Here is a 65,766-nt window from a genome sequence, read left to right as displayed (position 1 = left end):
GTTGTCAAAGGCAACAGCATCTAAATGACTGGAGAGAGAGCAGTTTTTCTTTGCTTTTTCTTCAAGCGATTGTTGTCGCTCTTTACTCCTTGTTCTTTCCTCTGCAAATCTCCTGTAGTCGTCGAGGGCCTTCATAATGGCTGTGAAATTGGCTGCCCACTGTAAAACTCCGTGTTTGAGAGTGCTTTGAAGATTCTTCGCGTCCTGATGGATTAAAGTACGAGCGCTCCCTGTGGATTGGATTATATGTAGGTGAGTTGTTCAAGAAATCAGTGTCTTCTTTCTGTCTCTGCCCTCACACTGGCACAATGATATCAGCCTCTATATCCATGACAGCTCGCACCTCCCGTAAACTGCATGACTTAGATATATTCTCGCCCTCCGTGGTGATTGAAGACCCATGGAAGAAGTTATTATGTTCAGAATGATGTCCTGAGAATATAAAATAAAATAATTCTAGGGAATTGTTACAGGGTATTTTGGAAGGATCGAGAGAGAGAGAGAGCACTGAAGTGTTTGTCTCACTGTAATTACTCCAGATTATTGAATGGTGTATGATCTACTCGATATTTTCCACAAAGGGTTTTCCTGATTTGCGGGATCTCTTCTTTTGCTGTTTGCGTGTTTACAGGAAGTGATTGTCTGGTGTGTCTGCACCAGATCCTGGGGACATGAAGTCAGATGCAGAGGCAGGGTCGTCGAGTGATGCAACACTGTCGTTCTATGTGCAACGTCACTGCTAATTCCCCCGGCGAAAACACAAAAAGACAAACACGTCAAGAGACTACAGTATTGACCGTTCTGGTAATGAATCGTGACTGCTTGGACAGTCGATAATTGAAACACAGAGCACCAGCATGATGTTTTGATATTAGGAACCACACACCAGCTCAATTCTCAAGCCCAAAAATTGATGAATACAAAACACAGAGCGACGCAACAAGAGATCATCCGGCAACCAAACCAACCTGGGTCTAATGCACTGAATAGTCCTGAAATACGCAGGCCACACAAAGCAGTGCAAGCACATACTGTTACAAGGTACATGCATTGCAGAACAAAGTGTAACCAAAGATACACGGGGTTATAGCTGCACACTCGTGCATGTGCTCGCTCAGCCCAAGAACACGCATGATGATAGAAATAATCCGGGGGAAACACGCTAGCACCGAAGTAAGCATCAAGACGTAAATAGTCATCATCACAAGCCCATAGCCCTAAGGGCATCGGGCGTCACACAGCAAGTATGACCAAGCCAGCGCCATAAAAATCGATCGCGTGCAGCAGCGAGCAGGGACTGCACGTCAAGTGCAGTCCATGAAATAAAATTACCAAGCCATGACATTCTGGGCCTGCCTCGGCCACGACCTCCAGCAACACAACCCTGAAGAACAGTCAATGACAAACAGCCGGAACGAACAATATGACCAAAAAATTGCAATTTCCTTTTACGAACAGAAACAATAAGTGGGACTTGTTTGTGAATACTATTATTTCCTCTCTAACAGACACATTCGTCCGTAAATAGTGCAGCTCTGAAAAAGTAAAAATTACATTGACATGTACATTGGTGTGCCGGGTAGTATCATCCTTGATTACCCATTCAACCAAGACGTTATCAGGTCCCAGACGCCGAGATCGCACACCGAATGTGAAGTGCATCTAGCCTTGAACCTGTTGCACAAGGCACACACATAATGACAAAAATGACATCCACTCCGATTATTTCCAGAGGCCAGTCATAACAGAACACAGAAATGAAACCACGGGCTCAACAAAGTACATGTAAACGCAAAGGAAATTAGTTAAAGGGGAAGTGCATCGATTTTTTTCAAGTAGGGCTCAGATGAAAGACAATTGGATATCGGTTCCGATGGTATATCTCTCGCTTGCGTACGGCAAGGGAAACTTGCCATATCGCCGATTTCCTGATCCCGTTTCCATGGCGACTACAGGTGATGACGCACATTCTGCTTAGCTCCGTGAGAGAGAAGGTCGATCACTGCAGAATTGTGTCATTTTCAGTTGTCTTCTTGTATTCACGAAGTGAAAGAAGTACTGTGTTCAATGCTGTTAGTGCCGTGAACTGTTTATTAGTAGTCCTCTCCGTTGTGTACTGGGACGTGACACCGACAGGGGAAAGCTGGAGTGCGGAGACGTTAGCTGGCAAGCGAAAATCGTGACGAACCAAGTGCTGAAATCTTGGTTGGGACAAATCAAACGTTCAGCATTTACCTCAACCAAGGACCATGCCGTTTGCTCTTTCGAATTCCACTTCCTGAAGATGGATGCGCTGCCTGCTGGAGACTCTCCTATCTCTCGTAACATCTTCTGAAGCCAGGTGAGACGACGAGTAGTGGAGATTAGCGAACGAAATAATGTCCGACGGTATGTTTTGAAATTTTTGCTGAACATTTCTCAGGAGAGATGGCGAATACCAAGCATCTTCTCCTAGTCTAGAGAAACCATTTCGTAGGCTACATTCCGCCTAGGGAAATGGCTGGGGAGGACACACTTGGAGGAGAACGAAGTAAGTGGTCTTGTTTATGTTGTTCTTTGGTATTGCAATCTTATGTTTGACGAACATACGGCGTGGTGCGTAGTTGGTCGTTGAGTGCCTACATGTGCATGTATAAGTGTGTGCTGATAAACACTTCCTATGCAAGAATCTGACACTTATGCTCTCTTTCTTTCTTGCAGTATGTGCGCACGTGTGTGTGTGTGTGTGAGAGAGAGAGAGAGAGAGAGAGAGAGAGAGAGGGAGAGAGTGTGTGCAGGAGCAGCGTGGAGCATGCCAGTGTGATCGCTGTGGCCGTTGCTTTCTTAGCTGTGGCGTTCTTGCCCGTCACAAGTGTGTGGCTCAGCCCCCAACGACAGTGGAGCCGTGTTGTGGTGAATACTGTGTGTCCTGCGACCGCTGCTTCCGTTCGGTCCAGGGCAGGAATAGACACCGCTGCTGAAGCTCTCCCCGGCCGTACGTCAGTCTCGTGGCAGATGACCCGAACTCTCATTTTGTGTGTGTGTGTGTGTGTGTGTGTGTGTGGCTCGGCATAAGTGTCTGGAGGAGCGTGCGCGGCCTGTGTCTGAGCAGCGGGGCGCCAGTCAGTGCGGGCGGTGTGGGCGGTGGCTGAGAAGCCGCGGTGGCTTGGTCCGGCATGTGTGTGCCTCAACGGTGGATGCCGCAGTGCCACCTGGAACTACCGGAGCGTCGGCACCGGCGGAGGGATGTTGTGCCGCGCATTGTGACAGGTGTGGTCGCTGCTTTCGCGGTGTCCGGGGACGGGGAAGGCATCGCTGTTCAAGGGTGGCTCATAGACCAACAGCAGCGGAGCGCTCAGCCTTCCAGCACGTGTGCATATGCGGCAAGCGGATGCGACTACCCGTGCATCTGGAGCGTCATCGAGCGTCGTGTCCTCTCTCTCTCTCTTCTCAAGTTTCCCAGTGATGGGATCACGTGACCCTTTTGCGGCAGTGACTCTACAGGACAGGACAGGTGTGTGTGTGTGTGTGTGTGTGTGTGTGTGTGTGTGTGTGGTGTATGTATATGTATGTGTGTTGACCCTACGTAGCCGGACAAACTCTTGTTTTTGTGTCCCGGGCGCCATGGGGCGGCGTTCTCCCATTCTCTCTCCACTGCCCCTCCGGGCCCACGTGGCTGTGACTCGACAGGGCAGGGCAAGTGTGTGTATGGCACATGGTGTGTGCTGGCATGTCTGTATAAATATGTTGGACAGGAATTTGTTCACCCACAACGGTGACGGAAAATCATGCTAGGTGTTGCTGGAATGTATGGAGTCTGCGAGCAGTTACAATAACTTACGTCATGTCACAACAAAGAACGGTGCAGTGTTTGACCCTCATGTAAACATGATGGTGATGGTACCTCACCTAAGCTACCCATGAAGCTAGAAAGAACATCAGGTCAACAGAATTGTACCAGAGGAAAGCATCTATTGCCCGAACTTCTTCATATGAAATGAACAATACCCTTCTCCATAGAGACAACATGCAGATGAAGTGTATGGACAAATAATATAATTATAAATAGGCCATTCACTGAGGGCATGGAATGATCTCTACGTGTAGATTGGATAGACACATGCACGTCTGCAAGGAAAGCATTTGTTCATGGGCTGATTGAGTTCACATGGACTAAGTTCATATAATGCCATCTCTCCTGAGCAGCAAAATTTCAAAACATACGACATTATTTCGTTCGCTAATCTCCACTACTCGTCGTCTCACCTGGCTTCAGAAGATGTTACGAGAGATAGGAGAGTCTCCAGCAGGCAGCGCATCCATCTTCAGGGAGTGGAATTCGAAAGAGCAAACGGCATGGTCCTTGGTTGAGGTAAATGCTGAACGTTTGATTTGTCCCAACCAAGATTTCAGCACTTGGTTCGTCACGATTTTCGCTTGCCAGCTAACGTCTCCGCACTCCAGCTTTCCCCTGTCGGTGTCACGTCCCAGTACACAACGGAGAGGACTACTAATAAACAGTTCACGGCACTAACAGCATTGAACACAGTACTTCTTTCACTTCGTCAATACAAGAAGACAACTGAAAATGACACAATAGACCGATCCCCTTATTATTGTCTGGGTTCGAGCAATGGGGCAACTCCGCAGTCGCGTGGGATCCTGCTGCACACACGCGACCAACCTCACCTCGGCTGTGCGTGACTTCTCGCATGCGAAGTGCAGAGCACGCGAAATCTACACGCAGTGCAAGCCTGTCTACAAAAAATGCCACAAGGACTTTTGATTTGAGCTGTTTTGTTTTTGTAAGTTAGATCTTCGTTTTTACGACTTCAGGATGCCTTCTCAGGATCATTGCTGCGTTCCTCACTGTCAGAACAGGAGGACGAAGCAAACAAGTCATTTCACTCCTTTCCTCGTGTGGAGCCACAGCGGCCTGGAGCAAGCGGATCCAGGCTATTCCCCCTGAGGAAGGACGTAGTTTTAGGGTCACTCTGAATATTTGAGTTGCAGCGATCATTTCGATCCCGAAGTCGAAATCGTTTTGCCCAGCTCTACAAGGGCAGGATGAGTCCAGGAAACCAAACAGCTGTCCTACGGTACCAGGTTTGCTTTTCGCAAGAGAGTGGAGTCTGGACGCTCTGCTCCCCATGCTCGCAAAACAGTATTTGCTGAGCCTAGTGCAGTTCGGTCATGGAAGTGCAGCGTCTGCATCACGAGCTCCCCATGCTCGCAAACCAGTATTTTGCTGAGAGGCAACAGCATTTTGAGTTGGAAAGGAACCTGGCTTAGTGCAGTTTGGTTCTGTAATGGAAGTGCAGCCTCTGCATCAGGAGTTGGCAGCAAGTAGAGCTCGTGTACAGAGTCTCGTGGAGCAGTTGGACGATGGGGTGAAGAAAGCCGAAAAACAGCTTACGTACAATAACATAAAGAATGACTCTGAGCCGCTCCAGTTTCTGACTGGTTTACCTTCAAGTGTTTGGACCGCTCTTTGGGACTTTTTTGAGCCTAGCCAAGAAAATGTACTGCGCCGAGCCAGATCTGCGAAGACGGAAGCTGAGGGACGGCGGATACAGTTGGAGGTGGCCGTAAATCGCCAATGAGCATGTAATGGAGGATCAGCTGCTATTGGCATCGATGTGTCTAAGCCTGGGCCGAATGGAACAGAAGCTGTCATGCGTGGCACAAGTTAATCATCCGTTTCACGGTATATACTATATAGCTAGCTGAGCTGGAAAGATGTCTTGTTCCTCCGTTTGGGCATGATCCCCATTTGGGCGAGCTGGCGAGATGTTCAGTCATCAATGCCATGTACCGCAAGACATTCTGCATTGTGGATGAAACAGTTCTATTTTGCCATGCACTTAGGGTTCTCGCACCGGCACAACAAGACCCAACAGATCCGTGCGCTCTTATTTTCTCCCATGGTAACATTGCTGATCACAACACCCGGTAGCCAGTCGCAGATGCAACCAAATCAACCAGGTTCTCTTACTCTTTTTTTCCAATACTGAAACCAAAGGTATACCAAAATTACATCGAATGCAGTGATGATTTCAATACTGTCCACTAGTACAACGCATTACCAGACTGGCATATAATCATGATAATATTATCCATTTCGCAATCACTGTCATTGCTTTCTTAGATCTTCAATCATCAATATCGGACCATAAACCGTCTATCATCTTATATTATATCATCATTAGTATCCTGCTGCTATCCTCCTCTAACGATGAGCTCGAAGAAAAGAAACAGCGGTCTAGAGGCGTAAACAATATCTGTCAACGGAAGTGTCCTTGCTGTGCTGGTGTGTTTATGCTTCGTGCATTAGTTCGGCCAAGAGTGCATGGTGGTGGCGGGTTGAGGATGTTAAATATACTAGAAAATAGTTCACTCTGAACATGCAGGGGGGTATATTCATAGGTTCGAAAGAACCGCACACACACTTTGCTGCAGACAGCGGCAAGCTTTGGCCCTCGTGCTTCGAAGAGGGAGGAATCCACTGCGCTACGCTTGCGATTAACAGCAAGCTTCGACTTTTCAAAGGTACGACTCATCATTGGCTCTGGGGTAATGTTCCTGGAACAAATGCCCCATTGCCAACTGAGGGCCAGGGATCACGCAATCTGCCTTCCTGGGCGAGAAGTGTTCCAGCACAAGAAGCAGCACGAATACATGCTGACAAAGACCACCATCACCACCAGCCGGCACACAGCACACTGTTCTTCAAACACCATCCACTCCGTCCATGTGTTTGCACTGTCCTCCTCTAGCTCTGCACGCTCAACAAATACCACGCACTGCTCATCGTTTTTTATGCTTCCTCTGGGTTGGCTAGCCCTTCGACTTGACAAAACAGCGATCACCACTGCACTGCTATCGTCACCTCATAGCAGTCGCTTCCACCAGTGGCTTTTTCTGTCTTTGCAAGGTGTCCAAGGATGGCTGCTGTTGTCACTACAGGCAAATCAGAAGTACTTTAGTGGCTGATGTCCAACCAGATCGTTGGAAAATCGATTTTTCCACTTCAGGGCTGCTGATCGTGACTTGGTGACTTGGCTGCACCACGGTTGCCTTCATAGAAGATGGCTCTGGAGAGGAAAAGACAGACCAGAAAAAGGTTACTATTATCTTCAGCACCGATCGCAAGGAGAAAGCAATAATATGGTCTGCTGTAGCCTAGGCACAAAATAAATCTCACAACACGATTCGCGATTCGAATATTTCAACAACAAAAAAACTCACCTCTGGAGTTTGTGGCCCGAGATCATTCCCTCCCGCGCCTTGAAAAAATCCTGCAGCGGCATCACAGTCCATGTCTCTCTCGGAGACTCTGCTCCTACCAGCAGGAGGTTTAGCACCGCTCGAAGCCATCGCAAACTACTTGAACTAAGCAGAAGACATTCCAAAACAAACCTGAAACACACTGTCAAAGATGCTGTCACGTTCAAAAACTAGCTCGATCGCGAGTGAGGTTGCCCCCGTGCTCGAACCCAGTATAATAAGGGGATCGGTCTATTGTCAATTCTTCAGTGATCGACCTTCTCTCTCACGGAGCTAAGCAGAATGTGCGTCATCACCTGTAGTCGCCATGGAAACGGGATCAGGAAATCGGCGATATGGCAAGTTTCCCTTGCCGTACGCAAGCGAGAGATATACCATCGGAACCGATATCCAATTGTCTTTCATCTGAGCCCTACTTGAAAAATCGATGCACTTCCCCTTTAACCCATGCACAATGCCAGTGATTGACATTCATGTGAATTACTCCACGTGTTCTTCACAAACAAACATACAGTCTGCATACCGGTGCCCTGCACACAGCCAACTGTCAGTGTAATTCAGGAAACAAGGAAGAGACAAGGAAATGGAGTGAAAACATCGTGTCAGCACAAGACACTCAAATTAATATTTTTGTACTGCAGGCAGTGTTATCAGCATGGCAGCGCTCAAGAATTGAGAAAAGATTGAAAAGTTTTTGAAAATTATCTGCTATATAGACAGGCACCACTGGCAAGGAAAGCTCATACGGTCAACTCAGTGTTTGGCCTGGGCAAGAGGAAAATGGGCTTTGCACTGCCCCGTTATAGGCAAGCAGTTAACGGTAGCGGCTGAAAAATCAAGTTTTGTACAAGAATAGAACACAGTGCTCACTGCCAAAGAGAATCTGTGCCGGGGCTGGTGCTGGCTATAACCATGGCAACTGTACATTGTCATAGTTACAATCAGGCGAATCCAATCTTCAGGAGAGCACATTCAGGATCATCTACCAGCGGCTGTAGCTCGGACACCAACCTGCTATTAAACACTGGAGAAAAGCAGCGCCTTAAGCTGGCTACACTGGCGAACAGCCTGTACGAACTGGGCTAGTACACGTCGTTCCTCCGATCTAGGACCATACGTGAAGGAATACCCGTAGACATACAGTCGTTCTAGGTTCCTGTTAGACTGGAGAATTTCTAGAATGGTCGTGAGCGGCACATCAGCACCGTGCTCACCAGTGCACAACCAGGAAAGTACAACAAACCGCAACTTCCTACATGAACTCAGCGCTCGGCAGATCAAAGCTAAGCCGTCAATGCCGACTTTATTGTGATCTAAAGACACTTCCTCCAGGCTGGACGATGCGGACAAAATGGCTGATGAAAAGACATTACCATCGGTACAGTTATTCAGAGACAAAGAGAGCACACGTACATGTGTGTAGTGTGCCAAGCCATTAAGAATGCAGCGCATAGCAGTGCTGGGTAAGCTGCACCAATAAAGGCACACTTCCTGCACGTCCACACAAAAATGGGTTGTGAGGAAATGAGCAATGGCAGTGCAATCCAACAGGCTGAGTGGCACACCACGAAACATCAGAGAAAAGACCTGAGAGAAGAATGAACAATGGCCATTACAAGATGACGTACCTTGATACTGGCAGTGCTCTAGATAAGCTACTAACAAATCAGCTAGGCAACGAATTTCTCCCTCGTCATTCGCAGGAGGCCGTTTAGATGCAGCAGTAGCAGCCAGGGCAGCTCCAGATGGCGATGGTGTCGATATCTCCGATGTTGCGCTTGTCATCGCATGCTGCTCACAATGCGATGCGGTCGCGGGATCCACTTTACGTACAGCCGACAGGAACACCTCTGCACTCGCCTCCGCTGCCTCGTTCTTCCATACGCTTACAAGAGTATCCAGGTACAAGTCGTCCGTCAACTCCCTGCCTCGTGGCAGAGCATTGTCGACACGCTGACGACCACGTCCTTGCCCGGCGGTGCCAACCAGCAGCTGACCGGCAAGCTCTTTCATCTTTTCAACTGACAGCGCCGATTTCAGCACCCCATGGATACGGTCCACGTCGTTGCTTTGCTTGGTTGGCTGAGAACGGCTCACAATGTCGTCGAGCAGGCGTGTATCAGTCTGGCTGCATGCACGTTGTGTGCGGTCGCCGTCGCAGATTATCCGCCACAGATGCTCCATGATGGCGACTGCGGGCTTTGGCGGTGTGAGCGCGATCAGGAAACGCCAGAACATGGTCATGTGACCGCTGTAATGGCCGACTCTCCTCACCAGCCACGCAGCGTCGTTCTCGTCGTTCAGCATCTCGCTAGACACGTACCAGGCCGCCAAGAACTCCTGAATGGACAAGTGAGCAAATCGATATTGCCGGTCTTCTGTTGAACTGGTGCTCTTGTAAGCCATCAGCAATCCTAATTCAATTGCAGGCGCGCTGAGTTGTGCCGAAATGACATCCTCCTCGTTGAACACCATCTTTTGCTGAGCTAACATAGATAGTGCAAAACCAGATAGCTCCTTCAGCACTTCTACCTCGTCCGTCTTGATGGCGGAAAGTGTCTTGTAGCGTTTTCCCGCACGTCGTTCCATGACACGGCGAACAAGCGACTCGTACAGTCCTGTACTAGATTCCGGCAATTTACTACCGTCTCTGTCGTCCATGAACAATTCACAAGCCAGCGCAGCAAACAGAGGTGTGCCCATTAGCGACATTGTGCCCTCTTGTGAGCGGAGCTGCTCCAGCATAGCCTCGCCTTTCACACCGCCCACCACTTTCTTCACGTACGTTTCAACGTTGTCTGGTGAGAATCCAACCACCTCCACTTGCTGTTGATACTCTCCACATTGCGACAGGGTATGAGCATCAGTACATGGTCGAGACGTCACCACCACATGCATATCACCACTACGCCTTCTCAACAGTAGATCACGCATGTATTCACTGCAGTTGTCCAACTTGCACTCATCCAGCCCGTCTAGCACAATGCAAAGACGGGACTGGTTGCTGCGAAAGAACCGGGACATCTCCAATAGCTCATCTGTCTCCACATCCAGACTGGAGAATCGACGTGCCAGCAAGTCGCACAAGCTCTTAACAGCTTGCACCTCAGCACGCCGTAATTCCACTGCCAGTACCAGATCAAACTTTCCACGCCACAGCTCACCTTTAGACCAGAGGTATTCCAGCATGATCAGAAAGATCGTGGATTTGCCACAGCCTGCGCTTCCAAACGCTAGGACATTCTTCTTGTTCTCTTCCACGGGTTCTTTGGCACGCGCCAGTAAACCAGAATCAGCTACCTCATGGTCACAGCCCGGGCGTGGCGCCGCCCCTTGATTGCAAGACCGCTCGCTGGTAGCGGAGAACAGAGCTTCCAGTTCAATGCCACGCTCGGCCGTAGCGACCCCTTGTGGCTGAGCCTCGGAGAGCAATTCCAACTGGCGTGCTCGTTCAGAACCAGACGAAAAGGACGATGACACGTTACTGAAAAGCTTGGAAAGTTCGTCCTTTGTCAGCAACGTCAAGTTGACAAAAATGTCTTTCAATCGGATTTTGGCATCGCTGGCAAGTCCACCGCTAATCTGAATACCAGCCTTCTCAACTGCCTTAGCCAGCAAATCACGGGCAGTTCGGACAGAAGCTGGCAACTTCTGCTCGTCGGACGCCATGGGTCACCGACTGGTTTGCGTCCAAGTTGCGAGGAGCACCAGGCCAGGCAACAACGTCGTGCAAGGAGACGCTACAATTATTTTTACTTTGCCTGCATGACAGATGATTTCACGAATCCTGGGTGGTCGGTGTGCGAGGAGGTGACGGTACGTGTTTCAGGCGCGTGCACCGTATGAGTTTTTTGGTGTCTGGAAACCACCTTTTTTCGGGCAATCTTGCCAAAGGAAAAGTGTGGCTACTGGATTGGTTATCGTGCATACACGTCGATCGACGGGCAGTTTACAGTACAGTGACTATGTCCTTATTTCGAAGTGAGAGAGAGAGTTGCTTTGCATGCAGTTCACAATACATTATTCTCTCTTTCTTCAGTGGAGAGTAGCTACAGAGAGATCGATCTCCAGCTCTGGCCCGCTCCTGGATTGGCGATGACGTTCAAGAAATCCGTTTTGTCTCCAAATTTGAGTCAGGCACGCGCGATGCAAGTCAGTTCAAGGATATTATTGACGAAATCTCCTTCCAAACTGTTGACTCAAATCAAGATCTCCACAGCCTTTCGTTCTCGCTCTCAGAGATCTTCGTCAAAATCGTTTGTCGACTGGGAAGACGTAAAACTGTGCGTCCATCATCCACTTGCGCTGCTGGCTGCGACTCCGCAAGGACGCGGGGCTTCGCTTTTCTTTCGCGAGTTTCCATCGAAGCAAGGTCCATAACTCTTGATTGAATAAGGAAAATTACCAATACATGCTGAAAACTTCATCATAAGAACAGAAAGAAAGATACGTCGAATGTAAGCAGTGTTTTGATGAAACGAACATGCCTGGAGTGGACTAGTGAAGCACCTGTTGTTGACGCTTGTGGCTCAATGTAGCTGAACCATCGGACCTTATTTGTCAGCTTGGATCACGTGATCCATCCAGCTGCCGCGTGCGGCAAACAGCACAAATAGCGCCAACTCTGGCCTGCGAGAGTTTGCTGCGACTAGCGCGCTAGCGCTCTTGACATACTACAAACGCGCTAGCCAGAATGCTTTGACTTTGATGGCTTTCAGCTTCTATTTTTTGAAAAGTAGCGCGCTCAGACCAGCTCGCTCACTCTTTTCCTCTTCCATTTTTTAGGGCAATTGTTATGTTTGATAGACGAAGCTTAGGGTCTCTTTGGGTTTGCAACCCTTACCCTCCTGGAAAAAATCATAGTTGCTAGACTGCGACACTTCAGACCAGGTACTATTAGAGCCGCTAATGGACGACGAGCTATTTTCCGCTATCCGGAGCTCAAGCATTTGAGCCGCTAAATGGACGAGACTCCTGGGGTAAAGGATGCAGAGAATGAGAAGAAAACACTCGTATGGAGCAAGGAGTAGGTATTGTACTACTTCCTGGTATGGAGCACTGAGAAGCGGTAAGTCTTAGGGCAATTCTTAGCCATAATAATGTTCTCGTTTTTCGTGTCTTCTGTCAGTCCTAATATTCCCTCCTGAATCCTCCTGCCAGACAGTATACTGCATGTGATAGTCCAATGCCAGTACACTAGCAGTACGACTACACTGTAGAGTCCATAAGCCAGAGTGTGCAGCTCTCCATCTATGCAGCATAAACAAATTTATGACAAATTTCCTTTGCCTAAGGGCTGGGTTCCACTGCCGCTTCGCCGCACATCCACGGCATGAAACGTCATCATTACGAGCTGGTCCAGCGAGGCCGCGGCTCATCACCAGCTTTCGCTTCGCTGCTTGATACAAAAAATGCAAGCGGCGGTCACGGCTTGCATTGTTTCCCGCACTTAATTAATTGTTTTATAAGGGGGAGTTTTAATTCGTTGCACAGGCCCGGCAGAACACGAGGATTTCACGCGCGCGCAGGCGGGCTAAATGTCATCAAAAACGTCGAGCACGATCGCGGTACCGCGAATGGCGAGTGTCACTGGAACCGCGCCGCTCTGCTGCATGCAGCCAAGTACTGTGGAGCAGCGGAGCTGTGGAGCCGCAGTGGAACCCGGCCCTAACCAAACTTATAGCAATTTGAAAATGTTTGACAATTTTCATAAAACACTTGACAACATTGTTCTTCTGTAGAGTGCCGCTGGCAACTCCATCGATGAACTCCATCAATGAGCGCAGGGATAAAGTTTAGAAACCCTTCGAGCGAGAACGTGTTTTCAAAAAGGAAGCACAAATATGCCGCGTAACTTTCCCTCTAGTATGGCCCCATCAAAGCCACTCGCTGACTACTTACCAGTAAAATGGGGTTGGACGGTTGTCAGATTAGCTGACATGTTTCAGCCAACACAACCATAAGCAGTTGTCAACTCTCAAGACTAAAAGAGCTTGCGAAGAAAGTGAGAAACCTTGGCTATGAAAGCACATGAAGCGTCAGAACATAATCGAGCAAACTTGGACCTAGATTACCAGTGTCTGCTCCAGAGCCGGGTCAGTGGCCCTGTTTGTGAGTACTTGGACCTTTTGGAAAAAGAACACTGGGTTACCTGCGACCCGGTTGGAAGTCCTGTCGAGTCTATATTTTTATACTTCGAGGGGTATACCGCCACTGACAGGCTGCATACGCGTGCAGATGCGTGCGGCCAGAGTGCCCAGTGCGAGTACGTTCATACAAGGGTCATGTACATGTACAATCATGTACATCAGGAAGTCGAAAGTAAGTTTACGACTCCCTGACACACAGTAGCCGCACTTGAACGCATCTGGCTCTGGCCCAGTGTTGCAGGAGTTGTGCCAGGTAGACGTGTACGCGGTTTGTGTGAAATCTTAGAGCACTGAGGTACTGCATGCCCTACCATATCTGTGTACATGGGTATACAGAGTCAGTGTTGTTGCGTCCCACTCAGCACCCTTCTGGTTCATTTCGGCACCAGCACTCTTTGCGTATGCAGAGCCGAGTAGAGTGCAAGTTCGTACCACAAGTACACTGTAGCAGCTAGTTGCGAACCTAGCCTGTGCCGTGATGCACGGTACTTGTGTGCATCTACTGTATCCCTGAGTAACCCACCAGGTATATGGTGCACAATAGGGCACAGTAAATAATCAGCATGCATCGCAGTTTTCTGCAACATACATGTATTCTTGAAGTCACTTTACACCTCTGAAGAATTGCGTCGCTAACTGTTAGTTATTCCCTGGGTCATTATGAATCGTAGATAACCCGTCATACAATAGGTTCAAGCTAAAGTACCGTATCACCATGGTAATTCCTGGAAATTCGGTGTGTTTTCTACGTTTTTGTTAAACAAGCAGCAATGTGCAACAGAAATTACCATGGTGATAGAGTAGATGACCGTGTGAAGCGGTGTGAGATGCAGCAAAGGTGAGCCTGTTACTGCGAGTCTATGCCCTAAACAATAAACTTTGCCGTGGGATGATTCTCTTTGGGCTGCACACTCTGGTTAATGTACTCTTGGTGGCAGCATTCTGGTGCCAAAGATGATATTTTTTCAGAAAAATAAGCACTAGAGAAATGGAGTGGGAGTAACCTGAATTATTCTATTAGCAGAGCTACAATGCTTGGGATATGAGATTATTCCCGTAGCTATGCAAAAGACGCTATTCAGTTGTACTTTAGTAGCATCTGGCGCTAGCCAGTATCCACACCGCTGTAATTCGGTGCGTGTCACGGTGCCTGGTAGGGTGGTTCACGTGGCATGCCATGGTTGGTGCAGTATCCCGTATGTGTCCCGTACCGTAATTCGAGTATGCGGTGCGCACCGTAGCATAGATGTATCTGGAGCGCTGTACGAGCTAAGATGTCGGGGCAAATATGGGGACATTCACAACATGCAATGTGAATATGCACGTCAGTTTCGTTTTAAGAAGTGGGTTTGACGGAGTAAGAAAAGGCCCCAGCTTTGGCTGCTGCATGCTAGCCCAGTGGGTGCCAATCTCCTGCCATCGGCGGAGTGCTGATGGAGCGGAGTAGAATAAAAAGAAAGAAGAATATTGCGTTCAAGAATACAATTTCGGTAAGGGATATACAGTAAAACCTGTAACTAAAGACCACCGTCACTAGCGACCAGCCTGGTACTACCGGCCACTTCGCCAGGCACGGAAGGTCTCACATTCAAAATGCACTGTGACTAGCGACTACCTTCTGAACGCGACCAGCGACCGCCTTTTCCTGTCCCAAACACAATTTTTGACCCGTAACTAGCGACCGCGATGTAGGAAATCAAATGTTGCTCGAAGCTCCTTCTTGAAATTTTACTGATTTTCCATGGTCCTGAAAAGAATCTTTCGATACTACAGCTGAACAAATGAATGCAGGTAATTTGGGCTGTGGAGTTGGTGTGGACTGCACTACACCTGTCAAAATTTCAAGCGCTGTCAAGAAAAAACATGATAGGAACCGTCTTGGAGAGCGCATCGAAAGCGCTCTCTGATCGATGTTACTACTCGGAGGAGAAACGAAGACTGGGCGGCTCTGTCACCCCAGTCATACAGACGGATCGACGATGGCATCAAGGAATCCAGAAACAAAGCAGCACCACAAGGTCCTGATGCTGAAGGATCGCGTTCAAGCAATCGAGAAGTCACAACAAGGACAGTCGGTATGATTGATCGCATGAACAAATTTGAAGCCCAGCGCGAAACGAAACTTCCCCAGGGAACGTTTGACTCCTGGCTTCAGAAGTAGCAGCTGAATTTGAAGTCTGCAAAAAATTAATCTTCTCTCTCTCTCTCTCTCTCTCTCTCTCTCTCTCTCTCTCTCTCTCTCTCTCCATCTCTCCGTCTTTCTGACATTGCGCAAGTCCTGGGGAATTGTATTAGCTGCATTTTGACATACATATCATATAATGGGATCCACATATGGTCACGCGGTGCAAACCTCTAACTAAAGACCACCTGCTACTAAAGACCGCTTTTGCTGGCACCAAGGGGTGGTCGGTAGTCACAGGTTTTACTGTACCGGTAAGTGGATAGCTAACTAAAATAATTAGCCGTATGGTTTAGAAATAGTGGTGGCGACTCTGGATGGCAGTCGTGAGTCCGTCAAGTGTCAAGTCGACGGAATATCGCGAGCTCCAGTGTGGGGAGCAAACCCATTCCTAGGTTAGCATCCCCCCACCTCACAACAGAGCAGCCGAGTTTTGGATTAAGCTTGGAGTGCCGATTCGAGCAACTGGTATGATGGCTCTGCTTGGAGCCACTAGATGGCTCGCAGCTGAGCCGTCAAATGACTCCGCTTGGAGCCGTCAAATGACTCCGCATGGAGCCACCGAATGACTTCGCATGGAGCCGCCGAATGACTCTGCATGGAGCCGCCGAATGACCCCGCATGGAGCCGCCGAATGACCCCGCATGGAGCCGCAAATTGACTCCGCATGGAGCCGCCTATGACTCCGCATGGAGCCGCCAATGACTCCGATTGGAGCCGCCAATGACTCTGAGTAGAGCCTCCAAATGCTAAATATATTGGTATGCATAACCAGTTGAGAGCATATATTCCATTATTCGGCACTCCCGGAGCGGATCACAAAGTGCAGCTACCCGTGCAATCTGTAAGCGGTGCAAGCTAGGTAAAGACTGTCAGAACTTGATATCATGGGCTGAGGCCATTGCTGCAGCCACCCATACTTTGGCTGCAGGTGGCGTCCGAATGTTACTCGGGCAGACATCGCTTTCCACCTTCCCGCCTCTCTGAATATCGAGTCCCGCAGCTGATTCGAAACGAGTGGCCGGTGTACAACGCCAGGCCAAAGCCACAACTGATGAGCAATATCCTCGCAGTTGCTGTAAATGCCCATCGATTGGCATTCGCAGCTGATGCCGCTAGTTTTCCCAGGTGCTGCGGGCTGCCACAATTGCAAACAACCCTTTGCGATTGCTGCTCTGCTTGATTGACTGTCCATCGCCCTATCCCCGGTCGCAATTGTACGAGCACCGGCCAAGTGCACCACTTGCATCAGTGAATACCAGCAAGTCGGGGGACGGCGTCCATTTAGGGTGTAGGAAGAAGGACCGGCCGTTCCGCTAATCCAGGAGCTCAGGCCATCAGCGAAGATCTTTGAGGCACTCTTTGGAGAGCTTGATCAGGTAACACGGCTGCCGGTACCAGTTGGCAAGTGACCACAATCTGCAATTTGCATCCAGGGGCTATCACTCTTGTAGCAAACGGGAGCTTTCCCAGAAGAGACTCGAGTTGACATTGGGTAGTTGAAGCTGTGTGAAGAGTGGCCCGAAGGAGATCACGAAGCTCGGCAAGTTCGTCCATAGGCATACTGATGTTAGCGCGGCGGGTGTCCAGGATGACGCCGATAAACATCAGGACGTGGGCTGGACCCTCCACTTTTGCTGACGCCAGAGAAAACACCGAGGTATGTAAACGCGCGGCGCCGAGTAGCGAGTTGCTGGCGAGCTAACACAGGCCCAGAGCATGCATTGAGGACGCACTTTTACTGACGCCAGAGAAACACCGAGGTATGTAAACGCGCGGCGCCGAGTAGCGAGTTGCTGGCGAGCTAACACAAGTTCAGGGCATGCATGGAGACAGAAACGTTAGTCGAGGTACTCCCCGTAATGGGATGATGCCAATAACGTCAGGACTTGAGCTGGACCCTCCACTTTTGCTGGGGCCAGAGAAACATCGAAGTATGTAAACGCTCGGAGCAGAATAGCGAATTGCTGGCAAGCTAACACAAGTCCAGAGCATGCACTGAGGAAGTAACGTTAGTTGAGGTATTCCCCGTAATGCAACAGGCGTGTGAGTGCGAACTGCTAGCACATAATCCATTCACTGGCGGATGCGACAGAGTTCCATATAGCTGGACTGGAGCGTAATACAGTCTGAAGGGCAGGGCACTCTCATAAAAGTATTGATCCTGCCAGCGGATCGACAAGGACCAATCCTCCGGGCGGACGGGAATTCGGCAGAATGCACTTTTAACATTGAGCTTAGCAAGATACACCGGGGCGAGCACAATTGTGGAGGAAATTGTTTGGGAACGCATGTTCCGCAAGTTGCATGCTCGAAAGTCGAAAACAGCAATGACATGCAAGAGACATTGTACAGGATCTTGGAGGGCGCATGACCATGTGACTCGCGCATGCATGCAGGTCGGGCCAGCTCGCTGGGCTGCCTGCTAACTTGCGTTAGCATGCTAACGCTCATTATGGTTTAGATCGCATTATTGTAATGGTCGCGGTTTGATTTCAAAAGACCATAGAACGTGTCGTACTATCGGTCGAAAGTTTAGGGGTGTGGTACTAATGGGCTGGGAATGTACGGATCGGGTGGATTGTAGTGTTTTAATGGTCGTAGTTGTTGTATAAATAGAATGCTGAGATAATTAGAAGAGGACTATGAGGAAGAGCAAAATGACAGGGGTGATAGTGTTAAAGCTCTGAGCAGACGGCGTCGGCAGGAGTGCATACACAGAGAGTAGGAGAAGGGAGAAGAGAGGTCCCGCCGCCTCGAGAGTCGCCGTGCTTGCGAAAGGCTATGCCAACAGCAAGAAACGACGGAGCAAATATCCCGTCGTTTGGAGACTCACCGCCTTCGTGACAAGACGCGTCGACAGCTAGAGACCGCTGCACAGGCATCCATTCAGCAGGAGAAAATATAATATGCTCTCATGCTCGAACTTGTTCGGTGTGCGGTCGGTAGGGCCATCATCATGTTACGCACCAGCCTGGCCCTATTCCGTTGATGTTCCGTACCATTCTGGCAAAGACTGCTGGCCACATGTTGAAACAGGGCTGGAAAAAATGAAATAAGCTAGTACCATAGCGTAATCTATTATTATATTTTACTTTTACTTGGTAGAATGTACCTGTCTGAGAGTTTGAGTTTTGAGTTATGTATCGATGTGCGTTTATGAACTAAAGTTTTGATTGTCATGCACATGTTTTTGTATTGCAAAGACGTTTCTATCAGTTCGAATAACACACATGATGACCTAGGCAATTGTTAATAAGCATAGCGAGGGCTCCTGGGCGGTCAAGCCCTCTCTAGCCTTCAAGCCCAAGCGCTCTTTATTCGTGCGATATCGAAATGAAAAACTAAATGCAATAACAACGATGAACAATTTATTTCAGCCAAGTACAAGTGGGGTCTATTGGTATCCTTTATTTCAGCCGAATAAAACTGTTGTTTATTGCTATCGCATAATGCATGATAACCTAGGCAAAAAAGCATAGTGAGGGCCCTTAGCTTTCAACTGAGCTCTCTCGTTGGAATTATTAATATGGAGGTGTATGGTGTGTATGTGCCAAATGCCAAGGTGTACGCCTCAACGCGACAAGGCCCAGTCAGCACTACCTGTCGCAGACGTCGGCTGCTCTGGCTGGGCCATGTTGTTCGCGAAGGACGTAACTCAGCGTCCTACCAAGCACTGGAGATGGCAATTAATACCCGGGACATCAAGCGCCCACGTGGCCGACCCCATCTCAGATGGATTGACAATATTAAAAGTGATCTAAAGCACGCCAATATTGATATTTCTGACTGTTTTGAACTGGCTCTAGACAAGAAAGAATGGCTGATGCTTGTGGAAAAATATGCTGCGCTTGCGTAGTTGTTCTTACTGCGATACGTTCTAACAATAATGAGATGCCTTTTGTCGGCTCTTCTGCCTGGATTTCGTTGACAGATGCGTTAAGCCCATGGATCCTTCCATGAGTGACATGCGAACTGTAACTATTATTATTATTATTATTATTATTTTTGCAAGAAGTCGGAGGCGGATAATACTTTAATAACGAAGGTACGTGTTAGGTCGTAAGTATCCACGCAAACACACATCCAGTCAAAATAAGGCACTTGTCAAAGTATCCGAACGTTTTCGGTCCCTTCTCATCAAGGATTATACAGGGAATGGCTCAAGTTGGAAAGACTAAAACTTATATAGCGTAAAGATATGAGATAACAACACTCGTGACAAGGTGAAAAAAGTATCAAGTTCAGCACGACACAAAACTCGAAGGACATAATAATAGCGAAAAGAACATAGTGAGCAAATTAAGTTACATTGTTAACACCTCGACGAAAACGGAGTTTGTGAAACTCATGTTAATGGTTACATCTGGCGTTGAGTTTTCATTTGGCAACGTTATGTATAAACAAATAGATGGCGTTGCCATGGGCTCGCCACTTGGTCCTGTATTGGCTAATATATTTGTAGGGTTCTGTGAAGCGTCCATTAGTCCATCATTTTGGCCCTCTATGTACTGTCGTTTTGTAGACGATGTGTACTGTCACGATGAGGATGAGGATGTCTGTGGGACTTTTCTACTAACTCTGAATAGCCTCCATCCGGCGTTGAGATTCACGCCGGAAGCGGAACAAAACGGCAGATTATCCTTCTTGGATGTACAAATTTCACGCAACATTAACACTAAGAGTTTGGACACCACTATCTATAGGAAGCCAACTTTCACCGGCCTCTACATTCCGTGGGGGAGCTATACTCCAACGAAATCGAAGAAACATCTTGTGAAAGCGCTAGTTTATCGTGCGCATAGAATATGTTCCCCTCATCTATTGCAGGACGAATTAGACAGACTGACATCAATATTTACGAACAACGGCTATCCAAAGGAATTTCTGGCCAAGCTTATCAACGAAAAACCGGCGACAGACAAGCCGATCCAATTTGGACCTGACCTTTGCCCAGTGGTGCTCTGTTTACCCTGGGTTGGCGCCGGTTCTGCGCGCGTGGAGAAGGATGTTCGTGGTATCGTATGTCCATCTTATCCGTGCGTCAAGCTGTACGTCATATTTGGGACAGTGCGTGCGTTCAGTGTGAAGAAGGATGTTCTACCTACCCTTAGTAAAAGTAACCTTATCTATTTCTTTCAATGCCGACAATGTGAAGATCGGTATGTAGGTAGAACCCTTCAGCACCTGGGCGCGCGCATTCGTCAACATGTGCCGTTAAGTTTTGTTCCGCTTGATGCGCGTGAGTGTCGTCCTCGCCGTGGTCGTCCTCCAAAATGTGCTGTCCAGTCCATCGGTGGATCTTCCTCTTCCTGTGAAGATATCACTGCATGCCCGTCCTCCTCCGCGTGTATAGCGCAGGGTCCAGCTGAGAACAGCGTGAAAGATGGTGAAAGACCGACACGTAAACCACCGAAATTGACAAAGGATCTGTCTGCGTCGGGAAGGGTTACGCGAAGCCAAGTAAAAATACGGACTGGTGAGGACGCACGTACAACGACAACGGAAGTGACAACAACAGTCAATATTCGAAAACGTGGTAGACCGCGAAAACGAACCTCAATATCGAACACCGGACAAGTTGGAGTAAGAAGATCAATAGAAATCCGCAATGGAGGAGACGTAGCTGAAAGGACACTGGGCATCGCGCACACAACGGCTAGTGTCAGAAAACGTGGAAGGCCGCGGAAAAGCAAAGAGACGGATAGTGGTGATGCCGCGAAGAGGCGAGATGACGGGACATTGGAGGAGACTACACCCAACGGAGCTAAGAATCGCACTTCGTCCATCAAGCAACATCTGTCAGCCCGTACCAATTGTCGTGAGTTGTACAGTGATAATGTGTTCTCAATATTGTCACGTGGTAGATGTGCGTTGCATCTGGCTGTGTTAGAAGCTTTGTATATCCGTAAGTTAGATCCTGAACTTTGCGTACAAAAAGAAAATGTGTTGTCGCTACAATTGTTTTGGGGTTACTCCTCGTCGAGGTGTTAACAATGTAACTTAATTTGCTCACTATGTTCTTGTCGCTATTATTATGTCCTTCGAGTTTTGTGTCGTGCTGAACTTGATACTTTTTTCACCTTGTCACGAGTGTTGTTATCTCATATCTTTACGCTATATAAGTTTTAGTCTTTCCAACTTGAGCCATTCCCTGTATAATCCTTGATGAGAAGGGACCGAAAACGTTCGGATACTTTGACAAGTGCCTTATTTTGACTGGATGTGTGTTTGCGTGGATACTTACGACCTAACACGTACCTTCATTATTATTATTATTATGACGACTTTATTCACTCCCAAAGCAGAAAAAGAAAGCTTGAAAGGAGGCATGAAGCACAGCACCGGGATCCATATGACCCAAGGGTGAAGCACCAATCAATGAAGATAAAAGAAAATCCTGAACCAAATTTTGATAAACTTCATGAGAGAAAAATTCAAGTATACCAACTTCGATACTCACATAAAATCACAGTCATGTATAACAGAACTGCTCAAGTAGTAAACACCAAGCATGCTGCACATGGGACACTCCAAGCAAGACAAACTCAGACGAGATAAAACGGCATATGCAGAGAAAGACAATACATGACTGGGGGCATATGGCAAAAATTCACGCCTCTCGGCTCGTCACACAGCACATGATGCACCACAATCATAAAACACACAGACTGAGACACATCGAGACATTACGGGCAGGCTAACATAAGGTCAACCGACCGTTCCGACCATGCCACTCTCCCATCCATGACCAGTCACCGACCGCACAATTCTCAGGGTGCCCAGAATAGCACATTGCTGCAGCCGCTGGATCACGGACGCGTGGAGCCCAAGGCTTAAGATGTGGCTGCGGCTCGTTCCTGACACACCACCCAGAGCACCAATGATAACTGGAACAATAGTTATCTTTTTGTTCCAGATCCTCCTCAGCTCTGCTGCCAAGGGCAGGTATTTGCTGATCTTCTCCTGCACCTTCTCATTGACCCTGTGGTCCAATGGGACACTGACGTCCAAGAGCAGTGCCCGATCATCCAGAACCAGCACCAGGTCTGGTCTGTTCGCTTTTTTATTATTATTATTATTATTATTTTACAAGAAGTCGGAGGCGGATAATACTTTAATAACGAAGGTACGTGTTGGGTCGTAAGTATCCACGCAAACACACATCCAGTCAAAATAAGGCACTTGTCAAAGTATCCGAACGTTTTCGGTCCCTTCTCATCAAGGATTATACAGGGAATGGCTCAAGTTGGAAAGACTAAAACTTATATAGTGTAAAGATATGAGATAACAACACTCGTGACAAGGTTGAAAAAAGTGTCAAGTTCAGCACGACACAAAACTCGAAGGAAATAATAATAGCGACAAGAACATAGTGAGCAAATTAAGTTACATTGTTAACACCTCGACGAGGAGTAACACCAAACAATTGTAGCGACAACACATTTTCTTTCTGTACGCAAAGTTCAGGATCTAACTTACGGATATACAAAGCTTCTAACACAGCCAGATGCAACGCACATCTACCACGTGACAATATTGAGAACACATTATCACTGTACAACTCACGACAATTGGTACGGGCTGACAGATGTTGCTTGATGGACGAAGTGCGATTCCTAGCTCCGTTGGGTGTAGTCCCCTCCAATGTCCCGTCATCTCGCCTCTTCGCGGCATCACCACTATCCGCCTCTTTGCTTTTCCGCGGCCTTCCACGTTTTCTGACACCAGCCGTTGTGTGCGCGATGCCCAGTGTCCTTTCAGCTACGTCTCCTCCATTGCGGATTTCTATTGATCTTCTTACTCCAACTTGTCCGGTGTTCGATATTGAGGTTCGTTTTCGCGGTCTACCACGTTTTCGAATATTGACTGTTGTTGTCACTTCCGTTGTCGTTGTACGTGCGTCCTCACCAGTCCGTATTTTTACTTGGCTTCGCGTAACCCTTCCCGACGCAGACAGATCCTTTGTCAATTTCGGTGGTTTACGTGTCGGTCTTTCACCATCTTTCACGCTGTTCTCAGCTGGACCCTGCGCTATACACGCGGAGGAGGACGGGCATGCAGTGATATCCTCACAGGAAGAGGAAGATCCACCGATGGACTGGACAGCACATTTTGGAGGACGACCACGGCGAGGACGACACTCACGCGCATCAAGCGGAACAAAACTTAACGTAACGTACAACGACAACGGAAGTGACAACAACAGTCAATATTCGAAAACGTGGTAGACCGCGAAAACGAACCTCAATATCGAACACCGGACAAGTTGGAGTAAGAAGATCAATAGAAATCCGCAATGGAGGAGACGTAGCTGAAAGGACACTGGGCATCGCGCACACAACGGCTGGTGTCAGAAAACGTGGAAGGCCGCGGAAAAGCAAAGAGGCGGATAGTGGTGATGCCGCGAAGAGGCGAGATGACGGGACATTGGAGGAGACTACACCCAACGGAGCTAGGAATCGCACTTCGTCCATCAAGCAACATCTGTCAGCCCGTACCAATTGTCGTGAGTTGTACAGTGATAATGTGTTCTCAATATTGTCACGTGGTAGATGTGCGTTGCATCTGGCTGTGTTAGAAGCTTTGTATATCCGTAAGTTAGATCCTGAACTTTGCGTACAGAAAGAAAATGTGTTGTCGCTACAATTGTTTGGTGTTACTCCTCGTCGAGGTGTTAACAATGTAACTTAATTTGCTCACTATGTTCTTGTCGCTATTATTATTTCCTTCGAGTTTTGTGTCGTGCTGAACTTGACACTTTTTTCAACCTTGTCACGAGTGTTGTTATCTCATATCTTTACACTATATAAGTTTTAGTCTTTCCAACTTGAGCCATTCCCTGTATAATCCTTGATGAGAAGGGACCGAAAACGTTCGGATACTTTGACAAGTGCCTTATTTTGACTGGATGTGTGTTTGCGTGGATACTTACGACCCAACACGTACCTTCGTTATTATTATTATTATTATTATTATTATTATTATTATTATTATTATTATTATTATGTGCCAATTTTTCGCGTAGGATTGCCTGCCACTTGCAGCACTGCATTGCCTTCTGCAACATGGGGAAAGCTGCGTGCTCAGGCCCTTAGCAGCTCCATTCTGGTTGGTCCAGCGAGACCTGACTTCCGCGACTTTGCGTGCTTTTCTTGTGACGGGCATATACATGGTGCACAGTATGTGTGTGTGTGTGTGTGTGTCTGTGTGTGTGTGTGTGTCTGTGTGTGTGTGTGTGTGTGTGTCTGTGTGTGTGTGTGTGTGTGTGTGTTGGCGTTCCTCTGGAGCAGCTTGGTGACATCGTCCAAGATCGACAGGGATGGCGGGTCACCTGCCGTGACGCTGTCGACGCTATTGTCCAGTCCCGCATGGAGCCTGTGGCGAAGCCCCTCATTTGTGGCACTCGTGCGCGCAGTTTTCGTCGGCCACAGGATATTGCGAGGCACAAGTGTAACGCTGTTCGCGCGGCCCGCACGTGCTGAGTATGGCGTTCCCCGCCCGGTGGACAACACGTCTCCTGGTCTGCCCCGTATGGGGCCACATGGCAGTGGAAGAAGGAAGGAAGGAAGGAAGGTGTGTGTGTGTGCGTGTGTGGGTGTGTGTGTGTGTGTGTGTGTGTGTGTGTGTGTGTGTGTGTGTGTGTGCGTGTGCCCCCCCCCACCCAAACCAAGGTGATGGTTTCTGGCCCCAATACCTCTAACGACGATCTAGAGCCGCTCGCGATTCGAACCATGCAGATTGCCCATGTGTCATCTTTTCGTTACCTTGGATCCAACATACGCAGCAACGGCCGATGTCATGATGATGTCACATCCCGGATCTCTGTCTTCTCTCCTTCTGTCTGCCTGTCTGTCTCTGTGTGTTTGTGTGTGTGTGTGTGTGTGTCTCCCTCTCCCTCTCCCTCTCCCACTCCCTCTCCCTCTCCCTCTCCCTCTCCTCTCCCTCTCCCTCTCCCTCCCCTCTCCCCCCTCTCCCTCTCCCTCTCCCTCCCTCTCCCTCCCTCTCCCTCTCCCTCTCCCCTCCCCTCTCCCTCTCCCTCTCCTCTCCCTCTCCCTCTCCTCTCCCTCTCTCTCTCTCTCTCTCTCTCTCTCTCTCTCTCTCTCTCTCTCTCTCTCTCTCTCTCTCTCTCTCTCTCTCTCTCTCTCTCTCTCTCTCTCTCTCTCTCTCTCTCTTCTCTGTCTCTCTCTCTCTCTGTCTCTCTCTCTCTCTCTCTCTCTCTCTCTCTCTCTCTTCTCTCTCTCTCTCTCTCTCTCTCTCTCTCTCTCTCTCTCTCTCTCTCTCTCTCTCTCTCTGTGTGTCAATATACAGCTCTCACCGTCCAGGAGCGACACTGACTCGCACTGCTATCTGGTGCTCACGAGGTGTCGGTCGCGCTGCAAACGGAGCGTCTCTGTAAGTTTGTATCCCTGGTGATGTTTGGACCTAGAGAGCACTATAATATTATATACCTTTTTCAAGACGTAGAGGCAGTGCGAACAAACACGGACGAACTCCACAAGAGTTTCCAGTCTTCCACTGTCTGAACAAGGATTTGAAAAAATTGAAGCCCGAGCTCAGCGTAGCCGCTTTGGCTACACCAGTACACGATGAGTTGCACTTTGAACGCTGCAAACTTGCCATCTTGGGTTCATATTATTGACAACAACAAAAAAAAGCATCCAAAAATATTGATTCCATGATCTAGATGTACATGTGCGTCTTCTGGGGGGAGGGGGGGGGGGTCAAGGGAGAGAAGCACCAATATCGTCTCTAAAAAAACATCGATATTTACGGACGGCCCCTAAACAACAAAACAAGTGTTTGAACAGCTGCAACCGTAATGGACGATCCGAACAAGACCAATGATATACCTAGCAATAAGTGTGCAGAGTGTGCAGCCCAAGGAGAATCAACCCACGGCAAAGTTTATTGTTTAGGGCATAGACTCACAGTAACAGGCTCACCTTTGCTGCATCTCACACCGCTTCACACGGTCATCTACTGTATCACCATGGTAATTTCTGTTGCACATTGCTGCTTGTTTAACGAAAGGCAGAAAACACACTGAATTTCCAGGAATTACCATGGTGACACGGTACTTTAGCTTGAACCTTTTGTATATGATTCATAATGACCCAGGGCCAATATAATAACTAACAGTTAGCGACGCAATTCTTCTGAGGTGTAAAGTGACTTGGAATATGTAGCAGAAAACTGCGATGCATGCTGATTATTTACTGTGCCCTATTGTGCACAATATACCAGGTGTGTTACTCAGGGATGAAGTAGATGCACACACGTGCCGTGCATCACGGCACAGGTTAGGTTTGCTACTATCTGCTACAGTGTGCTTGTGCCGCAGTTGTGGTCCGAACTTGCACTCTACTCAACTCTGCATACGCAAAGAGTGCTGGTGCCGAAATGAACCAGAAGGGTGCTGAGTGGGACGCAACAACACTGACTCTGTATACCCATGTACACAGATATGATAGGGTATGCAGTACCTGTTCTAAGATTTCACACAAACCGGGTACACGTCTACCTGGCACAATTCCTGCAACACTGGGCAAGAGCCAGATGCGTTCAAGTGCGGCTACTGTGTGTCAGGGAGTCGTAAAATTACTTTCGACTTCCTGATGCACATGATTGTACATGTACATGTATGAACGTACTCGCACTGGGCACTCTGGCCGCACGCATCTGCACGCGTATGCAGCCTGTCAGTGGCGGTATACCCTCGAAGTATAAAAAAGTATAGTACTCGACAGGACTTCCGACCGGGTCGCAGGTAACCCAGTGTTCTTTTTCCAAAAGGTCCAAGTACTCACAAACAGGGCCACTGACCCGGCTCTGGAGCAGACACTGGTAATCTAGGTCCAAGTTTGCTCGATTATGTTCTGACGCTTCATGTGCTTTCATAGCCAAGGTTTCTCACTTTCTTCGCAAGCTCTTTTAGTCTTGAGAGTTGACAACTGCTTATGGTTGTGTTGGCTGAAACATGTCAGCTAATCTGACAACCGTCCAACCCCATTTTACTGGTAAGTAGTCAGCGAGTGGCTTTGATGGGGCCATACTAGAGGGAAAGTTACGCGGCATATTTGTGCTTCCTTTTTGAAAACACGTTCTCGCTCGAAGGGTTTCTAAACTTTATCCCTGCGCTCATTGATGGAGTTCATCGATGGAGTTGCCAGCGGCACTCTACAGAAGAACAATGTTGTCAAGTTTTTTATGAAAAATAAATTGTCAAACATTTTCAAATTGCTATTAGTTTGGTTAGGGCCGGGTTCCACTGCGGCTCTGCAGCTCCACAGTACTTGGCTGCATGCAGCAGAGCGGCGCGGTTCCAGTGACACTCGCCATTCACGGTACCGCGATCGTGCTCGACGTTTTTTGATGACATTTAGCCTGCCTGCGCACGCGTGAAATCCAAAAAAATCCTAGTGTTCTGGCCTGTGCAACGAATTAAAATTCCCCCGAATAAAACAATTAAGTGCGGGAAACAATGCAAGCCGTGACCGCGGCTTGCATTTTTTTTGTATCAAGCAGCGAAGCGAAAGCTGGTGATGAGCCGCTGACTCGCTGGACCAGCTCGCAATGATGACGTTTCATGCCGTGGATGATGTGCGGCGGAGCGGCAGTGGAACCCAGCCCTTAGGCAAAGGAAATTTGTCATTAAAGGGGAACTCCACGAAAAAATGAAAATTTGATAGCCTGTAGAGTTTCGGGCGCTGAGTCGAATGGTCTTGGTCCGAAGTCTCTACGAGAAAGCGTTCTTGATATAATTTCAATTTTAGCCACGCCCCATACCAATGTATGTGTGACGTCATTGTGGCATGGTGCGAAAATACTTGGATTTTGAATCTCACTTTCTTCAGGACGAAATCAATTCAGAAAGTAGTTTGCCAAGTCGCCCGAGCCGCTGCAATGCCAAATTGTTGTGTTGTTGGTTGTGCCAGTATCATATCATCCTCCTGGGGTTAGTTTTCTCAGATTCCCAAAGGATGGAGACCTGGCAAAGCGCCGAGATGTTGCAATGCGTCGTGAAAATTTCAAGCCTATTTTCGCAGCACGAGCAATGTTTGCTCGCTGCATTTATGATCCAGAGGGACTTGAGAGCTGAGTTTTGACGAGTACGCCGTCCAGGAAAGCCCTCATCAGTGTACCAGTGCCCTCCGAACCGTGAGCCTCCAGCAAAGCGAACTCAACAAGCTGCAACTGAGAAAGCAGGGCGAGATACGTTCCATCAGGATCAGAAGAGTACATCACCCCATCAACTCCGACTGCAGCTAGCTGATGAACGATATTACCCCAGTAACTTTGCGCATACCAGTACTCAAACTGTGCACATCTGTCATCAACTGGGACGCAAACAGACAGACCCCCAGCAAGTACGAAGGTTACAGAACTGTTTGCTTGCGATGTGCAGGCAGCATGCACGACGAACTGTCTCACCAATCCTGCCAAACTGAACCAGTGTAAGTTGATTGCGTGGATATGTCTCTATTTATAACAGCTACCCTACTTCTAGGCATGGTTGCATGAATACCATATCACTCAGAGCAGTTGTTAGAAGTCTGGACAGCCTAGGAATAGTGCAAGTAAAGTGAAACAAAAATTTATTACACTCCGAGTTCCACGCTTGCGGGATCACCAGGCCAAAAAATCTAATTTCGAACAAGGAATGGGTTCTGGTTGTATGCGAAAGAAAAGTAAGTGAAGACCTATTGTGCAAGGAATACAGTGGGAACTACACATATTATACACATGCACTCACACCTTCACCCACATGCGCGCGCGTGTGCGTGCACACACACAAACACAACAACACACACACATACGCACCCACATACTCAATCGCATGCACGCTAGCCTAAGGATAGTACATACCGTATATTCTCTATTATAAGCACAGGTCTCCATTACTAGCACAGTCTCTAATACTAGCACACTGTGAGCACCTTTCGAAACATAAGCACGGTCTCTATTATTAGCACGGTCTTGGTGGAAATCAATGCTGCATGCATGATATCTAGCATGTATTTCTTCTTGCTCTGTATGGATTGTATTGGTTGAAAAAATATAAGCGCAGTCTCCAATATAAGCGCGGGGTAGAGGGGTGTTGAAAAAATATAAGCACGGCGCTTATATTAGAGAATATACGGTATGCTGTAGTAGTGGTGTACTTAGTGAAATGACTATGTGTACATCTAATGACGCCGCCACTCCACGCCAGAAGACAACAAACATCTGCTGAACATTTTTGCTCCCGTCTCTTATGGGCAACACAGGGAATGAAACGAACAATGCAATTGAGAACAAGAGTCGTCCTGTACGGTGAAGTTTCCATTTTCTCATACAGCAGTATATTGTCTAAGCAAGTGTGTTTTCTCCATATTCTTTTTGCCATGCAGGTATATCACAGTGTCCTGCCAAACTACATTCTCAAACGCATTCGTTTCTCAATTCTGGGGATGATTGGACACGCACATCTCGCAGCTCTTGACGACGTCAATGTCAACCGTCGCCACAGCACAACCAAAAAGACCGCGATAGGAAGGTATAAAGTCCAGTTCTCAAAGCATAAAGAAGACTGTGGCCAAATAGAAAATTATACGGCAGAAAGAGCTATGAGTATGTTGACAAGCTCATGTGTGAGGTGGTAGCGGTTGCAAATGGCAACCTCAATGTTCCTGCCTTGGAGAAGCGTGTTTCCCTGCCAAATTCCAGGTGGAAGCCTCCTGAGAAGGCTGAGGTGGTGCAGGATTTGGATATCTTTGCCTGATGGTATTCACAACGCAGGCTGGAAGACGACAACGAACGTGCTTGCCCAATTTGCCGTGTACATAGTGTGTACTGCCTGTGTGCCGCATAGCGTAGAGATCTACACAAACACAGAATGTCATATGGAATGTGTATGATGAGTGCTTGTACACATACCACATTGCTGTACCGTAATAATTATTATAGTCAAATACTCATTTACTCTACATATGCGCTGTATTGCACCTACCGGTACCTACCTGCACTTTCAGTGCGCGCGCCATACTAATTTAGTGTCCACTGGTACGAAGATGGAGGGTCTTGTAGAATTTACCATAATTGCTGATTTCAAATTGAATTCCAATGATCTGGGGGATGAATACTGATTAGGACGCGTTCGATTACCTACTTCAAGTACTAGTACAGAGATGTCTTGGTCAGAAAGTGCAGATTTCTTACTCTCCTGCCAGAATTTGTGCATTATTTTGGTGTACGCTTTCTTGACCCCACGCTTGTACGTTGCATGCCATGGTATACTAGAGAACGAGTTTATTGACAAAGTCTTATCGCTTGAAACGATAAAGTATGGGTTCGGGTGTGATCAAATGCACCCATGGTGCTCATAAACTGTGTGCAGTGCTCTCTTCACCAACAGAACACTACCTACCATACTTTGCAGATCGTGTACCAATCCAAGGGAAAATGACAAAGAAAAACGTGAGTCATGCATGAAAACTTGTGATAGCACTATAGTACAGAACAACGTTGTTCGTGCTATGCCTGACAACAATAAGTTACACACAAAACATTACGGCCATCGATCCTCACAAGATAAGTCAAGACATACTCGGAGCAAAGAGAAATTTGTTTGTGTCATGCATGAAACTTGTGATAACTACCAGTACAATGTCTTTCTTGTGCGACGCCTACTGTAGTGCGCCTGACAACAATAAATTTCCCCCCAAAAATAAGAATAAGTGTATCATGCTGATACGCGATCCTCACAAGACAAGTCAAGGCAAACTAATTGAGGCTTACCTAATGTCAGACTCTTCTGTCACTGGCATTGGCGGCTTCTGCATGTCGAGATAACCTCGAAGAGCAGTGATGGGCACAGCCTAATGCAAGGATACGATCTCGTAATCTGCGAGGTCCGCTACGCAAGAAACCTTGGGCCGTCTTGTCGACAGCGACGGCAGCATCCTTCCAGCAAAATCATTCCCGCGGGCTGGGCATGGCTATACACTTTTGTCCACGCTCGCACCAGTCGGAGTCCCAAACGAATCGAGATTCTGGTGGCCAAGCTACTCGTCTTCTGTCGGACGCAGCTGCTGAAGCATCTTCTTCCTCAACATTAAATTTTGTTACACGCGATGGCAGCTCCTCAGCAGAGTGTCTGGGCTCCCTGCCCCAACCATACGCGGCGGTGGGCTGTTGGTCGTCCTCACTGGCCTCAGCATCGCTGCCTTCATTGCTGGGGACAGAGGATTGTTCGGAATCGCCCATCTTCCCTTGAAATACCAACTAAAATTAGTGCTTGTAGATTGGCGAAGAGAAACGACTTTCCCACAATGACGTAGGCAGCCCGTGATGATGTAACCAAATGGCCGCATGACGTCAGGGCGCGGCCCCCGTTTTTGCAATTTCAAAGTGAAATATCTCAAGAACGCTTCGTCGTAGAGGCTTCGGACCAAGACCATTCGACTCAGCGCCCGAAACTCTACAGGCTGTCAAAGTTTCATTTTTTCGTGGAGTTCCCCTTTAATTTGTTTATGCTGCATAGATGGAGAGCTGCACACTCTGGCTTATGGACTCTCGCCTACAGTGTAGTCGTACTGCTAGTGTACTGGCATTACAGAAGACACGAAAAACGAGAACATAATTATGGCGAGAAAGTAATTACTGGCTAAGAATTGCCCTAAGACTTACCGCTTCTCAGTGCTCCATACCAGGAAGTAGTACAATACCTACTCCCTGCTCCATACGAGTGTTTTCTCCTCATTCTCTGCATCCTTTACCCCAGGAGTCTCGTCCATTTAGCGGCTCAAATGCTTGAGCTCCGGATAGCGGAAAATAGCTCGTCGTCCATTAGCGGCTCTAATAGTACCTGGTCTGAAGTGTCGCAGTCTAGCAACTATATTTTTCCAAGAGGGTAAGGGTTGCAAACCCAAAGAGACTGTAACAGTTTTCCCCTGTTCTCTATAACTTTACACTCCCTCGCACCTCATGCGTCTTACGCCTGTCTATTAGCACCTTCATTGGCGCCATTGCCACATGTATACTATCACATTTTGCATATAACTGGTCGAGGCACGCTCAACCAGGCCTCTTACTTTTCAAGTTTGATTAAACCTGTTACACTGGTAGCAGAGGATGGTTACTCAGTGGCGGATCCAGGGGGGTTCCGGGGGTTCCATGGAACCCCCTAAATTTTGCAAAGTGTACTGCTGAGAAATATCGAAAATTATCATGTGTGCACAAAAGGACGTCCGTCCGATCACAGTGCAGTCACTGAGTCAAGGAGTACAGTGCACTACATGCGGTAGATCGATACTGTACCGTGTACGTAGTCTGTCTACTGGCGTTCATGTCCGTGATTTACAAACGGACACTGTAGTGACTAGTGTAGACGTGTAGTGTAGACAACATTGGGAGCTTGTTTCCTTTTTGATCTTTGGAAACGATCCAAATTTTACCTCCATTGGCGCTGTCATTCACTGCTGCTCTGGATGGGTATGGTCAGTATTCCTTGGACAAGTTTTTTTCCGGAAGAGAAATGATGTTCCGATTGATGACACTCTTCAACGAACTTCGAATCGTACACGTAGAGTTCAAGCTCCTCAGAAGATGAGGGCTCCGACATCCAAGCAAAGTCAGTAATCTCTACCTGCTGCAGCATGCAGTAGTGACTAGTTGTTACTCCGCAGGAACGGAGTGCTGCGCCAGCGATGTGTTTTAGATGGCCTTGAACGGATTGTCGAGACGACACTGTTTCGCTGTTGTTGTTTCTGTCAAGTGATGACAATGCTCCTGTGATTATAGAGCATTTCGCATCGTAAAAATGCTAAAAATTCCGAAAGTACAAACGGACAGGGAAAGTTGTCATTTCGGCATTTCTGGCTCTCAACGAACCCATGGCTTGCATATTCGATCTTTACAAGAAAAGTTGAAAGGGTCTTCAAGCCCTCACTGAACCTGTGTGCCAGTCGATTGCAAACATGTATAATTATGATTATGTGTCCATACTAAATATATACAATGTAGGGTAAGCAGCAGCATTTGGCCCTGTACAGGTTTTCCATCGTCCACCACACCACAACTGCGCTCTCCAGAGATGGTGCAGTGGTGGTGTGCTGTGGCAACGTGGAGAGCGCAGTTGTGGTGTGGTCGATGATGGAAGAATATGTGTCCGTAGTTTGTTTTAAAAGCATGCGATTCCAACTAACACAATCGGATTGTCGTAATTACAACCGCACAACTTCAATACAATCTGATTCCATAATATTTTGGATGTTCAAATTTGGTTCAACCGGAACCCCCCTGTAGAGATCTCTGGATCCGCCCCTGAAGTGGGAGGTGTTCTAAGAGCATTTGTGAACTTGAGACAGGACAATTGGGATTCGCTTCTACCACTCTGCGAGTTGAAGACCAGGCAGGCACAGTGGGTTGGTCAAAGACCATGATTGAGATACGAGAGGTACCTGGTTCAAGTCCTGCCTGGGAGCGGTTTTTCCAGCCGTGCTGCTACCCACAGTCAACTGGGTACTTGTGGCCAGGCACAAGGGGTACATGGATGCAGCTAATGGGGTCGTTCGCGGCACTTGTGCCAGTGGTTGTGAGACTTATCCACTCACCCCCACCGTTAGGCGCTGCATCTGCCGCTAGGATTTATCGGGTGTTAGCGGCCGTCGTGAGTTCCCTTCGGGAACGGACACGATAATTTACTTTTTTTTTACTTTACTCTGCGAGTTTGCAATAAATAGTTCACAACAGTCATCTGTAGCTAATACACCGTTCTATCTGAACTATGGGTTTGACCCTAAGTCCCCGCCCGAATTCATTCTTACGGGAGGGGAAAGGAGTGATTCGGTCGATTGGCTTCATGAGCAGGAAGCCGCACTAAGGATAGCTCGAGATGCAATGCTCGACGCCCAGGCAAGGCAAGCTCTATACGCAGACCAGGCGAGAACGCCCAGTGATTTGAAGGTTGGTGATAGCGTTCTTGTCTACAGAGACTTTCTACTGACCCCGGAAACTCGTGGCCAGCCCTCTCGGAAGTTGCAACCCAAGTGGTTTGGTCCGTATCGTATCCAGGCTAAGATTGGAGCGAGTGCTTTTCGCTTGGAACTACCCCGTGAACTTCGCTGCCATCCCGTGTTTAATGTCACTGCTCTTAAACGCTACGAAGAGAACACGATTCCTGGAAGACACCAACCCCCGCCTCCGCCCTTCACAGATCTAGATGGACACACACGCTATGTTGTCGAAGCCGTTTTGAATCACCGACACCGCAGTGGTGAGCAACACTTCCTGGTGCATTGGAAGGGTTACCCCAGCAGCGAAGCTACGTGGGAGCCCGCTGGCAACCTATGTGATGAGTCTGGTCGGAATATTAAACCGCTGCAGAACTATCTAGCCTCACAACGACAGCAGCCTTGATCTAACTGGGCTGAGCCATATGCATCTCTTACTGAGATAGTTAATAATATGTTATAGACTGATATAGTTTTGCGTCATCTCCTTGTGAGAGTGATGAAGTTGAGTTGGATTACATTTCAATGTGGTTATGCATGTGCATGAGTGATTATTTAATATTCCCCTTTCCACAATTGCATCTCCTAACTGGATTGTGTTATCTAATAGAACCTTGGGCTTCCTATGGGGCCGGGAGAGTGTAATAGTTTTACCTTGACACTTCTTGCTTGTCTTATGGTAACACCTTGTGTTCCTACTATTCTCACTCCTGCGGTTCTCGCTTTCTTTTTGAACATCATTCGGGGAATTCTCCAATCAATCAAGTCTATACTGTTACACACACTGGATGAGAAGGGTACACTGGTCACCTAATTCTACATTACACCTGAAACCTGGCAGGTTGCTGACAGCGAAATTGTTGTTTTTTTGAATTTTTTCATTTTAAAACCAGCTCAAAGTGATCAAATGCACACACTGTTACTGTGAGAATCACAGCCAGCTTTTCACAAGTCAGGCGCGTAGCACCGCCGTTGGGGGTGGTCCGGGGGATCTCCCCCCCCCGGAATATTTTGAAATTTAATAGAGTGCAAAATCCTGCATTCTGGGCACTTTTGACTTTGTTTTACGATGTTGGTCGTGGTCGGGTGAAAAAGTGGTCCGGAGCGGCTGCTACGCCCCTGAAAGTGCATGTATACATCTAGAATGTCAAAATTGATTGAAATCATTTTCTCAACGCATGACTGTACTGTTCAGCTTTCATATGTATCACACTACTTGTCTGCCGTGTGTTGGAAAAAGGCACTCGGCCACAACTCGATTCACGGTTTGTCATAGTTATGTTGTCATGGTGATACTGTTGCCATGCAGGTGTTTCCAACTGAAGTTGTTGTGTTGGTACGTGACCCTGACAACCAAGTCATGTACAAGACCTGGAAGTTAGTTCTTCGCCGAGGTGAGGATTCTATTTTCTGTATCGATTTGTGTGTGTGTGTGTGTGCGCGCGCGCGTGTGTATGTATGTGTGTGTGTGCATGTGTGTGTGTGTGTGTGTGTGTGTGTGTGTGTGTGTGCATGTGTGTGTGTGTGTGTGTGTGTGTGTGTGCGTGTGTGCATGTGTGTGTGTGTGTGTGTGTGTGTGTGTGTGTGTGTGTGTGTGTGTGTGTGTGTATGCCGGAGTATGTGGTGTGGTGTGTGTGTGTAAAGAAAAAAATGGAAAAAATTGAAATGAAAAATAGAGATTCACTGGCCAGAAAAAAGTCACTTCAAACAGCTGTGTGGTGGATACCAGGCTAAAAATAGTGGCAGTCAATTCATCAGCCTTGCAAGCTGTTGAATGGTGTAATCCCAGCACAAGTTGCTATGTCTAATAATTTATAGCTGTTCGCTATCACCGCTTCCGCGATGGGCATGTCTGAGGTCTGAGGTGTGTGTGTGTGCATGTGTACATACGTGTGTTCCCCCAACCTGTCGGAAGGCTACCTTCTTGCCAAACCATTTGGCAATTGGACTAGTTTCGGCTCCACAATCCAGTATAGTTACTTAATTTCATACTCAGTAGCTGAGGTTGTTGGTACGTCTGTTGACTCTCGGTTGCCAGTACTCAGTAGCTGAGGTTGTTGGTACGTCTGTTGACTCTGAGTTGCCATTACTCAGTTGCCAAGGGTGGTTGGTAAAGTAACTCCAATTTCACTTCAAGGTACCAGTGCATCTAGTGTCTGCTTTTATCAAAGCAGTGTGCTGTCTATACAGTATACTGTATACTGGGTACCCCAGCAAGTGTAGGCTGTGCATAGGTAACTACTGTCTTGGGGCCGTCCTATTGTCATGTACTCCGTGTGGTGTAGACCAGGTGTGAATTGGTGGTCGATTCACATGGTTTTTCCGGTTGTGTGGACTAGACAGTTATCTGGCGCTTGTCTTGATCTGTTTCAATCAGAATCAGATCCGCTATCGTTGCTATAAGAGAAAATCTGTGGGTGTACATCCAGTGCATTTGCAAATTTGCATACTTCTAATGCGACGGGCGGATACATGGTACATGGTACGTGTGTGTGTGTGTGTGTGTGTGTGTGTGTGTGTGTGTGTGTGTGTGTGTGTGTATGTGGTGTGTGCGTATGTGGTGTGTGTGTGTGTGTGTGTGTGTGTAGCATGGCTACTTTATGACACGTAATTTGTATACACATAAATAGTACACCATAGCTGGAATGTATGGATAGCTGTGCGCATACTCGCATTGCCTTGGTCTTCTTCTCCTTGTGAGACAATGGGCGCTTTCGATTACATGTTTACACAATTCTGGAACTGGTTTTTTTAAAATTCTGGAATGACCAGAATGAGCGTATTCCGGCCTTGTAAACGAACGACTGGAATTCACAACGCATTTTATTCATGTCATGTCACAAACGAAATTCATGAATCGCAAAAAGAGATCACTTACACCCTGGCGATCGATCACGAGCACGTGGACCTAGCATCGCGCACACGCCGGCCAGGGAGGCTCTTCGCGCTTGAGTCATGACCAAACCGGTAACACACCGACAGTGCAATTCTGGCCCCAGAATTAGAGAAATTCCGCCTTCTCTTCAGAATTGATAGATTCGACGGAATTGGATAAAATCAATTCTAACGACGGAATTTGTCACTTTTTGTGTAATCGAACTGTGCATCAACAATAACTAATTCTAGAATTGACTGAAATGCGTGTAATCGAAAGCGCCCAATGAACGAATGATAACTACTTATGTAACTACAAGTACATGTATGTGCTTTGAGTGCTGAGAGTATACGGTTACAATGGTGGCAGCGGAAAAATAGTCGTCGGTTTTGTCCTCGGCTGGGAAGACGCGTCCGCAGGAGAGACAAGTTGCAGAGTCGACAAGTTCCAGAGAGTCTGAGACCAGTTCCAGCTACTCGGGAGACCAGCCCACAGACTAAGTTCTAATTTACTAGTATTGATCATTCTATCCTTCGTCTCGTTTTGCATTCTTTATTCTTGACTGATCGTTCGCGCGCTGTGCATGTGCATGAGTAACAGTTTTGTTTGGTGCAGAAAGCTAGAAAGGGCTACATTTTCACAAAAATATTTTGCGCACGTGAGTCGAGCTCGCGTGTGCGTGCATACTTACTCAGCAAGTACACTGTTGACGTCATGTCCCGTACGTGTACGTCCGTGTGACGTAACCAGAATGTTTTGTGTACTACAGTCGTCCCTCTCTAATCCGGCACTTTATAAACCAGCACCCTCTATAAACCAGCACAATTTTCAGTAGCCAAAATGTCCTCTTCATGCACATTGCAGCAGTAGATCAGATTTGTTAATCCAGCACCCTCCCTAATCCAGCAGATTTCCGTGGCACAAATGGTGCCGGATTATAGAGGGACCACTGTAGTACGTGTAGATCAGTAACATTTTTCAAAAGTTTTTTTGAACTACAAATGTTTGTAACTCGCAGCTATGTAGCTTGGGCCATTGATAGTGAGATATCGAGATTGGCAAGTCCAAAGGCAGAAAGAAGACCAGGTCCCCCCGACCTCGTCTGTTAAAGATACCGTCTGACGAACATGCCAGTGCATCAGAGTTGCACCAGTCTAATGACACCGGAGTGCGTGATCAACTAGCTCAAGCGCTCGAGAAACTTGATCGCAGGTTGACAGATTGACAGACCTCGAAAAGAGACTCAGCTGTTTGGAAATTGTTGCTCAACCAACACAAGTTCCTGCAGGAGCAAGTAATACTAATAGTTTCGAATTTGATCAGCCTCATAGCAGTAGCAGTGGTCGTGGATATTCGTATGGTCGTGGTGGTCATGTGGAACCACCCATTTGTTTTGGTTGTGGACAACCGGGCCATTTTGCTGTAGATTGCCCACACAACCCTTGGCGCTCGGGAAACTGAGTACGACTGGTGGTGTGGGACAACTCCCAGTCGTTCACGAGGAGCCATCAGATGAAGTACGTATCGAGGCTGTATCGTCTGTAGTCCCTATGCTAGATCTCCATGTTCAAGGCAAGTGTGTAACGGCGTTAATTGACTCTGGGTTCTGTGTTTCTATGTTGCATGAGCAAACATTTTTGTCCACGTATGGTGATGTGCCCTTGCAAGCTGCTCCCCGTTTGTGTGCGGCTAATGGTGAGGGACTCCAGGTTCTGGGTGCTGTGGATATTGAATGCTGCATTGGAGAGCGCTCATTCTTGCATACATTTGTAGTGTCTCCTGATATCCGCCGTGATATGATATTGGGATCTGATTTCTTGTTTGACCATGGAGCGTTATTGAACATTCCTCAAGGCACGCTAACTTTAAATGATCTGTCAGTCCTGCTAGGAGTGAAAGCTACTAGTGTTGGTCCATCAGAGCCCAGTCCGGTTGTTGCGGCGGACACTGAACCGCTATCTGACTCTTGGAGTACATGTAGTGATAGTAATTCTGAGGAAGACCCGGGCACGTACTATTCTCGTGTCACTGTTTGTAGTAAATTAACTCTGCCTGCCGGCCATGTCGTGCTGGTCCCATGCAAGTCGGTGCAAGAGGCATCTGTGACTGTGGATTGTGTTGCTGTTCCACTGGACTCATTCTTGGTAAAGTTTCCAGATGTGTCTGTGACCCCCAGTGTGGTTACGGTTGGACCTGGCAGGTCCGGTGCGGTAGTTGTGTTGGAGAATCACTCTGACTACGCAGTACAAATTGCTAAAGATGTTGATATTGCAGAATTATCTCCTGTACCCGATAACTTGCTTGGAGAGGATGATGATCCTGCTGATTCATCTGTTGCGGATATTAGGGCTCAAACGGTCACGGTTTTACCCCTAACGGTTCTTCGTAACCGGTCTGCAACCGGTTAATCGGACTAACCGTTTGAGCCCTAGCGGATATGCAACCGGTTGTGCTATCCCCGGAACGTGCCGAGATAATCCGTACGTGTGTTGAGTCTCGGAATCACCTGGCAGCACCTGAAAAGATCAGACTTACAGAGCTTCTCCGTGAGAATCATGACTTGTTTCTCTTGCAGGAGGCCCGAGGGTGATTTTGGTTCTTGTGATGTTTTGCCACATAGCACATGTAGTGCTGGTGATACACATGTACAGCCAGTTAAGCAGCCTACGCGCGCTTTGCAAGCTTTGCTGGATGATCTGTTGTCCCGTGGTATACTCACCGAGTCCATTAGACGCTGGGCGTCGCCCATAGTTCTCATTCCCATGAAGGACGGATCTCTCCGATTATGTATCGACTACCGTAAGTTGAACAGAATTGCGGAGCCAGATGCCGCGTATCCTATCCCACGTGTTGATGACATATTGGACTCACTCTCTGGCTGTTCATGGTTCACTTGCCTGGATTTGGCGTCAGGATATTGGCAGGTTCCTAAGCACGAGGACCATACGGCAAAGACTGCCGTTACGACACCGTTGGGTTTGTGTGATTTCTTGATTGTGTCTGGCTGTAGAAATGGTCCAGCGACGTTCCACCGTGTAATGGAAGCAGTGCTTCATGGTTTATGTAGTGTGCCTACCCAGCCATTCTGTCAAGTATTCTTCAACAGTATATTGAATGCCAGCTCTACCTTCACTGGACAGCTCCAGATCCTGCAGTCTGTATTTGGCCGGGTTCGTACTGCTGGACTAAAGGTAAACTTGGAAAAATGTTCTTTTTTCCAACGGAAGGTGCTCTTCCTTGGCCATTAAGTTTCGGCTGAAGGTTTGGCTCCGGATCCCACCAGGGTTGAGGCTATTGTGAAGTGGGCCGTACCCCAGTCTGTACGAGGTGTCAGGTGTTTCTGTTTTACCGCCGCCTCATCCGTGGTTTTGCTCAGCGCTCCACTCCACTGAATGTATTAGCAGGCAAGGGTGCCAGCTTTACACGGACTAAGAGTAGTGATGCGGTGTTGACGTCTATGAAGCGGTCATTGACCAAAGCCCCAGTGTTAGCATATCCTGACTTTTCTGTCTTGTCTGACAGCTTTGTTCTAGATACTAATGCAGGGGCGTCGGAAGGAGGTAGAAAGTGGTACGGCTCGACAGTGAGAGGGAGTCCGAGGGAAACTTGCCCCGGGAATTTTTTTTCAAAAAACACTCAAAATTTCCCTCTCCAGAGGGTCTCCAAAGATCTACGAGTCATGACACATACATGCCATGCAGTTCCGTAGTCGACAGCCTAGTCACGCGTTACACGGTACAGTGACCTGACTGGTGCACCGGTGACGGATCGCGCGCGGCTCACGATCACGCGTGGTCATGTACAAACTCGATCCCCCCCCCCCCATTTTTTTTACACCGGATTTGGACGTTCCGCGTGCACCACCTGGACCCCAAAGTGGTACGGCTCGAGCCGTACCAGTCGTACCGCTTCCGACGCCCTTGTAATGCAAGCAAGGTGGCCATTGGAGCTGTCCTCAGTCAAATTCAAGATGGCGAGGAACACCCCATTGCCTTTGGCAGCCGGGTATTGTAGAAGGTAGAGAGGAACTAGGATGCGTCAGACCGGGAAACACTTGCCCTTGTGCATTTTGCCAATCAGTTCCGGCACTATTTACTCGGTCAGAGTTTCATTGCCCGTACTGATAACACTGCCCTCACGGCGTTGTTGTCCGTTAAGGAACCACGCGGTCGCAAAGCTCAGTGGGTGGAGCAACTCTCGGAGTATAGCTTCACTGCTGTTCACCGGCCGGGTCGGCAGTACTTGAGGCAAGGGTGCCAGCTTTACATGGACTAAGAGTAGTGATGCGGCGTTGACGTCTATGAAGCGGTCATTGACCACAGCCCCAGTGTTAGCATATCCTGACTTTTCTGTCTCGTCTGACAGCTATGTTCTAGATACTAATGCAAACATGGTGGCCATTGGAGCTGTCCTCAGTCAAATTCAAGATGGCGAGGAACACCCCATTGCCTTTGGCAGCCGGGTATTGACGAAGGTAGAGAGGAACTACGATGCGTCAGACCGGGAAACACTTGCCCTTGTGCATTTTGCCAATCAGTTCCGGCACTATTTACTCGGTCGGAATTTCATTGCCCGTACCGATAACACTGCCCTCACGGCGTTGTTGTCCGTTCAGGAACCACGCGGTCGCAAAGCTCGGTGGGTGGAGCAACTCTCGGAGTATAGCTTCACTGCTGTTCACCGGCCGGGTCGGCAGTACTTGAGTCCAGATGGTCTCTTACGTACCTTGTTGCCGGAGGCGCATCGATCCCATCTCGAGACTTTTGCAGATCAGCCGGAGCAAGCCAGTTCCCCTGCCGCAATGGCATCTGTATATGTCGTAACTCCTGTAGTAGCTGGCCTCTCCGCCACTGAGTTGGCTGCTGCCAAAGCTGTGTATGTCGACCTCTCAGTGGTTTTGCCCAGGTACAATGCGGTGAGTGGAAAATTTGTTCGTCCTCCCGAAGGTTTCTGGCACTAGTCGTACCATGCGTTTGTTCTCGGCTAATGCAGTTGGATCAGAAGGAACACTCGGTTCGCGTCTGATGCCTCACGGTGCTTACTCTGCAAGCCCTCGACCATGACCCTACTTGTTGTCCGCTGTCGTCAGAGCCCATCTCGCTCGCAATCCTGGACTGCCTGCTCGGTTTACTGATTTTGCTATGTCCTGAGTTTTTATTTTTTATGTTTCTGTTTTCTTTCTCTATTCACGAGGGCGTGAATTATTGGTAGGAGGAGGATAGTGTAGCATGGCTACTTTATGACACGTAATTTGTATACACATAAATAGTACACCATAGCCGGAATGCATGGATAGCTGTGCGCATCCTCGCACTACCTTGCTCTTCTTCTTCTCCTTGTAAGACAATGAACGAATGATAACTACTTATGTAACTACAAGTATGTGCTTTGAGTGCTGAGAGTATACGGTTATATGTGTGTGTGTGTGTGTGTGTGTGTGTGTGTGTGTGTGTGTGTGTGTGTGTGTGTGTGTGTGTGTGTGTGTGTGTGTGTGTGTGTGTGTGTGTGTGTGTGTGTGTGTGTGTGTGTGTGTGTGTGTGTGTGTGTGTGTGTGTGTGTGTGTGTGTGTGTGTGTGTGTGTGTGTGTGTGTGTGTGTGTGTGTGTGTGTGTGTGTGTGTGTGTGTGTGTGTGTGTGTGTGTGTGTGTGTGTGTGTGTGTGTGTGTGTGTGTGTGTGTGTGTGTGTGTGTGTGTGTGTGTGTGTGTGTGTGTGTGTGTGTGTGTGTGTGTGTGTGTGTGTGTGTGTGTGTGTGTGTGTGTGTGTGTGTGTGTGTGTGTGTGTGTGTGTGTGTGTGTGTGTGTGTGTGTGTGTGTGTGTGTGTGTGTGTGTGTGTGTGTGTGTGTGTGTGTGTGTGTGTGTGTGTGTGTGTGTGTGTGTGTGTGTGTGTGTGTGTGTGTGTGTGTGTGTGTGTGTGTGTGTGTGTGTGTGTGTGTGTGTGTGTGTGTGTGTGTGTGTGTGTGTGTGTGTGTGTGTGTGTGTGTGTGTGTGTGTGTGTGTGTGTGTGTGTGTGTGTGTGTGTGTGTGTGTGTGTGTGTGTGTGTGTGATGTCTAGGTCATGTCGGCAGGATGGACGACTCGTGCGCACCGAAACAATTGCTGTTCGGCGAGCTGCCTGCCCCCCCCCCCCCCCCGTCCTCGTCACGGCCCGAAGAAGAGGTGGCGAGATGTGGTGTGGACTGACCTGGCGGACCTCGGCGTGACCACCTGGCTTGAGAGTTGCCAAGATCATCCCGGCTGGAGACGAGTTGAGAGTAGCACTCCACCGCCACGGCACGCTCCTGATCCTCTTCTCTGTGTCTGTGGACGCCCATTTTGTCGACCCAGAGACCTGAAACGTCATGACAAATTCTGCGTTCGTGTACTCGCTTAAGCTTTCTGACATTCGCTATCATTGCGTACGCAATGGGGAAGATCAAGGTCAAGGTCAAGGTGTGTGATGTTATTGTTGAAGTTTATTTAAATTTCTTTTGTGTGAGTATTGTGTACATGTATATGTCTTTGTGTTGGTGTTAGTCTGTGCGTGTCAACGTGTGAACGGCATGTGTGCCTGGTTTGTGGTGGGGTCTTAAGCTGTGTTCCCAACTGGCACGTGGGCGCGGCACGCTTTCGGTTCATGCGTGTCAAAACGCGCGCTCAGGCTTTCACAAAAAAACAGCAATTAGAGTCGTATTCAGCACATGCGACGCCTTCGAGTACTCATTTTTGGACCCCGCCGGTCAAAGTGACTGGCATGTACGCCTGATACGCGCTGAAAATTCCAACATGTTGGAACTTCCATTTCGCCGCGTTTCCATACGCATGACGCCCCAAAAGCCAGCAAAACAAATCGCACAACTGCGTGGTTTCCCCGTACCATATTCCCCCGAATGCAAGTCGAACCTTTTAAGAGAGCATGTCTGAGAATACCAAAGTATGTGTGCAAGTGGATCTCTCCGATTTCGCTCAAAATTTGCAGGTAGGTTCCCTTTGGGGTGTGGATCGCTCGTGCAAAGCCCTTGAAAAAGTTTCTGAAGGGAACCTTGAAATTTGCATACCCCTCAAAAATGGCCGAAATATCACATTATTTATGGGTCTAGAAACGAGTCACGCCACAGCGTATACGAACAAGCTATGAACAAAACTCCATCAAGCCAACATTGCCTCACCTAAGGGCCGGGTTCCACTGCGGCTCCGCTGCCCCGCTGCTCGTCTTTCGCGGCTTGAAACGTCATCATTACCATAGTGACCGCGGCTCGAGCTGGAGCAGCGAGTCCGCGGCTCACCGCGAGCTTTTGCTACGATTCTTGACCAAAAACTGCGAGCCGCGGTCGCGGCTCGACCTGTTTCCCGTACTTTGCATTGTTTTGTACGCCAGAATTTTAAAATTCAAATTTTAATTCGTTGCGCAGGCCAGAACACGAGGATTTGTTTGATTTCGCGCGCGCGCAGGCAGGTGAAACGTCATCAAAAAGTGTGGACCACGACCGCGGTACCGCGAATGGCGAGTGACAGTGGAACCGCGCTGCTCCGCTGCATGCAGCCAAGTGCTGCGGAGCAGCGGAGCCGCGGAGCCGCAGTGGAACCCGGCCCTTAGAAGAGTTCCTGGAGCAGTACCGCTTAGCCACGCCAGCATCCCAGAAGACGAGGTCCATCACCCCCTGACGCCACAAATGATCGTCTTGAAAATAGCCAATTTACAAGCGCTGGCAAAACAGCCAGCTACGTCCTCAATTGGCCAGAACTATACACCGGCAGATAGTAGAACACCTCTTCTAGCGCTGAGGACATGTCCCCCATCTTCCTTTTGGGGTTTTCTTGAAATAAACTTTTTTGAATTTTTCCACTCGACCATGCTGAAATACGGCCAAAGTCATACCTGCGCAGGAAAGCTCGCCCCTCCGCGACGTCTCCTCAGCAATTTCTACTCCAACACTACTCCCAAGGCCGCAGAACAAAGTGTAGTGTTGACTCTGACAAGGAAAAGCAGCGGTGATCACTTGTCACTCCAAACGACAAGCTTCTCCTTGCGCCACCAATAAATTTTTGTGCTACTGACTGTTGATGCAAAAGTGACTGAAGGCCTGAGCGCAGTTTTTGAATTTTATTGCAAGATGCACGGTGAAATCACGTGCCTTGTGACGCAAGAATGCCAAGTCGCGTGGATCACGGCTCACGAGATTTCAGAGTCACCTTTGTCAAGTGCGCTTGTTACTCGCCTTGAACGCCCGTTGGTCTGGAAGTGATCACACTTGTGTTGTTACTGCGCTCAAGAACACGCTGACCGTGTTGTAGCCTTAGTGTAGGCCTACGAACCGGGACTTTCCCTGACCATGTAGGTCGAAGACCAGTGAAATGATGATGAAATCACATTCTTTATGACGTAAGAAATCTCTCATGCAGTTCACGCAACAAGTGCGTGCAGCCAGTGCTACTCGCGTTCCAGTCAACACAAAGGGACCGAGCTAGCCGCTTTTGTCGAGCATCGACATGAAAACAAGGGACTTTACTGTTGGACTATATTCGGGATTGCAGGAGGTAAGTGTGAAAGACGAATAACTCTCCATGCTGTACGAGGGGCATATTTCAACGGCTTGCTGCCATTGCAACACTCCTAGGACAGTTTGTGGGGGTTCTCAGCAGTTCAAGCAGGAAATGAAGCTCATCTTACCTCTGCCATCATGGTCTGTTCCGAGTAGCGTTCCAGGCACATTCGCGATCGATGGCCGCGTATCGTGATGCAGGAAGCGTCATCCTACGTCACAGAGCACGCGATCTCATCGTGCATCTTGCAATAAGATTCAAAAACTGCGCTCAGGCCTTCAGTCACTTTTGCATCAACAGTCGCACAAAAATTTATTGGTGGCGCAAGGAGAAGCTTGTCGTTTGGAGTGACAAGTGATCACCGCTGCTTTTCCTTGTCAGAGTCAACACTACACTTTGTTCTGCGGCCTTGGGTGTAGTGTTGGAGTAGAAATTGCTGAGGAGACGTCGCGGAGGGGCGAGCTTTCCTGCGCAGGTATGACTTTGGCCGTATTTCAGCATGGTCGAGTGGAAAAATTCAAAAAAGTTTATTTCAAGAAAACCCCAAAAGGAAGATGGGGGACATGTCCTCAGCGCTAGAAGAGGTGTTCTACTATCTGCCGGTGTATAGTTCTGGCCAATTGAGGACGTAGCTGGCTGTTTTGCCAGCGCTTGTAAATTGGCTATTTTCAAGACGATCATTTGTGGCGTCAGGGGGTGATGGACCTCGTCTTCTGGGATGCTGGCGTGGCTAAGCGGTACTGCTCCAGGAACTCTTCTGAGGTGAGGCAATGTTGGCTTGATGGAGTTTTGTTCATAGCTTGTTCGTATACGCTGTGGCGTGACTCGTTTCTAGACCCATAAATAATGTGATATTTCGGCCATTTTTGAGGGGTATGCAAATTTCAAGGTTCCCTTCAGAAACTTTTTCAAGGGCTTTGCACGAGCGATCCACACCCCAAAGGGAACCTACCTGCAAATTTTGAGCGAAATCGGAGAGATCCACTTGCACACATACTTTGGTATTCTCAGACATGCTCTCTTAACACTTTACTTGAAAAACAAAGAAGACGGTGTGACTTACAATCGAGTGTGACTTCATGGTTATGTGGATATATTGATACAATTTGGTTCAGAACTAAAAATAGGGTGCGACTTATAATCAAGTGTGACTTATAATCAAGTGTGACTTATAATCAAGTGTGACTTACAATCAAGTGTGACTTATAATCAAGTGTGCCTTATAATCAAGTGTGACTTATAATCAAGTGCGACTTATAATCAAGTGCGACTTATAATCAAGTGTGACTTATAATCAAGTGTGACTTATAATCAAGTGCGACTTATAATCAAGTGCGACTTATAATCAAGTGTGACTTATAATCAAGTGTGACTTATAATTAAGTGCGACTTATAATCAAGTGCGACTTATAATCAAGTGCGAATTTTAATCAAGTACGACTTATAATCAAGTGTGGCTTATAATCAAGTGCGACTTATAATCAAGTGCGACTTATAATCAAGTGTGACTTATAATCAAGTTCCACTTATAATCAAGTGAGAAGATGTTTTGAGGCTGCCTGCAGTTTAATAGTATTTACACAATTGGGTGAACTCACCCATTCCACGATTCTCTGCAAATCTGAGCCATTCCATTATAATACAACGTTTCGGCACTTGGCCATCGTCAGGTTATAACAATGAATACCGTGGAAGCCACAAAAGAGCAGTATATATACGCAGAGTATAGAGCCAACAAAAGATGCGAAATATGTCACCTAGTATGCAGAAGGGGAGGGGGGGGGGACAGAGAGAGAGAGAAGGTGCAACTAGCACATCACGGAGAAGAAGCAGCAGAAGGTAGCGCGCCATTGCACTGTGCTCTGTGAAGTGAGTGCGCGTGCCATGGCGTTACGCAGAGTGTAGCGCCAAAAGAAGCCATGGGCAACAACCTGGCACCACCCTTCGCCATTATCTTTATGCATACAATCGAGACCAGACTTCTACAGACCGCAGAGATCAAGCCGCTAGTGTACAAGCGCTACATTGACGACATCCTAATCCTATGGACCTATAGCAGAGAGCGGCTTCTACAGTTCGTACAGCTCTTCAACTCTTACCACCCAAGGATCAAGTTCACATACGAGTTGAGTGAGGTGAGTGGCTCAGTGAATTACATGGATTCAACCATTGCGATCAAGGAGTCGGGAGAGTTGGCATAGAAGCTATTCCAGAAACCATGCAGCAGTGGGCTACTTATGGATTATGCGTCGGCTACTCCCTAACATATGAAGTTGGCCGTTGCCTCCTCGCAATTTCTGAGAGCCCAGCACCTATCATCAGGTCTCCAGATGCGCAGTGAAAGTGAATTGATGATAACCAAGCAACTAAAACTGAATCACTATCCGGACATTGTCATCAACGAGGCGCGCACACGAGCTAGCAAGCCAAAGCGTCGGCGTTGGACAAACCCATCCAGTGCCTTCTTGAAATTACCATACAAATCTGACCAAGTGGATTATGCTGTAAACAAAGCCATACGAAAATATAAAATACCCGTCAGAGTCGTGTACGAGAATGCTGGAAGTCTGAAGCGTACGTCGGCCCAAGGGACCGTGCCTGACATGCCAGACGGGGGCCCGGGATGCCTGCATGCAGAAAAATGTGGTATACGAAACAAAATGCAAGAAATGTGTACAGCAATAATTATGTTGGTGAGACGGAGCGATTCCTTGAGACCCGGCTGGATGAGCATACTGGAGACGCACGAAGGAGGACAGTAGACAAGCCCTGGGGGGACCATTACAGAACCAAGCACCCTGACTGCACTTTGGCTTGCGCAGAAAGTGCATTCTCGGAAGTCTCCGTCATCGCCAGAGAGCCCGACAGAGCCCGTCGCAATCTTCGTGAGGCCATTGAAATACGTGACACCAAGCCACCAGTTAACACAAGCACCGGCTGGGACCTTGTATAATGCATTTAGCATAATATTACGCCATACTGTACATATACATGTACTAGTATACTACTTTCATTACCTGGGCTACCATCTGCACTTGCCTCTTTTTCACTTTTTGACCACACTGCTTCATCACACTTGACATACTTTGACTTTTTCTGCGACTCGGTGACTCGCCATCGGGGGCAAGTGGTCACTCTACACCTGTTTTCTATCACCCTGTCTCCCTGCTTCACACCTGACTCATACTCACAGTCGACTAGTCACAGCTTGCTACTGCCCAGCGCCCTGCCATTGGTGCGGGTGGCAAACTTCTCTCCCCCCCCCCCCCCCCCCCCCCCCTCTGCATAGAGGTGACATAACTCGCATCCCTTTTTTTAGCGCTACACTCTGCGTAATGCCATGGCACGCGCGCTCACTTCACAGAGCACAGTGCAATGGCGCGCTACCTTCTGCTGCTTCTTCTCCGTGATGTGCTAGTTGCACCTTCTCTCTCTCTGCCCCCCCCCCCTTCTGCATACTAGGTGACATTATTTCGCATCTTTTTTTGGCACTTTACTCTGCGTATATATACTGCTCTTTTGTGGCTTCCACGGTATTCATTGTTATTACCTGACGATGGCCAAGTGCCGAAACGTTGTATTATAATGGAATGGTTCAGATTTGCAGAGAATTGTGGAATGGGTGAGTTCAACCAATTGTGTAAATATTATAATCAAGTGTGACTTATAATCAAGTGCGACTTATAATCAAGTGTGGCTTGTAATCAAGTGCGACTTATAATCAAGTCCGACCTATAATCAAGTTCGACTTATAATCAAGTGCGACTTATTATCAAGTGTGACTTATAATCAAGTGCGACTTATAATCAAGTGTGACTTATAATCAAGTGTGACTTATAATCAAGTGCGACTTATAATCAAGTGTGACTTATAATCAAGTGTGACTTATAATCAAGTATGACTTATAATCAAGTGCGACTTATAATCAAGTGTGACTTATAATCAAGTGTGACTTATAATCAAGTGTGACTTATAATCAAGTGTGACTTATAATCAAGTGTGACTTATAATCAAGTGTGACTTATAATCAAGTGTGACTTATAATCAAGTGTGACTTATAATCAAGTGTGACTTATAATCAAGTGCGACTTATAATCAAGTGCGACTTATAATCAAGTGCGACTTATAATCAAGTGCGACTTATAATCAAGTGCGACTTATAATCAAGTGCGACTTATAATCAAGTGCGACTTATAATCAAGTGCGACTTATAATCAAGTGTGACTTCATTGTTATTACCTGATGATGGCCAAGTGCCGAAACGTTGTAAAATAACGGAACTGGTTCGTATGTGATATGCAGCGCTATGGGAATGGGTGTGTCCACCCGAATTCTTTTCACTTATAATCAAGTGTGACTGATTATCAAGTGGGACTTATAATCAAGTGTGACTTATAATCAAGTGCGACTTATAATCAAGTGTGACTTATAATCAAGTGCGGATTCGCGCAGAGTCGAGTCGTGGAGCTGTGACCAAGATATGTTGCAAGATGTGCAGGGAGAAGGCATCCTGGCTTTGTGGTTTGAGGAATTACAGCACGGCAACGACATTGTCCAGGGAAAAGAAACTGCTATGCAGAATTGTTGCGTTGCTATGCAAACGTCCGGGTGTGTAGCAATTATTACTCATTTTTTGAGGTAAATTAGTCCCTGGTGTATGTGTGTGTGTGTGAGTGTGTGTATGTGTGTGTGTATGTGTGTGTATGTGTGTGTGTGTATGTGTTTGTGTGTGTGTGTGTGTGTGTGTGTGTGTGTGTGTGTGTGTGTGTGTGTGTGTGTGCGTGTGTGTGTATGTGTTTGTGTGGGTGTGGATGTGTGTGTGTGTGTGTGTGTGTGTGTGTGTGTGTGTGAATGTATGAACAGGTCCTGTATCGGAACAGAGAGGTAGCCGACAATGTTCTTCCTGCAAGCGCTGGTTCCGCAGTGCCGGGGGTTTGGCGGTCCACAAGTGCCCCAACTCCCGGACGCTCCCCGCGACATCGTCTCAGGCTCCATGCCGGGCGGCGTTGTCTACCATTGCTGCTCAGGCGACTCCTCCACCGCCGCGTGTGCGGCTCGCCCTCTCATGCTGCAAGGCCCACTGTGGGGCCTGTAGTCGGTGCTGCCGCGCTACTCGTGGATTCAAAATCCATAGCTGCCAAAGATGGCTCTCTCGTCTTGCCGATTGAACATGGTTTCCTGATCTCTCGGCGGAATGACGACTTTCTGCCGCCGCTCGTCGTTTCCATGTTGTCGGCCCTGCAAGGGGACACATGTCCGTAATGGCAGTGTTTACCAGGACCAGGACCAGGTGTGTGCATGAGTGTGTGTGTGTGTGCATGAGTGTGTGTGTGTGTGTATGTGCATGAGTGTGTGTGTGTGTGTGTGCATGAGTGTGTGCATGAGTGTGTGTGTGTGTATGTGCATGAATGTGTGTGTATGTGCATGAGTGTGTGTGTGTATGTGCATGAGTGTGTGTGTGTGTGTGTGTGTGTGTGCATGAGTGTGTGCATGAGTGTGTGTGTGTGTGTATGTGCATGAGTGTGTGAATTGGCAGTTCCCTAAGTTAGATGCTTCATAATTCCATGGCCCCAGCTGTAGTTATAGAGGGTTTTTTGCACATTATTCTTATAGTCGATAGGTTTATACTGATGGCCACAAACAACGGCAGTTCAAACTTCACTGATGTGTTCATGAGCTGAGAGATTTCTCTCCACTATTTCTGTTGTGAACACAGGTTTGTCCAATATGCATTGACCGTATTGGGTATGGTACCTGCTCTGAGAAGGGAATCGCTGGAGCCACAGTCCAACTATACAGGCTTTCAAGAAACAGAGAGGAGCCATCTTTGCAAGCTGATACCTGATGTGTACCGACAGAATTCTCACGAGATACCTTACAGACTACGCCTGGTGTATACTTCATAGTACTCCTTCGACTACTGTCTAGAATCAAGTCGACTGAAGCAAGGTCAAACAACTCTGGCTTCAAACGAGCCATCGATTAGACAAACAAAACATTCTCTCATATACTAGAGCACTCTGACAACTCACGACCTATTCCTAACGATTGCCACCGCTTATAAATATGTAGAGTACTGATTGGAATGTGCTCACAATCTCAACAATCCAGTGCTATAATTATTTGAACTATGTGTTCCTTCCATAAATGTTGTATCCACATATAATCCACAGTGCTGCAAAGTTTCAGAGTTCTCAGGGTATCAAACAGAATTATTTCAAATACAGTGAAATAGTTCGTGGACATTATAGCGTAACTTGTAGTTCCCTGGTCCTTTTCTTTGCTATAAATTAATCCTTTGCTCTCTAGCCACCGGCGAGTCCAACAGTGAAATTGTTAGTTCATATTTATGTGGGTATGTGGGGGGGGGGGGGTGAACATATTTCTATATAAGGGACCTGCAACTGTAATACCACAGTACAGTAGATAGCAAATATGTAGAAAACAGAAATGCATGTTCCCATCATTGTACATGGACGGGCGCAGCAGGCCGAAGCTATCAGCCAGAACAGGATTTACAATCGCCTAGAGATACTTGAGCTATTCCAGTATTCTCCGTGAGCTGTCCCATTCCACAATGGTTCATGCCACCATTATTTCTGGTAGTATCCATGTGCATAATTCCAAGAACATCTCGGATTCTTCAACAATTTGTGCCACGGCAAAAGACAACGCTTGACTCGGTCACTGGGGCTGTCAAACTTCACATCACAAATGAACTTCAATTTCTCATCTGGTTCAAGTATATGTAACGTTACTGCCATGACTTGACCATGCTTCATCCACAGCTGGGCGAAGATTGTGGCGTTGAATTCCATAGCGCACCTTCTTGCTGCCATGCAGGAATATGTTGAGAGAAGTGAACATATTTTTACTAAAAAAACAACAGCCACTGAAGAGGATAGCATTAGCAATAGCCTTGGGTGAATTTCCTGCAGGTACACGTTGTTGGTAGGTCTACTGGTCAGTCTCCGTATCGTCAAGTTCAGAAATCACCTGTACTACACATTTTGTAGAAGGGATCCTGATCGAAATATTTTCTGATTATAAAATTCACTAAACTGAGGGCGAGACAAATAGTCAGTACTCCCCGATTCCCTCTAGCTGCTTTGATCAAGTGATGCTAACAAGCTCCCCGTTGTTACTTCCAGCAGCTTCACTTTCCCTGCGACAGCGGCTATCAACCTTTCTGTCCATCGTCGACAATTATCACAGATTCAACATTCCACATTTGTCAGCACTGCACTGGGTGAATATGTCTCGAGACGAATTTAGCGGATCAACAACGCTTTGCTGGAGATACATTCTCCTCTGGAGGACCTTCAGGGTACCTGGAAGGGTATAGAAGACGGGATCGCTCACGACGTTGAGAGAACATAGAAAACAACCTCCTCTTCGATTGAAAATTGGCCAAAAGTATGTGAAATGTATGTGCGCAGATGCATTTCCACTGGCAAGCTAATCCCTCATTACGTCATCAGCGCTCGCTCGGCCGAAATTCAAAAGTCGTCTTCCTGCTCGACTCGATCGCTTCTGGAGACTCGTTCTTGTTCGAGGGGTCTTCTCTTTCACCAACCTTCGTCTTGGCATCGAAAACTCGGCGTCGAAAATGAAGCCGGAGTGCCCCTTTAAATAGCTGCCGAAAATTTGTATATTTACAGTAGTATACAGTTTACGGTGGATATGCGCTAACACTTTACTTGAACAGTAACTGTGTGTGCTAAAAATGCATAGCAGCAGCAGGTGTTCTGATCTTGTACAGAGCGTGTTGTACGAGCGTAGAGGAAATGGAATTAGTCGCGGCTGAGCTTGTCTACCAGGGGTTTTCCCCATCCAGTGCATAGGAAAACAAGACTACCGTATTTTCCGGAGTAGAGTGCGCACTTTAGATGTGCTATTTTAGGCCCTAAATCGCAGGTGCGCACTATGCTCCGAATAATGCATGTACTTCAATGAAGATTGCGGATGCGCGTTATACAAAGGTGCGCACTATACTCCGAAAAATACGGTATTTCCTCCTCATCAATGATCTTCTCACTGTACGTCAGAAGATGGACACGAGCCTCGAAATCATCCACCAGCAAAAGAAAACGACAGTAAGGATTTGAACTTCAAGTTGGAGCTTCCCTCTTGTCAAATCAAACTCTTTACAGAAAATCTTCATGCTGCGCTCCTCGCGTATAGAAATCAAATCAAAAAGAAAGGACTCGTATGTTCGTACAGAACGAGCTCGGCTTGCGTTGCGAAACGAGACTCAAACCCAGGCACCCGAGTCGATCACGGACTCGAGTACTCGTTTACGAGTTGCTATAGCCAGGCACCCGAGTTGACCACGGACTCGAGTACTCGTTTACGAGTTGCTACAACTCTCTACTGACTGTGTAGGTAGCAGGGAGTTGTACAGCTGTTCCCATGGTTACTGATCAGTACAGAAACAGTCTGTATTGACTGTGTATTGTGGTGTGATCATCAGCAGGGTACATGATGGTAGCCAGTGCAGGCTAAATTTTATTTTTCAAGGAAACCCTTCGAAAATGGTACCAATCGATTCAGCATGGCATTTTCATTCCTCCTGCAAAGTTTCAGCTGATTTGGAGTGATGACAAGGACGCTATGGCGATTTGAAGATCGAAAAACTTCACTTTTGTTTGTCAAGAAGAAAGACCATGATCGCACACAAATCATACAACCCGTGTGGCACAATGATTTTTGAACGAAGTTGATCCGCGGACCCCGTGCATGCTTCGCGCATGCATCATCATTGCATGCATGCATACTGCATGCACACACACAGTGCAGAGGCTTTTTTGAACGCGGATATGTAGTTCTTCGTCTTCTTCGAAATGTCTTCCAAATGCGTGGTGCTGGTGTTGTTCTCAGCTTCGTCAAGGCAGAATGCAGCTGCATGTGATGCTCCTGTGTGTTCATGCATGTTCTCTTTTCGCGTCTCGACATTGTAGCGTCCAGACTCAGCTCGACTGGAGAAGATTGAGGAGACTATGCTTTGATCCACATGGAAAATCGATGAAATTTGGTAATTATCGTCGGGCGCTAAAAAGCGCTGGGGAGCATGGGGCTAAAACTTCGTAGCAGTCATCCCTACCATGACAGGCATCGACTGGTATATGTTCCATTCTGTTCCCAACCACTACGGGTAGTCTGCAAAGCTTTCTTCTTCGCCGATTCTCGGACAGATCGTACGTCTTCGCACTGTATCTCTCGTCTCCCTCAACGGATCAAAACACGGTTTTCGCCAGGACGAACACAAACCCCCAGATTTCGCGGCGGCAACAACTTCGAGTAGGGAAAAGCTAGCAGCTAACCAGGAATCACCAAAAAACACGTGTAATACTCAGTGTGATTTGCGACAGCTGTCATTGTGCCGTCGCACCATGCATGTACCATGCACGGGAATGGAACACGGATGAGTCGTTTTATTACGACAGCCTGCACTGGCTAATGATGGGGAGTGTGGTCACTTCTCTCAATGTGCTCATCACTCTTGGTCTGGCCTGGCATGCATCATGCAACAGTCATACAACAATCAGATACCATAATAACAAGAGTCCATAACCCAAGAGTATGCAACTATGATTATGGGTGCATGCGTGGCGCGCTGCCTTCATTACGTAGCTTGCCTTCATCACGCTCTGAAAGCATGCATTCAAACTCTCAATTTCTCGCACGAGCCCATCCGTTTTTGCTCGATTCGTTCCAGTACCTACACAATCTCTGAATTCTGGCGCGTGAACTCCAGTTCCGTACGAAAGTTCATTTCAAACTAGAGGGAAAGTGCGGTGTTTGATTTTCCGCAGTGCGCGAACTGCAGCTGAATGATGTAATGAAGGCAGCGCGCCGCGCGGTTGGCCCATAGAAAAGAGATCACAGTTGCATACTCTTGGGTTATGGACTCTTGATAATAATTATTATGCATGTACATGTACAGATTTATATGTGATTTCATCATCAGTTGGGGATCCGTAGGCAAAGTCACAGGTCCTTCCCACATGCTCTCTCCAGCCATCCTCATTCACTCCAGCAGTAAAGCGACTCAAAGTTACAGTAGATAACACCTTATTTTCGGTGTAATTGTAATTTTGGTAATTTCCGTACAGAAACCAGGCACCTAAATTTAGATAACACCTAAAATTTCTCTGGAGTACACACTGTATGAGAAGGGTACACTGGTCACCTAATTCTACATTACACCTGAAACCTGGCAGGTTGCTGACACTGAAATTGATTTTTTCATTTTTAAACCAGCTCAAAGTGTTCAAGTGCACACACTGTTACTATGAGAATCTCAGCCAGCTTTTCACAAGTGCACGTATACATCTAGAATGTCAAAATTGATTGAAATCATTTTCTCAACGCATGACTGTACTGTTCAGCTTTCATGTATCACACTACTTGTCTGCCGTGTGCTGGAAAAAGGCACTCGGCCACAACTCGATTCACGGCTTGTCATAGTTATGTTGTCTTGGTGATATTGTTGCCATGCAGGTGTTTCCAACTGAAGTTGTTGTGTTGATACATGACCATGACAACCGCATATACAAGACCTGGATTTTCTACTTCAGCAAGTTCTTCGCCGAGGTGAGGATTCTATTTTCTGTATCGAGGTGTGTGTGTGTGTGTGTGTGTGTGTGTGTGTGTGTGTGTGTGTGTGTGTGTGTGTGTGTGTGTGTGTGGCCGTGTGTGTGTGTGTGTGTGTGTGGCCGTGTGTGTGTGTGTGGCCGTGTGGTGTAGACCAGGCTATAATTAGTGGCGGTCAGTTGATCAGTCTTGCAAGCTGTTGAATGTTGTAATCCCAGCACAAGTTTCGATGTCTAGCAGAGCTTGTTCTCTATCATCGCTTCAGCGATGGGCAGGAGTGTGAGTGTGCGTGTGTGTGTGTGTGTGTGTGTGTGTGTGTTTGCATACGTGTGTGTCCCCAACCTGTCGGAAGGCTACCTTCTTGCCAAACAATCGCAATCAGGAGTGTGTGTGTGCGTGTGTGTGCGTGTGTGTGTGTGTTTGCATATGTGTGTTCTCCACCCTGTCGGAAGGCTACCTTCTTGCCAAACCGACGATTGGCAATTGGACTAGTTTTGGCTCCACAGTCCAGTATATCGTTACTATATACATGTAACTTTCATACTCAGTAGCTGATGTTGTTGCTACGTCTGTTGACTCTGGGTTGCCAGTACTCAGTAGCTGATGTTGTTGCTACGTCTGTTGACTCTGGGTTGCCAGTACTCAGTAGCTGATGTTGTTGCTACGTCTGTTGACTCTGGGTTGCCAGTACTCAGTAGCTGATGTTGTTGCTACGTCTGTTGACTCTGGGTTGCCATTACTCAGTAGCTGATGTTGTTGCCACGTCTGTTGACTCTGGGTTGCCAGTACTCAGTAGCTGATGTTGTTGCTACGTCTGTTGACTCTGGGTTGCCAGTACTCAGTAGCTGATGTTGTTGCTACGTCTGTTGACTCTGGGTTGCCAGTACTCAGTAGCTGATGTTGTTGCTACGTCTGTTGACTCTGGGTTGCCAGTACTCAGTAGCTGATGTTGTTGCTACGTCTGTTGACTCTGGGTTGCCATTACTCAGTTGACAAGGCTGGTTGGTAAAGTAACTCCAATTTCACTTCAAGTTCAAGGTACCAGTGCATCTCAGTAGTGTCTGCTTTTATCAAAGCAGTGTGCTGTCTATACAGTGTACTGTATACTGGGTACCCCAGCAAGTGTAGGCTGTGCATAGGTAACTACTGTCTTGGGGCCGTCCTATTGTCATGTACTCCGTGTGGTGTAGACCAGGTGTGAATTGGTGGTCGATTCACATGGTTTTGCCGGTTGTGTGGATCAGAGAGTTATCTGGCGCTTTTCTTGATCTGTTTTAATCAGAATCAGATCCGCTATCGTTGCTATAAAGTATAAGAGAAAATCTTTGGGTGTACATCCAGGGCATTTGCAAATTTGCATACTTCTCTTGCGACGGGCGGATACATGGTACATGGTACGTGTGTGTGTGTGTGTGCGTGTGCGCGCGTGTGTGTGTGTGTGTGTGTGTGTGTGTGTGTGTGTGTGTGGTGTGTGTGTGTGTGGTGTGTGTGTGTGTGTGTGTGTGTGTGTGTGTGTGTGTGTGTGTGTGTGTGTGTGTGTGTGTGTGTGTGTGTGTGTGTGTGTGTGTGTGTGTGTGTGTGTGTGTGTGTGTGTGTGTGTGTAGGCTGTAGCATGGCTACTTTATGACACGTAATTTGTATACACCTAAAATTAATAGTACACCGTAAGCGGAATGCATGGATAGCTGTGCGCATACTCGCACTGCCTTGGTCTTCTTCTTCTCCTTGTGAGACAATGAACGAATGATAACTACTTACGTAACTACAAGTATGTGCTTTGAGTGCTGAGAGTATGTGGTTACAATGGTGGCAGCGGAAAAATCATAGTCGTCGGTTTTGTCCTCGGCTGGGAAGACGCCTCCGCAGGAGAGACAAGTTGCAGAGTCGACAAGTTCCAGAGAGTCTGAGACCAGTTCCAGCTACTCGGGAGACCAGCCCACAGACTAAGTTCTAATTTACTAGTATTGATCATTCTATCCTTCGTCTCGTTTTCCATTCTTTACTTACTTCTGTGACCTCCCTGGACCAGTCCAACAAGTGGAAATCGCTTCAGGATACCATCGATATGCATCCTGAAGGCTCGTAGCTAGCGGTGTGCTGCAGGACGATTTGTCCCTCTCTGTGTGCAACGGTCGATGCTAAAACGGCCGATTCTGAGATTTGGCTCACTACACGGAATGCTTCTTGACTGATCGTTCGATGCATGAGTAAAAGTTTTGTTTGGTGTAGAAAGGGCCTAGCGCCTATACATTTTCACAAAAATATTTTGCGCACGTAGCAAGTACACTGTTGACGTCATGTCCCGTGCACGTGTACGTGTACGTCCGTGTTGTTTGTAACATTTTTCAAAAAAAAATTTTAACTACATGTACAAAAATAATAATGTTTGTAGCTTCAATAATGTTTGTAGCTTCTGGCTTGGGCCATTGATAGTGAGATATCGAGATGGGCAAGTCCAAAGGCAGAAAGAAGACCAGGTCCCCTCGACCTCGTCCGTTCAAGATACCGTCTGACGAACATGCCAGTGCATCAGAGTTGCACCAGTCTAATGACACTGGAGTGCGTGATCAACTAGCTCAAGCGCTCGAGAAACTTGATCGCAGGTTGACAGACCTCGAAAAGAGACTAAGATGTTTGGAAATTATTGCTCCACCAACACAGGTTCCTGCAGGAGCCTGTAATAGTTTCGAATTTGATCAGCCTCATAGCAGTAGCAGTGGTCGTGGATATTCGTATGGTCGTGGTGGTCATGTGGAACCACCGATTTGTTTTGGTTGTGGACAACCGGGCCATTTTGTTGTAGATTGCCCACACAACCCTTGGCGCTCAGGAAACTGAGTACGACTGGTGGTGTGGGACAACTCCCAGTCTAGTCGTTCACGAGGAGCCATCAGATGAAGTACGTATCGAGGCTGCATCGTCTGTAGTCCCTACGCTAGATCTCCATGTTCAAGGCAAGTGTGTAACGGCGTTAATTGACTCTGGTTTCTGTGTTTCTATGTTGCATGAGCAAACATTTTTGTCCACGTATGGCGATGTGCCCTTGCAAGCTGCTCCCCGTTTGTGTGCGGCTAATGGTGAGGGACTCCAGGTTCTGGGTGCTGTGGATATTGAATGCTGCATTGGAGAGCGCTCATTCTTGCATACATTTGTAGTGTCTCCTGATATCCGCCGTGATATGATATTGGGATCTGATTTCTTGTTTGACCATGGAGCATTATTGAACATTCCTCAAGGCACACTAACTTTTAATGATCTGTCAGTCCTGCTAGGAGTGAAAGCTACTAGTGTTGGTCCATCAGAGCCCAGTCCGGTTGTTGCGGCGGACGCTGAACCGGTATCTGACTCTTGGAGTAGTGATAGTAATTCTGAGGAAGACCCGGGCACGTACTATTCTCGTGTCACTGTTTGTAGTAAATTAACTCTGCCTGCCGGCCATGTCGTGCTGGTCCCATGCAAGTCGGTGCAAGAGGCATCTGTGACTGTGGATTGTATTGCTGTTCCACTGGACTCATTCTTGGTAAAGTTTCCAGATGTGTCTGTGACCTCCAGTGTGGTTACGGTTGGACCTGGCAGGTCCGGTGCGGTAGTTGTGTTGGAGAATCACTCTGACTACCCAGTACAAATTGCTAAAGATGTTGATATTGCAGAATTATCTCCTGTACCCGATAACTTGATTGGAGAGGATGATGATCCTGCTGATTCATCCGTTGCGGATATTAGGGCTCAAACGGTCACGGTTTTACCCCTAACGGTTAACTGCTAAGCTAACGGTCGGTTTAACGGTTATAACCTACAAGCCACGGCAATCCTGCGGACTCTTTTTTAACCATATATTTGACTATACTCTTTAAAAAAATGTACCCTATTCAGTACAACGCACACATGTACATTCTCTTGCATGCTCATTCATACATACTCTCACACCAAGACTGCAGATATGACCGAGTTGACAGCCCAGAAATTGTGTAGGTCTACGCGTGTGACAGCCTGCGAAAGTGCATACTTTGCAACAACCTGATACTTGAAACAATTGACTGAAAAGTTACTGCGTAACCCTTATCTTTATCGGTTAACCGTTAATTCTTCGTAACCGGTCTGCAACCGGTTAATCGGACTAACCGCTTGAGCCCTAGCGGATATGCAACCGGTTGTGCTATCCCCTGAACGTGCCGAGATAATCCGTACGTATGTTGAGTCTCGGAATCACCTGCCAATACCTGAAAAGAACAGACTTACAGAGCTTCTCCGTGAGAATGATGACTTGTTTCTCTTGCAGGAGGCCCGAGGGTGATTTTGTTTCTTGTGATGTTTTGCCACATAGCACATGTAGTGCTGGTGATACACATGTACAGCCAGTTAAGCAGCCTACGCGCGCTTCAGTGCAAGCTTTGCTGGATGATCTGTTGTCCCGTGGTATACTCACCGAGTCCATTAGACCCTGGGCGTCGCCCATAGTTCTCATTCCCATGAAGGGGGACGGATCTCTCCGATTATGTATCGACTACGGTAAGTTGAACAGTATTGCGGAGCCAGATGCCGCGTATCCTATCCCACGTGTTGATGACATATTGGACTCACTCTCTGGCTGTTCATGGTTCACTTGTCTGGATTTAGCGTCAGGATATTGGCAGGTTCCTAAGCACGATGACCATACGGCAAAGACTGCCGTTACGACACCGTTGGGTTTGTGTGATTTCTTGATTGTGTCTGGCTGTAGGAATGGTCCAGCGACGTTCCACCGTGTAATGGAAGCAGTGCTTCATGGTTTATGTAGTGTGCCTACCCAGCCATTCTGTCAAGGATTCTTCAACAGTGTATTGAATGCCAGCTCTACCTTCACTGGACAGCTCCAGATCCTGCAGTCTGTATTTGGCCGGGTTCGTACTGCTGGACTAAAGGTAAACTTGGAAAAATGTTCTTTTTTCCAACGGAAGGTGCTCTTCCTTGGCCATGAAGTTTCGGCTGAAGGTTTGGCTCCGGATCCCACCAGGGTTGAGGCTATTGTGAAGTGGGCCGTACCCCAGTCTGTACGAGGTGTCAGGTGTTTCTGCAGTACGCCGGGTTTTACCGCCGCCTCATCCGTGGTTTTGCTCAGCGCTCCACTCCACTGAATGTATTAGCAGGCAAGGGTGCCAGCTTTACACGGACTAAGAGTAGTGATGCGGTGTTGACGTCTATGAAGCGGTCACTGACCAAAGCCCCAGTGTTAGCATATCCTGACTTTTCTGTCTTGTCTGACAGCTTTGTTCTAGATACTAATGCAGGGGCGTCGGAAGGAGGTAGAAAGTGGTACGGCTCGACAGTGAGAGGGAGTCCGAGGGAAACTTGCCCCGGGAATTTTTTCTTCAAAAAACACTCAAAATACCCCTCTCCAGAGGGTCTCCAAAGATCTACGAGTCATGACGCATACATGCCATGCAGTTCCGTAGTCGACAGCCTAGTCACGCAATACACGGAACAGTGACCTGACTGGTGCACCGGTGACGGATCGCGCACGGCTCACGATCACGCGTGGTCATGTACAAACTCGATCCCCCCCCCCCCCCCCATTTTTTTACACCGGATTTGGACGTTCCGCGTGGACCACCTGGAGCCAAAAGTGGCACGGCTCGAGCCGTACCAGTCGTACCGCTTCCGACGCCCTTGTAATGCAAGCAAGGTGGCCATTGGAGCTGTCCTCAGTCAAATTCAAGATGGCGAGGAACACCCCATTGCCTTTGGCAGCCGGGTATTGAAGAAGGTAGAGAGGAACTACGATGCGTCAGACCGGGAAACACTTGCCCTTGTGCATTTTGCCAATCACTTCCGGCACTATTTGCTTGGTCTGAATTTCATTGTCCATACCGATAACACTGCCCTCACGGCGTTGTTGTCCGTTAAGGCTGCTTGGCTACACTTGGCGCTGCCTTCAGGGTAAATGCAGCACATTGCTTACCGATATGTTCAGTCCTCTTAATGCCGGCCGTGCTACACGTAGTCAGGGAAATCGAGCACTTAAATTTCCAGTCACTAAGACATCCGCTGGCACACATTCTGCCTCATTCCAATGTGTATCACTGTGTAACAGGCTCCAGCCCGACATCAGGAAAATCCCACAGTACCACCGATTCATGCGATCCCTCCCAGCACATGCTGCTTTTCAGTAATGCCACTGCCCGCTGTACTATTATTTCCTTTACTGGCCTAACTGGCTTTAACAAAGTAATACTTTACTACCCACTCTACTCAGTGTCATTACCTTCATTGGCCTTTTATAATTTATTCTCCTTTTTAGTCGATATCATGTAATTAGGCAAATTTGCCTGTTTGTTCTTCGACTCTAAATAAACAAACAAACAAAAACAAAAAGGAACCACTCGGTCGCAAAGTTCGGTGGGTGGAGCAACTCTCGCAGTATAGCTTCATTGCTGTTCACCGGCCGGGTCGGCAGTACTTGAGTCCAGATGGTCTGTTACGTACCTTGTTGCCGGAGGCGCATCGATCCCATCTCGAGACTTTTGCAGATCAGCCGGAGCAAGCCAGTTCCCCTGCCGCAACGGCATCTGTAGATGTCGCAACTCCTGTATTAGCTGGCCTCTCTGCAACTGAGTTGGCTGCTGCCAAGGCTGTGGATGTCGACCTCTCAGTGGTTTTGCCCAGGTACAATGCGGTGAGTGGAAAATTTGTAGCCCTCCCGAAGGTTTCTGGCACTAGTCGTAGCATGCGTTTGTTCTCGGCTAATGCAGTTGAATCAGAAGGAACATTCGGTTCGCGTCTGATGCCTCACCCTGCTTACTGTGCAAGCCCTCGACCATGACCCTACTTGTTGTCCGCTGTCGTCAGAGCTCATCTCGCTCGCAATCCTGGACTGCCTGCTCGGCTTACTGATTTTGCTATGTCCTGAGTTTTTATTTTTTTATGTTTCTGTTTTCTTTCTCTATTCACGAGGGCGTGAATTATTGGTAGGAGGAGGATAGTGTAGCATGGCTACTTTATGACACGTAATTTGTATACACATAAATAGTACACCATAGCCGGAATGCATGGATAGCTGTGCGCATACTCGCACTGCCTTGGTCTTCTTCTTCTCCTTGTAAGACAATGAACGAATGATAACTACTTATGTAACTACAAGTATGTGCTTTGAGTGCTGAGAATATACGGTTACATGTACATGTGTGTGTGTGTGTGTGTGTGTGTGTGTGTGTGTGTGTGTGTGTGTGTGTGTGTGTGTGTGTGTGTGTGTGTGTGTGTGTGTGTGTGTGTGTGTGTGTGTGTGTGTGTGTGTGTGTGTGTGTGTGTGTGTGTGTGTGTGTGTGTGTGTGTGTGTGTGTGTGTGTGTGTGTGTGTGTGTGTGTGTGTGTGTGTGTGTGTGTGTGTGTGATGTCTAGGTCATGTCGGCAGGATGGACAACTCGCGCGCACCGAAACAATTGCTGTTCGGCGAGCTGCCTGCCCCCCCCCCCCCCCATCCTCTGCACGGCCCGAAGAAGAGGTGGCGAGATGTGGTGTCGACTGACCTGGCGGACCTCGGCGTAACCACCTGGCTTGAGAGTTGCCAAGATCGCCCCGGCGGGACACGAGTTGCGAGTAGCACTCCACCGCCACGGCACGCTCCTGATCCTCTTCTCTGTGTCTGTGGACGCCCGTTTTGTCGACCCAGAGACCTGAAACAACATGCCAAAATCTGAGCTCCTGTTCTCACTTGAACTTTCTGACATTCGCTATCATTGCGTACGCAATGGACAAGATGAAGGTCAAGGTCAAGGTGTGTGATGCTATTGTTGAAGTTTATTTAAATTTCTTTTGTGTGAGTATTGTGTACATGTATATGTCTTTGTGTTGGTGTTAGTGTGTGCGTGTCAACGTGTGCACGGCATGTGTATATGTCTTTGTGTTGGTGTTAGTGTGTGCGTGTCAACGTGTGCACGGCATGTGTGTCTGGGGGTCTTTTAAAACCTGTGTTCCCAACTGGCACGTGGACGCGGCACGCATTCGGTTCATGTGTGTCAAAACGCGCGCTCAGGCTTTCACAAAAAAACAGCGATCCGAGTCGTATTTAGCACATGCGACGCCTTCAAGTACTAATTTTTGGACCCCGCCGGTCAAAGTGACTGGCATGTACGCCGGTACGCCCTGAGACGCGCTGAAAATTCCAACATGTTGGAACTTCCATTTCGCCGCGTTTCCATACGCATGACGCCCAAAAAACCAGCAAAAAAATCGCACAAACGCATTGTTTCACGCGTACCATATTTTTCCCAAATGCAAGTCTCACCTTTTAACAGTATACTTGAAAAACAAAGAAGGCGATGGTGCGACTTACAATCCAGTGTGAATTCATACTCATATGAATGTATTGATAAAATTAATTTTGTTTCAGACCTAAAACTGGGTTGCAACTTATAATCAAGTGTGACTTATAAAAGTGTGACTTATAATCAAGTGTGACTTATAATCAAGTGCGACTTATAATCAAGTACGACTTATGATCAAGTGTGGCTTATAATCAAGTGCGACTTATAATCAAGTGCGACTGATAATCAAGTGCGACTGATAATCAAGTGCGACTTATAATCAAGTGTGATTTATAATCAAGTGTGACTTATAATCAAGTGTGATTTATAATCAAGTGTGACTTATATTCAAGCGCGACTTATAATCAAGCGCAACTTATAATCAAGCGCAACTTATAATCAAGCGCGACTTACAATCAAGTGACTTATAATCAAGTGTGACTTATAATCAAGTGTGACTTATAATCAAGTGTGACTTATAATCAAGTGTGACTTATAATTAGGGCTCAAACGGTCACGGTTTTACCCCTAACGGTTAACTGCTAAGCTAACGATCGGTTAACCGGTTATAACCTATAAGCCACGGCAATCCTGCGGACTCTTTTTTAACCGTATACAGGTCGTCCCCCGTTAATACGAGTCCGGTTAGTACATAAACCCCGTTAGTACATAAGAAATCTCAAGTCCCGGACGAAACGTGATGACTTCCATACAAATTATGTCGGTTAGTATATAATTCGTTAGTACATAAACCCCGTTAGTACATAACATTTCTCCGTACCCGCAAGCCACCTACCTCAATAGTACATAATTTTGTTGGTCTTTTGGCCTTCCAGTGGAGGCACATCGTGTTCTGGTTTCTACTTGTGGATGCGATTAGCTCAGAAATCAGAGCGCACATCACA

At 47.6% G+C, this 65,766-nt stretch overlaps 3 long non-coding RNA genes across 3 annotated transcripts in view; 2 read left to right on the top strand and 1 right to left on the bottom strand.

The window, feature by feature from the left end:
• The first annotated feature begins 11,098 nt into the window (after positions 1-11,098).
• LOC135827747 (uncharacterized) lies at positions 11,099-25,984 on the top strand. The gene is made up of 3 exons (XR_010555542.1): positions 11,099-12,334; positions 24,891-25,173; positions 25,909-25,984. It is a non-coding gene; the product is annotated as an uncharacterized LOC135827747 (long non-coding RNA).
• Positions 25,985-30,131: 4,147 nt separating this feature from the next.
• Positions 30,132-31,687, bottom strand: LOC135827580 (uncharacterized). Its single transcript, XR_010555505.1, has 2 exons — positions 31,378-31,687; positions 30,132-30,460 (listed from the first exon to the last, which is right to left on the bottom strand). It is a non-coding gene; the product is annotated as an uncharacterized LOC135827580 (long non-coding RNA).
• A 32,342-nt stretch (positions 31,688-64,029) lies between these two features.
• LOC135827624 (uncharacterized) overlaps positions 64,030-65,766 on the top strand; it is an 8,276-nt gene continuing 6,539 nt past the window's right edge. Inside the window, exon 1 of the long non-coding RNA XR_010555518.1 lies at positions 64,030-64,332. This is a non-coding gene — a long non-coding RNA (uncharacterized LOC135827624). The remainder of the gene's footprint in view (positions 64,333-65,766) is intronic.

The sequence above is a fragment of the Sycon ciliatum genome, chromosome 11 (genome assembly GCF_964019385.1).
Source record: "Sycon ciliatum chromosome 11, ocSycCili1.1, whole genome shotgun sequence".
NCBI classification, from domain to species: Eukaryota; Metazoa; Porifera; class Calcarea; order Leucosolenida; family Sycettidae; genus Sycon; species Sycon ciliatum.
Note: the sequence above shows the minus strand (reverse complement) of the source record. Positions and strands in the feature narration are given on the sequence as shown.